Source organism: Arachis stenosperma, chromosome 9 (genome assembly GCF_014773155.1).
Source record: "Arachis stenosperma cultivar V10309 chromosome 9, arast.V10309.gnm1.PFL2, whole genome shotgun sequence".
Lineage (NCBI taxonomy): Eukaryota > Viridiplantae > Streptophyta > Magnoliopsida > Fabales > Fabaceae > Arachis > Arachis stenosperma.
In genome coordinates, this window is record NC_080385.1 from 32598445 (window position 1) to 32670533 (window position 72089).

The 72089-nt window shown below is 33.0% G+C and overlaps 1 protein-coding gene and 1 pseudogene across 5 annotated transcripts; both read right to left on the reverse strand.

Moving 5' to 3' along the window:
- Positions 1-20323: 20323 nt before the first annotated feature.
- Positions 20324-26356, reverse strand: LOC130949357 (NADPH-dependent oxidoreductase 2-alkenal reductase-like; annotated as a pseudogene).
- Positions 26357-27132: 776 nt separating this feature from the next.
- On the reverse strand, positions 27133-53409 carry LOC130951464 (2-alkenal reductase (NADP(+)-dependent)-like). Of its 5 annotated transcripts, none has more exons than XM_057880112.1 (7): positions 53337-53409; positions 53189-53245; positions 50775-51057; positions 43993-44170; positions 28791-28957; positions 28625-28707; positions 27133-27647 (listed from the first exon to the last, which is right to left on the reverse strand). In XM_057880112.1, exons 3-7 carry the CDS (start codon positions 51006-51008, stop codon positions 27260-27262), a joined length of 1050 nt encoding a protein of 349 aa, XP_057736095.1. In that variant the 5' UTR covers positions 51009-51057; positions 53189-53245; positions 53337-53409; the 3' UTR covers positions 27133-27259. The 5 variants fall into 5 exon arrangements, with proteins under 5 accessions (XP_057736095.1, XP_057736096.1, XP_057736094.1 ...); XM_057880113.1 differs by having other exon boundaries at positions 53329-53343; XM_057880111.1 differs by having other exon boundaries at positions 53189-53348.
- Positions 53410-72089: the final 18680 nt, after the last annotated feature.

The following is a 72089-nucleotide window of genomic DNA, read 5'->3' on the forward strand; positions in this document are numbered from 1 at the left end:
TAATAAAGATATTTCATAAAATTAAATTTAGAAGAGAGAATAGTGCGTTCATTACATGAGAATAGTACTTTCTAAAAATAAAGATATTTTACTAAATTAATATAATTATGCATTATTACTTAAATGCTAATTATAATATACTTATAATAAAGATATTTTTTTAAAATAAACTTAGAAGAAAAAATAGTACATTTATTTTGGCGACAAAATAGATTTATGAAGAATTGACATCTCACTTTCATTAACTGGAGCAAAATCTAATTTTAGTATATTAAGTAGATTTTATTTTGGATCAACAAAATATCCATATATGCTTAATGCCGAAAGGAACTTTTTTTTTTTGGTAGAAATAATAATTAATTAGAAGGCATAAAAAATTAAAATCATAATATAAAAATGAACTTGAACTTGTTCAAAGATACGGACGGTTTATTAATTGATTTTGGTTAACTGTAAGTAGGGGTGGCAGTAAAGGCGTAAAAGCAGATTTTTGTCCTACCCGATCTTGTTCTGTTCCTTTGTTACTCTGCTACTATCCGCTTTCATTTCTACTTGCGGATATCCGCCCGACCGCCCCTCTCCTACCCGCCCTTATAAAAAATAAATAACATTTTAACTTTTACATATTTAAAATTAAGATAAAAACTTAAAATTCATACCTAAATTAAAATACAAACATAAAATTCATACAATATCAAATAACTTGAAATTAAAATGGTTAATGTTTGATCACTACAAATTTAATACCATAATAAAGAAATTATATCATTAAATATGAAAGAGTCTTCAAGTCTTCAATTTTTATTCTTGATCACTGAGTGTGTCTTCTCTAGCATTACTAGCCATGAAATCTATCTACTTCTATCTACTTATAATATACTAAAATTAGATTTTTCCTAACTGATGAAAGTGAGGTGTCAATTCTTCATGAATTCATTTTTCCTCCAAAATGAAAGCATTGTTCTCTCTTCTAAATTTATTTTAGAAAAATATCTTTGTTATAGTTATATTATAATTAGTATTTATTGAATAATGCATGATTATACTAATTTAAAAAAATATTTTTATTAAAATTATATAAAATTAATATTTAATGCATTATCAATTAATGAAAGTGAGGTGTCATCAATTTCTCATGAATTTATTTTTTCTCCAAAATAAAAGCACTATTCTCTCTTTTAATTTATTTTTAAAAATATCTTTATTATAATTATATTATAATATTACAATTATATTACAATTAGTATTTAATGAATAATGTATGATTATACTAATAATTTAGAAAAATATCTTTATAATGATATAAAATTAATATTTAATACATTATTAAACTAATTATCAATCGAAAATATTTTTAATCATTTTAATTATATTGATACAATTCTAATTCTCATTTATTATGCAATAATTTTATTAGTAACAAGTTGTTATGTTAAATGGTGACCCATTTATAATAATAATAATAATAATAACAATAATAATAATAATAATTAAATGCTAAAATAATTGTCAAATATTGTTTACCTTACTTTAATTAGTTAACAAATTTAATTTTAGTTGCTATGTTTTGTTTTCTACATAATTATGTTAATTGTCAATAATTTTTTTATAATTATATATCAAATTAGTATTTAATACATAATTATGTTAATTGTCAATAATTTTAATTTTCAATCATTGTAATATAATTTTAAATTAACTGTAATTTCTGGCAAATTAATATTAATATCTACCTTAAAAAACTAAAACAAAAATCTATAATTCTAATCATGATAAAAGTGTATATGATATGATAATGGCTTATTCAATCATGGCAAATATATGATGTATAATTTGAATTATATAGTGTTTTTTTGTGGTTCGTGAGCCTAGATCTGAGAGTTAACTTATTTTTTTTAATTTATTATTCTTCCTTGACTACTTTATAGAATAAGAATGTATTCTTTATTTTTCTTCGAAGTTGATCCTTTTAAAATATAATTTATAATTTTTTATAGTATTTTTAATATACTCATTCTATTATATTATTCTTTTGATAATTTAATGATTGTTCTTACTCCAATTTATTCTTTTTGTCTAATATTCCAAATACGATTGTGTTTTACCGCAATCGTTTACAGTGCACCACATCCATCAAATGCAATCTCAAGTTGTATTTAACGCCGAGACGTTGTTTGGCTCACCAATCTTGGCGAGGTTAATAACCCAACTATGGTGAAAATAGCCAAAAACTCATTTTGGTTGGCTAAGCCAAGGATGTACCACGTTACTCTCAAAAGAGTTTAGAGGAGATAAGCGCAAAGCTTATAATATAAAAAGTGTTTATTTCTCAAGTTGCGTGATAAAAGGAATACATGGACTTATTTATAGTAGTAAGGGGAGGGGGAGCCTTTGAGTATTAGGCAATGTGAGACTAATTCATATGCATATTATAATATATACAAATTAGCAAATAAAGTGAGTCAAATTTCCAAGAAATCATATATGCACAATCAAGGGGTAAATCAATCATACCAAAGCACATTCACGATTGAATTGAGTTACTTAAAAGAGTTCACAAACTTGCAAGATAAGTAATAATCAAATATGTACATATGGAAATGAGCCACTGAACCCTCATTGGATGTATATATGCACTCTAATCACTCAAATATTTTGGGTTAAACCACTCAAATCTCGTCTAATCATCCTTTCTAAAATTTTGTTCTTCATCTAATTAATCAACAATTATCTAGTGTACAAATGCAAATATCATGAGGGCTTTTCAAGGTTGTAATGGGGCTAAGGTAAGGGTGAGGATATATATATGGCCAAGTGAGCTATCATATGAATCTTTGACTAACCTAAGTTCTCACCTAACACACACACACTCTATACAATTCTAAAGTCAAGCCTAGCCATCCAAAATCTCACTTTGCATATTTTCACACACTCATGTATCAATTCTAATTCCATCACATATATGCATTGATTTTCTTATTGAATTTAACAATTTTCTCTTTTTTTTCTTTATTTTTTCTCTTTTTTTCTATATATATGAAAGCATAATACATCAATACATATGGTTTATATAATTTCACACGAGTATACACCTAAATTTTAAATATTTGTCAATAAAAATAAAACACATTCTCATCAACCAAAGTTCTCACATTTTTCCACACTTAGTTGACACACACTCACTATTTTAAACTAATCAAAGATTCAAATAGGACGATTAATTATTTTTCTGCTTAAGGCTAGTGATGTGGTAATATAAATAACAAAAAGGGGTTAAAAAAGCTCAATGTGGAAAACAAAGGTAAATGAAATGGTAAGCTATTTGGGATAAGTGAGTTATAACCAAATGATGGCCTCAATCACATAAATGCATGAATATACACTAAATAATGGACATATAGAATGGAACAAACCAAAGATTGCAATCATAGATAAGGAAGCACACAAGAACAAAAATCATGGTTAAATAATATAACCATACAATTATGCTAAAAAACTTACAGGTTGTGTGTTCTTAGCTCAAAAATCATATTCCAAACTATAATACATCATGCAAGTTTCAATAAGTTTTAACTCAAATCAATGTGAATCTTAATGCCCTTTTTAAGAAAAAAAAAAACATTCCTTGAAAATTTCATCAAATTGACCAATATTTATTATATTATGTATATACTAAATGAAATGTTGTGATTATGAAAAGCCAAAAAATTTTAGTTCACTCCCTATTTTCGATCAAACTAAATTCTCATATGCAAAACGGTTAACTAAACTCAATAATTCATATTTTTCCAAATCGATCACAACTACTAAACCATATATATATATATATATATATATATATATATATATATATATATATATATATATATATATATATATATTACTAAACTAAAAGATACAAATCTAACTAAAATCTAGAGTATATACAAGCCAAAGTGCAAAATGTGATAAACTCAGAAGTATCCAAAATAACTAATATATACAAAAACTGAAAGTGCAATAAAGTAAAAATGTGCAAGTATTGAAAATAAAAATAAAATAAAGCAAAATAAAACAAAAGTCTGAAATGATTCACCAAAATATAGACTCCGCCGATGATGGCGACCTCCCCACACTTAAAAGACAGTGTCGTCCTCGATGCTCCTCGATCAAGCTGGGTGAGAAGGGTCATCGCCCACTGGTCCACTGTCAGCTTTAGGTGTCTGTGACTGTCAAATTCTCAGACCGAGTCTCCTCATGCTGTGCCTCCTCCTCCTCAGACTGCTCCGAGGGTGTGTCAGGCTCAGAGGGGATGTCAGTACGCCCAGAAATCAGAATCAGCTTCAGATGTGCATAGCGTCGCCTGCCGCGACACTCCAACTGCTCATAGCATTGCCGATTATGGCGCTCCATATGATCAATGCGCTCGAAAAGGCACTGCACAAGGTGGTAAACTGGTTGAGAGGTGGATGATAGTGCTGCTGCAGTAGGCGGTGTTGGAGGTGCTGCTGAGGATGTGGCCGCTTCAGTGGGAGTAGTAGTATGTGGTCTGTGGCCTAGAGGTCCAAACCGCTTGCCGTGCGGAATAACCTTTTTGTAGTAGGCAATCGGTGGTCTCTCATCCTGGAGATCCCAAGGCACCTTAGCTCGAGTAGCCACCTGAGTGATCAAATAAGGAAATGCTAAGGTGCCTCTAACATGCACTCAATACATATACTTCTTGAAGAGTCTTGGAAGGTATAGGTCCTTCCCTTCCATGACACACCAAATAAGGATGTTCATAGCTGCTGGCACCTCTAATTCGTGAGTGCTAGGCATGACGTAATTGCTCGGTATCTGTTGTCACAGCCTAGCCTCATCATTGAGATAATCAACCTTGATTCCCCGGGGAGTTTCCTTCGACTTTTCCATAGCCCACGAAACATCTGGATCAATGGCTATAGTATGTTGGACGGCATCCCAATCAAAACTCATAAATCTAATGGCTTCCTCGGTCTTCTGAAAACCATTTGTATCATCTGTTTCAAGCCGGAAGTGGAGGATATCTTGTATTGCCTTCTCTGTGACCAAGATCTGCTTGTCCCTAAGCTGAACTGCATCAAGGGTCATTTGATAATAATTGGAATAGAACTCACGGACCCATAAGGCGTTCACATTCGCCAGATCTCTATCCAGAAATACCCAACCTCTCTGTTCAATCTGATGTTCAGTATACTTCCTCAAATCAGTTGGTATTCTGAGCTTCCTTTCCAAGTAGAGTTTCCATTTTTTCACAAACACCGGAAACCTGAGTTCACAGTAAAGATTGGCAAATTTTACCAAGTCGTTAGCAGGCACAAGTTGATCAGCCTTTTCTTGATCAGAAAATTTCTTTTCACACCAAAATTCATCCGATAGAACAATGGATGACTGTCCTCTCTTCTTTTTACTGGAGCAGGCCTTAGCCTTGCCTTTCTCTTTCCTATCAGACATCCTGAAAAACAGAATTTCCAGGGTACAGATTATCAAATCAAAGCAGAGAAATAGAAAGGCAAACAATATGTAAGCAAAACAAACAGAAGATAGGCAACAGAGGAGTTAAAGCTAAAGCATGAAGTGAGTCGAAAAGAGATAAATCCTTGGAATGAAAGAAAGGTAGGATTAAAAAAAATCAATCAGCAATCACAATCCAAGAATCTATACAATGAAATTCAGAATGCTTGTTTATCAAGAAACAACAAGTATAATGCCTCGAAAGAAATTAAAAGAGTTAGTTTGAAAAGGGGGACAGCTAAAAAGAAAAGTTAGAAAGTCAATTAAGTCAAAAGATAGAGAAATGGGTTAAAATTAGTGGCATGGTAGTGTAGTTCTTAACCAAAAGAAGATCACAAAGTTTAAGAACAAGCAATCTCACATCCATGCATACAATGCAAATCATTGATGATGAAATATATAATGCACTATAAACACTAACAGAAGTGAAATCATCATCAATGGTGGTTGGTCACTAAATTTGCAAAAATTGGTGTGAAAGAAGTGGAAATGTGCACTTGGTGTAACTAAGAAGAGTACTGAAAACAATCACCATTTAGAAAGATTTACACCAATGAAAAGCACCAATTAATACAAAAATAAAGAACCTCCATATAAGGAAACAAGTTTAAGTCAAATATAGAATTGAATGAAAGTCACTTCTTTGGTCAATGATAGTGGAAATCGAATTTAAACCATGAAGAGGAAACAGTTTGACTAAGCTTGAAGGAATGAAAGCACAAAAGAGGTTCACATTGACTTGGTTAACCAATGACCTATTTGGCACAGAAATCCGTCAATTAGTGCCTTGATTCCGTCAATCACAAGTTCAAATAGAAAGGGAACCAAAAGGAACGGAAATGCAAACCCATCACCCCATGAATTGACTTTGGTTCAAACCAAATAAATCCCAATTCAAAAGTACTAAAGTCAATTCATGAGTGGAAGTTAAGAGTAAAACAGTTTTCAGAAAAAACTTTGGGCAGCATTCCGGAAGTAAAATGAGCGTTCCCGGATTATACAATCAGAAACAAACTCAGTTCATATGAACTCAGAATAATTCAGACAAAATCAGCAACCATAATTTCATATTCAAACATGAGCAGCAATTTCAATCCATATGAACTTAGGATAGATTTAAACAAGAGCCAAACGCAATAAATTCACATGAATTGGGCATTATTAACCAAAACAGCATCCAATCAATCAGTAGCACAATGGCATGTAACAGCTAGCCGTAAACAAACTAAAAGCCAGGCAGCAGCATCATTTTACCAACGAAAGCCCAAAATAGCATCAATGTACATATCAATATCATGGTATCACCATCAAAACAAGTCAAAACTCAGCTATCAGCAAGAGTGTAGCAGCAAACACAAACCAGGAAGCAAAACTCAATCAGGCTTAACCAATCCAGACCTACATCTACTACAAAATCAACTAACTACCTAACCACATGCAATCTATGCTAGCCTAATCAAATAGAAACTTAATTAACAACTAATACTAACATGGAAATTAATTAAAAGAAAATTAAAAACGGAAACAGGAATTAATGCAGTAGAAACTGGGACCTGGGAAGATGAACAGGAAGAAAATGGAAAACTGAATGGAATGAGTGGTGGAAGAAGGAGTTGCCGGCCCAGTGTCGGCAGTAGCGGCGGCCCGCAGTAGTGACTGTGGCAGAAGCAAAAACAGGGTTCCCAGTTCTTGTCGCGAAGGTCATAGAGGAATATGAAATGGAGAAGAAGAGAAGAAGGAAGGTAGGTGGTTGTGGTTAGAGGGTGGGGGTCAGCGGCAGCAATGGGCGGCCGCGGTGGGGCTAGTGGTTGCGGAGGGAAGAGACGGAGAAAGGGGGAGACAGACGGGAAGAGGGAGAGAGAGAGAGAGAGAGAGAGAGAAGAAGGAAGAGAAGAGAAAAGGGGGGCAGAGAGGGTTGGTCGGCGGTGGCTAGGGGTCGCCGTAACTGAGTGGTGATGTGAGGTTGATAGTGGTGACTGGTGAATGCTTCAATAGAGGGAAGAAGGAAAAGAGAAGGAGACGTTGGAGGAATAGTGCTTTTATTTAAAAAAAATGAATTCACGAGAAATTGATACTGTATTTTTATTAGTTTGGAGAAAATTTAATTTTAGTATATTAAGTAGATTATTTTATATAATTATAATAAAGATATTTTTTTAAATTAGTATAATCAGACATTAGTCATTAAATGTTAATTGTAATATAAATATAATAAAAATATTTTATAAAATTAAATTTAGAAGAGAAAATAGTGCTTTCATTACATGAGAATAGTGCTTTCTAAAAATAAAGATATTTTACTAAATTAGTATAATTATGCATTATTACTTAAATGCTAATTATAATATAATTATAATAAAGATATTTTTCTAAAATGAACATAGAAAAAAATAGTACATTCATTTCGACGGAAAAATGAATTCATGAAAAATTGACATCTCACTTTCATTAGTTGAAGAAAAATCCAATTTTAATATATTAAGTAGATTTTATTTTGGGTCAACAAAATATCCATATATGTTTAATGCCGAAAGGAACTTTTTTTTGGGGTAGAAATAATAATTAATTAGAAGGCATAAAAAAGTTAAAATCATAATATAAAAATCAATTTGAACTTGTTCAAAGATATGGATGGTTTATTAATTGATTTTGGTTAACTGTAAGTAGGTGTGGCAGTAGACGGGTAAAAGCGGATTTTTATCCTATTCGATCCTGTTTTATCCCTCTTTCACTCTATTACTATCCGTTTTCATTTCTACTTGTGGATATCCGCCTGACCGCCCCTCTCCTACTCGCCCTTATAAAAAATAAATAATATTTTATTTTTTATATATTCAAAATCAAGATAAAAACTTAAAATTCATACCTAAATTAAAATACAAACATAAAATTCATATAATATCAAATAACTTGAAATTAAAAAGGTTAATGTTTGACCACTACAAATTTAACACCATAATAAAAAAATTACATTATTAAATATGAAAGAGTCTTCAAATCTTCAATTTTTATTTTTGATCACTGTGTGTGTCTTCTCTAGCATTACTAGCCATGAAATCTATCTACTTCTATCTACTTATAATATACTAAAATTGAATTTTTTTCTAACTAATGAAAGTGAGGTGTCAATTCTTTATGAATTTATTTTCCCTACAAAATAAATGCATTGTTCTCTCTTCTAAATTTATTTTAGAAAAATATCTTTGTTATAATTATATTATAATTAGCATTTAATGAATAATGCATGATTATACTGATTTAGAAAAATATCTTTATTAAAATTATATAAAATCAATATTTAATAAATTATCAATTAATGAAAGTGAGGTGTCATCAATTTCTCATGAATTTATTTTTTCTCCAAAATAAAAGCACTATTCTTTCTTTTAAATTTATTTTAAAAAATACCTTTACTATAATTATATTACAATATTACAATTATATTACAATTAGCATTTAATGAATAATATATGATTATACTAATTTAGAAAAATATCTTCATTATAATTATATAAAATTAATATTTAATACATTATTAAACTAATTATCAATCGAAAATATTTTTAATTATTTTAATTATATTGATACAATTCTAATTCTCATTTATTATACAATAATTTTATTATTAACAAGTTGTTATGTTAATGGTGACCTATTTATAATAATTATCATAATAATAATAATCATAATAATAATTAAATGCTAAAATAATTGTCAAATATTGTTTACCTAACTTTAATTAGTTAACAAATTTAATTTTAGTTGCTATGTTTTGTTTTCCACATAATTATGTTAATTGTCAATAATTTTTTTATAATTATACATTAAATTAGTATTTAATACATAATTATGTTAATTGTCAATAATTTTAATTTTTAATCATTGTAATATAATTTTAAATTAACTGTAATTTTTGGCAAGTTAATATTAATATCTACCTTAAAAAATTAAAACAAAAATTTATGATTCTAATCATGATAAAAATGTATATGATATGATAATGGCTTATTCAATCATGGCAAATATATGATGTATAATTTGAATTATATAGTATTTTTTTGTGGTTCGTGAGGCTAGATTTGAGAGTTAACTTATATTTTAAATTTATTATTCTTCCTTGACTACTTTATAGAATAAGAATGTATTCTTCATTTTTCTTCGAAGTTGATCCTTTTAAAATACAATTTATAATTTTTTTATAGTATTTTTTATATACTCATTCTTTTATATTATTCTTTTGATAATTTAATGATTGTTCTTACTCCAATTTATTCTTTTTGTCTAATGTTCTAATACAATTGTGTTTTATCGCAATCGTTTACAGTGCACCACATCCATCAAATACCATCTCAAGTTGTATTTGACGCCGGGACGTTGTTTGGCTCACCAATCTTGGCGAGGTTAACAACCCAACTATGGTGAAAATAGCCAAGAACCTACCTTGGTTGGCTAAGTCAAGAATGTACCCCGTTATTCTCAAAAGAGTTTTGAGGAGATAAGCGCAAAGCTTATAATATAAAAAGTGTTTATTTCTCAAGTTGCGTGATAAAAGAAATACATGGACTTATTTATAGTAGTAAGGGGAGGGGAGCCTTTGAGTATTGAGTGATGTGGGACTAATTCATATGCATATTATAATAACATAACTAAACTTTACTACTTTAACTAATATTTCTAATAATCTAATAGATGCTCCTGCATCATTCTCCCTGGGTTGGAAGAGGTTTGGTCTTATCTCCTATTGATTTTGCATCTTCTTCATAGTAGGGTGACAGATCAGCAACGTTAAAAGTGACAGATACTCCATAGTTTCCTAGAAGCTCAATCTTGTAAGCATTATCATTAATGTGCTCCAAGACTCTGAATGGTTCATCTGCTCGAGGAGATAATTTCCTGCAAGACTTAGGAAATCATTCCTTTCTCAGATGAATCCATACCAAATCTCCGACACTAAAAATATTTGGTCTCCTATATTTGTTGGCTTGCACCTCATACTGAGTAGTTTGATGCAATATCTTCTGTCGTACCTCCTCGTGGAGTTTCTTGATTTGTTAAGCACGTTCATCAGCATTTGACTATACTCTCGAGGAGTTGGTAATGGCAGAAGGTCTAAAGGACTCAGGGGTCGCTTGCCATATACCACCTCGAACGGACACCTCTCTGTGGTTTGACTAATGGAATTGTTGTAGGAGAACTTGGCTTGTGGCAGCACAAGATCCCACTAGCGAGGGTGTTTGCCCACAAAATTTCGTAGCAAATTTCTCATGCTTTTGTTGACCACTTCTGTTTGACCATTCGTTTACAAATGACTAGCAGAGCTAAACTGTAGGTGAGTTCCCATTTTTCTCCATAAAATCCTCCTGAAGCGTTTATTTGAGGGATACCATGCAAGCGTACAACTTCTATAAAGTACAAATATGATATGTAGGAGCCATCATCTGTCTTATGACAAGGTACAAAATGAGCCATTTTCGAGAATCAGTCAACAACCACCATAACAGAATCCTTTTGCCTCTATGTCTTAGGTAATTCCACGACGAAGTCCATGCTAACATCTTTCTATGGAGCCTTCGGAATAGGCAACAGCTTGTACAAACCAGTGTTTTGATTCCCACTTTTAGCAATGTGACAAATGTGGCATCTCTGAATGTGTCGAATAGCATCCCGCTCAAGTTTTGGCCAATAGAATTTCTCTTTTATGAGAGCCAACGTTTTGTGCCTTCCAAAGTGTCCTGCTAATCCTCCATTATGGGTCTCCCAGATAATTGATGGCCGTAATGAATAACGGGGAATGTACAACTGATTGCCCTTGAAAAGATAACCATCTTGAATGAAGAATTGTCGATAGGGTTGTTGCAAGCAGCATGTCCAAATTTCTCTGAAATCTGGATCTTCTTCATATAACTCCCTTACAACCTCAAAGCCAACAACATTAATTTGTAGAGTGGAAAGGAGAGTGTGTCATCAGCTTAAGGCATCGGCAACCTTATTTTGAGTCCCAGATTTATGCTTAAGGAGAAATGGAAAATATTGTAGAAACTAACCCCAAGTTGCATGGCATCGATTCAACTTTTGTTGGGAGTTAATATGTTTAAGAGCCTCGTGTTCAGTATACAAGATGAACTCCTTAGGCTATAAATAATGGCTCCAGTGGCTTATGCTCGCACGATCGCATAAAACTCCTTGTCATAAGTGGAATACTTCATTTTAGCGTCATTAAGCTTTTCACTGAAGAAAGCAATTGGTCGGCCTTCTTGAGAAAGTACAACACCGATACCAACATTCTTGCTATATTCAGGATAGCCTTCTCACTATAGTAGCAAATGTTAAGTCCTGTGATTCTTATCTAGACTAGAGTGGAGCCAAAAGAATTCTCACCCGGACGAAAAGATGAACACCAGGGATTCACTGCTACATAATTTCTAGCAATCATCCATGGACCTCATAGGAGAACTCGCTCTCTATCCTCTCATAAGTCAAACTTCATGAGAAAATACCCAAAACTAACGTCCAACACCTCATAACCACCTATGGTTCTCAAAACTCCTCTCAGTTTGTGCTTAATAACAATATGACTAAAAGATTTGCCAAGAACTTTGATGATGATGGCATCCCTGTTGGGCATAGAAAGGATGTCCCTAGCTTCCTCTGTGAATACCACAGTAAGAACCTCTCCATCGGTGATGGTAGCCATCTTATATGCATCCAAAGAATCCACCATGTGAGAGACCTTAGCGAAGGATTCTCCCACAACCTTATCTCTAAAACAAACCCTGAAACGTTCATCGCCCTTCACATTCTTCTCTCCTAAACCCATATCCTGTGTCGATCCTTGTCATCCATCCTCCTTATCACTCCCACGTGTCTTGTCAAGAGATGAGCCAGATGATGCACTACTATTTCGTGGTACATCTTGTGCTTAATTGAGTGGATTTTATCCACTATTCTCACACTTATTCATACAATTTGTATGATTTTACAATTCCTTTCCAATTTTGTTCTATGATTGAAACTTGCTTCCTAAGCCTTTAAATTGTGTATTTTTAATCCCCTCTATACCATTCGATGCCGTGATCCGTGCGTTAAGTGTTTTCAGACTATATAGGGTAGGAATGGCTTAGAGGATGGAGAGGAAGCTTGCACAAATGGAAGGAGCACAAGAATTAAAAGAGATAACCAGCGAGAAGCGACACGTGCGCGTACCTGACACGTGCGCGTGATTTGGAGATTTGCATAGTGACGCGTGCGGGTACCTGACGCGTACGCGTGACACGCGAAGAAGATCATCGACGCGTACGCGTGACATGCGCCACGTGCAGAAAACGCAGAAAATGCTGGCGGCAATTTTTGGGCTCCATTTTGGCCCAGTTCCAAGCTCGAAAACACAGAATAGAAGCTGCAGAGTGGGGGAATCATGATTCATTCATACATCACTTCTCATTATTCACAATTTAGGTTTCAGATGTAGTTTTCTAAAGAGAGAGGTTTTCTCCTCTCTCTAGGTTTTAGGATTTAGGTTTAGCTTTTCTTAATTTCAGAATTCTACCTTGCTTCAATTTAGGTTTCTTCTACTTTAATTTTTCTAGTACTTTGGTTTACTTATTTCTCTTGTTGATTCGTTTATTTCCCCAAATTGGTTTATGAATTCCATGTTAGATTTGATTTTCTATTTTATGCAATTTGAGGTATTTCAGATTTATATTGCTTTCTTTAATTTATGTTATTGATGCTTTCAATTGGTTGTTTGGATTTTATTATCTCTTATTGATTTTCTACGTTTTTATGTGGTGCCTTCCAAGTGTTTGATAAAATGCTTGGGTGGATTTTAAGTTAGCTTTTTATATTCTTGGCTTTGGTTGAGTAATTGGAGACTCTTGAGTTATCAAACTCCTTTGTTGATTGTTAATTGAAAGTTGCCAATTGACTTGAATTCCGCTAACTCTAGTCTTTCCTTAGGAGTTGACTAGGACTTGAGGATTCATATTGATTTATCCACTTGACTTACCTTCACAGTTGGGGGTTGACTAAGTGGGAGCAATGAACAATTCTCATCACAATTGATAAGGATAACTAGGATAGGACTTATAATTCTCACACATTGCCAATAGTTTTATTAGCTATTAGCTTTGCTCTTGCGATTTACTTTTCTTGTTCAACATTTAAAAACCCCAAAACACACTTTTCCATAACCAATTATAAGCACACTTCCCTGCAATTCCTTGAGAGACGACCCGAGGTTTAAATACTTCGGTTATCAATTTTACTAGAGGTTTGTTACTTGTGACAACCAAACTTTTGTATGAAAGGATTTTAGTGGATTTAGAAGCTATACTTGCAACGAAAACTTATTTGTGAATTCTAGACCACACAAAAATCCGTTCATCAAAATGGCACCGTTGTCGAGGAATTACAAAAGTGTGCCTTATTATTGGTTATTGTAAATATTTGCTTTTTGCTTGTTTGCTAGTTTTTGTGAGTTTAGGAATTAGTTGCTTATTTTTACTAGTTTTTGTTTTTATTTTCTTTAGCTACTATGAACTCTCACCCATTTGGCTATGAGTTTGGTTACAATTATGTTGCAGGAAGAGGAGATTACAATGAGAATATGCATCAAGGTTGGGACAATCAAAGATGGGAGGAGCCACAAGGATTTGATCAACCATCTTGGCAACAACCTCCCCCGGTCTCACAAAGGTCTAACTCCAATCCTGATGCATACCAATCGAATGAATGTGGTAGTCCTAGTTGTACATGTCACCAACCACCACCACATGCTTATGGACCACCTCCTCAACAAAATTTTAAACCACCATACTCACAAGCCCCTTTCCACCAAACACCCCCATATGACCCTAACCCTTACCCACCATACCAAGAGCCTTATGAGCCATACTTAGAACCACCACCTCAATATACACCATCTCCATATCCTTATCAAGAAGAACCACCTCCGTATTATGAGCCTTTTCCCCCAACAAATGAACCCTCCTATCCACTCCAACCTCCATTGGATAACAACGCCCTTAGTGCTATTCTTCAAGGGCAAGAAAAGATGAGCAAGAGTGTGCTAAACTTTGCGTCCGCCTTGGGCGAGTTAGTAAATCAATTAGCATCCCAATACGTGAGCACTCCAAGTGCCCCCATGGTTGCATGTGGGGAATCAAATGAAGAGCATAGCATGAAGGAGAGATCAGAAACTCCGGTGGAACATGAGGAATGTTGCTCTGTGTTGGAACAATTGGAGAAACTTATGGTTAATGAAGACAAGGAAGAAGTGGTTGAAGACTTAGGAGATGTAGAACCTCCATGGGAACCTCAAGTCATAGAGCCTCCTTCTAAGGAGTTTGAAATTGATGTTGAGGAGGGTGCACAACCTCCAAGGCATATCATGGTTGAAGCCTTTGAAGAGGTTGATCAAGAGATGGAGTCAATCATTGATGAATCCTTATCTACAATTGAATTCTCTCCCATGCCCTTGGTAATAAATGAAGAGGAGATTGAATTGAAAGAAAGCTACCAAGAGGAAGAAGTTGAAATTGAAGAAGCTGGCAAAGAGGTGAAAGTTGTCAAGGAAGAACACAAGGGAGTGGAGCTTGCAGGATCATTCGAAACACCTGTCCCAAAGCCATTACCATTCAATACAACTTTCAAGTGGGTAACCCTCTTATCTCCAAGCTTTATAATCCCACTTGAATATGGTTTACTTGAGACGGATGGTCAACTTAGAGCTCTTTGTGGCTTTAAGAGTAAGAGGGAGATGGTTAGTGGTAGGAGTTGTCAGGCAAGGTTCGATATGGTTGCACGCTCCAAATTGAAGTGCAAGGGTTGGTGTAGAGCTCAATCGAATGGGTCTAGGAAGTTGTTTGGCCGCTTCAGTGAGAATTCAGATTGCTTGCCACCTGGGTGGAACAATGTTGATCAACAAGAAGACGGGTTTAAAAGCAAGGTTTGGGACCCCGGAATTCATTCTAGCCATCAACACTCTTGGGGACTTGTCACGTGCTTTAACTTACTTGAAGGCTCTTTGCGCCTAGTTTGGGATTCCGGAGGCCATTGGAATTACAAACATTGGTGGAGATTCCCGAGATGAGTTCAAGCACAAGCCACCATGACAAGGAGCTCACCAAATGTCCAACTTAAGGACAATAACTAAAAGTACTAGGTGGGAGACAACCCACCATGGTATGATCGTTCTTTTTTATTCTTAGCTTTATTTCATTTTGTTTTTATCAGTATTCATTCATAAGTTTTGCATAATCATCTACATTCTGCATTCTGCAGTCTACATTCTGCTTTAAAAAAAAAAGGGTGTTCGACGCGCAAGCGTCCCTGATGCGTGCGTGCCATGTGTGAGTTTGCACCACCAAGGAATTGACCCAAGAGTTAGGCCGGAGTGGTGCTGGAAGCGTGTCTTGCGCACAAGCAAGACCACGCGTACGCGTCAAAGATGCGTGCGCGTCGCTTGCGCATTTGCTAGACCACGCGTAAGCGTCCCTGACACTGTACGCGTGACCCTGGAAATCGGCATAAATAGGTGTTTGGCCAGAGAGTTGTGATGGCTTAGGGCTGAAATTGTGCTAGAAGCACAACCTTCATCACGGGACGCGTGCGCGTCATTTTCACTTTGTCCCAATCCACTCGTGCGCGTACCTGATGCGCACGCGTCATCTATCTATCTAGCCCTCATGCGCATCAACCCGAGAGTTGTGCATGTGCCGGGCTGCCTTCATGCGATTCGCACAAACTGAGAGCACGCGTACGCATCCCAGACGCTTACGCGTTACTTGAACTTTCTGCGACCCACGCGTACGCGTGCCGTACGCGTGCGCGTCGCACACACTGCCTCACTTCACTAGCATGCCACCCAGATTTCAATTATTCCCTCCTCCCAAATCCCAATTCTTTCTCTCTCAATCCTACTTCTTTCTCCTCCTTCCCTCTCCTCCTTATACCCTTTCTTTTCTTCTATTTGTTACGTTTGCATACTCACATTCATGGCATTTTGACTTTATTGTTTCTTCTCCTTTTCTTTTCTATATTTGTTATTTTTAAATTGGTGTTAAAAAATTTTCTTATTCAATTGTTGCATATTTCTTGCATTACTTTGGGTGCTTCTTGACTTGTTTGCTATTTAGTTGACATGCCCTGTGCTTCTATTGTTTTTCTCACTTACATGTTGTAGCTACTATGTAGTTGAGAACCTTGTTATTTGGCACTAGCCCACATATGTTTTATTTCTTTTCATATCTTTGCTTGTAGGTTCTTTCCCTTCCTTTTTCTCTTCTTTCAGGATGGCCACCAAGAGGGAAAAGGAAAAGTTTCTAACTGGAGCAATAAACAAGTATGTTGCACAATCTTTAGAGAAAAGCATCAGTTAGAGCAACCCGCCCACTTGCGCATATCAGCATGCACCGAGGACGGTGTAATCTTTAAGTGTGGGGAGGTCAATACCGACTTCTGCGGGTTAGTTAGTTCTTTCTCAACACCAATGTGGGATTTTCTTTGTTAGTTTATTGTTGCATTTGCATGTTTGATTGCATATTTTTTTTTACATTTTGTGCATATTTTACCAACTACTTGGTTGAAGTAATATTTTTCTTTACAAGAAAATTTTTATAGCATTTTACTAATTTGAATTAAAATTTTTGTTAAACTTGTTTGAAGAAATTTTATTTTGGAACATGGTTTTAAAGCTCGAACACACAAAACCAGTGAGATTTTGAGCCTATTTGTTCGGTTGCATCTTATCAACCAATATTTTATTCTTGGTGTGTGTTGTTCTCTCAAAAATTGTGATCTATATCTTGCTTGATTCTATATTTTCATGGTTTAATGTATGCATATACTTATATGATTGAGGCCTTGTTTCACTCACCTTACATACCCATATGGCCTTACCCTTTCATTATCCTTTGCAAACCAATTTAAGCCTATTTTATCCTATTTGTTCTTTATTTTAGCACATCATTAACTCTAAGCAAAAAATAATAATATCCTTAATTTGAATCCTTGGTTATCTTAGACTAGTGAGAGTGCTCATGAATTAAGTGTGGAAAAGTTAGGTTTGGAAACATTTGGTTTGAGAATTGGGTATTGTATATTTTTGGTGAATTTGTGAAAAAGATGGTTAAGCACATATTCTTGCATTCAATACCTTAATCATATGCATTGAGAAAAGTAAAAGAAAAGAAAAATAAAAAGAAAAATAAAAAAATAATAAAAAATAAAATATAGTAAAAAGGGGACAAAATGCCCCAAAGTAAATGTTGGTAGCAATGCATATGATTTGTACTTAAATTTGGGATGCATGAATATGTGAAAAACATAGTTAATGGGTAGTTAGGATCTGCATTGTAACTACATGGATTGTCTTAAGTTAGGTGAGAAATTTAGGTTAATTAAGGATTCAGATTTTAGTCCACTTGACCAAATACAATCCTACCTTGACCCTAACCCCATTACAACCCTTAAAAGACCTCTTGATATGTGTATATGTGCATTAAATTTCTGTTGATTGGTAGAAGAAGACCAAGTCTTAGAAATCAAGGTTAGTAGAGAATTGAGAGAATCGAACCTTAGACACTTGAGCGATTAGAGTGTATATACTTCCAGTAAGGGTTCGATGCTCGATTCTTTGTTCCCGGCTTTCATGAGCTATTTTCTTCTGCAAGTCTATTTGTACTTCATTTTTATGATTTGAATTAGTGAAATCCAGTTCATATTTGTTCTTGAAAGGTTTATTTACTTTTCACCAAGTAGGTAGAATCATTTTTTTGCATGTAGTTGCATTCATATAGATAGGTTGCATTGCATACATCCTATCATTTTGCCTTCACTCTTTAAGTTCTCTTGAGCTTAGCATGAGGACATGCTAATGTTTAAGTGTGGGGAGATTTAATGCACCACTATTAGTATATCTTGTGCTTAATTGAGTGGATTTTATCCACTATTCTCACACTTATTCATACAATTTGCATTATTTTACAATTCCTTCCCAATTTTGTTCAATGATTGAAAACTTGCTTCCTAAGCCTTTAAATTGTGTATTTTTAATCCCCCTTTATACCATTCGATGTCGTGATCCGTGCATTAAGTATTTTCAGGCAATATAGGGCAGGAATGGCTTAGCGGATGGAGAGGAAGCTTGCACAAATGGAAGGAGCACAAGAATTAAAGGAGATAACCAGCGAGGAGTGACGTGTGTGCATACCTGACGCGTGCACGTGATTTAGAGATTTGCACAGTGACGCGTGCGCGTACCTGACGCGTACGCGTGACTGACGTGTACACGTGACATGTGCCACGTGCAAAAAACGCTGGCGACGATTTCTGGGCTCCATTTTGGCCCAGTTCCAAGCCCAAAATCACAAAATAGAAGCTGCAGAGTAGGAAAATCATGATTCATTCATACATCACTTCTCATTATTCACAATTTAGGTTTCAGATGTAGTTTTCTAGAGAGAGAGGCTCTCTCCTCTCTCTAGGTTTTAGGATTTAGGTTTAGCTTTTCTTAATTTCAGAATTCTACCTTGCTTCAATTTAGGTTTCTTCTACTTTAATTGTTCTAGTACTTTGGTTTACTTATTTTTCTTGTTGATTCGTTTATTTTCCCAAATTGGTTTATGAACTCCATGTTAGATTTGATTTTCTATTTTATGCAATTTGAGATATTTCAGATTTATGATTGTTTTCTTCAATTTATGTTATTGATGCTTTCAATTGGTTGTTTGGATTTTATTATCTCTTATTGATTTTCTACGTTTTTATATGGTGCCTTCCAAGTGTTTGATAAAATGCTTGGGAGGGTTTTAAGTTAGATTTTTATATTCTTGGCTTTGGTTGAGTAATTGGAGACTCTTGAGTTATCAAACTCCTTTGTTGATTATTAATTGAAAGTTGTCAATTGACTTAAATTCTGCTAACTCTAGTCTTTCCTTGGGGTTGAGTAGGACTTGAGGATTCAATATTGATTTATCCACTTGACTTACCTTCACAGTTGGAGGTTGACTAAGTGGGAGCAATGAACAATTCTCATCACAATTGATAAGGATAACTAGGATAGGACTTATAATTCTCACACCTTGCCAAGAGTTTTATTAGCTTTTAGCTTTGCTCTTGCGATTTACTTTTCTTGTTCAACATTTAAAAACCCCAAAACACACTTTTCCATAACCAATTATAAGCACACTTCCCTGCAATTCCTTGAGAGACGGCTCGAGGTTTAAATACTTCGGTTATCAATTTTACTAGGGGTTTGTTACTTGTGACAACCAAACTTTTGTATGAAAGGATTTTAGTGGGTTTAGAAGCTATACTTGCAACGATAACTTATTTGTGAATTCTAGACCACACAAAAATCCGTTCATCACCAGACCCTGCCCAACCTCCATGACATTCTTCCCTTTTCATGTCCCTTTCGCCAAACCCAAAGCATAGCCATCCACCCTTACTCCACTATCGTCATGGACCCTGCTCCCTGACCCCTACCATCAACTAAACCAGCGTCTTCGAGAATCCTAGAGCCGTCTTCCCCTCCCCTCTCTCCCCTGTTTTCCCACTCATTTTTTATCAATGTGTTTATTGCAATTAACTTTTTTAATTTATGTAAAAAAAAGTGAACGAAGACTAATTTTTGGATAATGACACCATATTAATCCTTTATTTTAGCAAGCTTAAATATAAAAATGACGGTGTTATTCTTATTCTTATTGTTAATATAAAATTCACCATACACTACATACATAAACGTGAAAAGTCTGACATTTAAACTTTATGCTCTATATGTCATACTTTTTTTTCTATAATATTTTCCTTCTTCCTCTTCTACTAACATAACAATTTTCTTTCCAATATTACTTTCATTGGAGAGGCCTTAAAAAGCAGAAGTGACGCTTTCCATACCCATTGTAATGTCTTCAATCACTTATAATTTGTTAGTTCGAAGATGATTTAATGTTTTTATCATAAAATTTTGAAAATAGTGAATCATGAAGTCAGGAGTTAAAAATTCTTGTATGGTGATTTTCTTGTATATAATATTCACCAAATCTAGTGATGCTTTCTTTCTTATATCAGTATACTCCGATATTGCTCCACAAACAGCCACTCTACCAAATGTGTTCATATTATCAATCACTGCTTCTAACATTTTACCCCCAGTATTGTCAAAATATATGTCAATTCCCTCAGAAAAATACCTAGAACGAAATAAGAACAAAACTACTTATGATACATTTTTTACTGAAAAAAGAATTTAAATTTATATTATTTTTTTAAACATAAAATAATACAAAAAAATTTTTATTTAGAAATTAAAAAGATATTTAAAAAATTATAAGTAGTTAAAACTTTTAATTATTTTTATATTTTTGACACTTCATCTTGTAAAACCCGGTCAAATCGTAATTAATTAAATAATAAATTAAATAGGAGCAAATATGGTTAGAAAATTTAGCAATCAAAATTTGATAATTTAAATATGATATTTGGACTCAGTGAATTTTTTTAAGTCGGAAAACATAATTTTCTACGTAAAAATACGCACTGGAAATTTGATCGGTAATATCGGCTGAGATCTATTTGGCACTGCAGCTGAATAAATTAATTATAAGTGAATAAGGTTAAGAAATGAGAAATTATAATTTGGGAAGTTAGAAATATTTAAAATACGATTTAAAACTATAATCTTAAAGGTTTTGGCCCAAAGTTGGGCCAACGGACTATAACAAGTAAACCGGGACCAAGTGGACCCAAGACCCAACATATATAAATATTAGTTGTGAGCATTTCAAATCCTAAAAGAAGGGGTGTGGGGCGCAGCTATGGAGAAGAGAGGAAGAAAAGAGACAATCCTAACTCCATCAAACTTCAAATCACCATAACTTTTGATCCGGAACTCCGATTGACGAGCCGTTTGTGATCACACGTCACTCTTCTCATCCTCTACAATTTTATCTAAGTTTTATGGTGAGTATTTTACTGTCCTCTGCCCAATTTTAATTTTTCTCTTTAAATTCGAATTTAGTTTGGGTTTTGAGGAATTCTTGTGATCTTGGTTATTTAGGGGTGCTCTAATATGAGCCATTGGTAATATTCATCATAAAGTACAGTGGGTTAAGGTAAGAAACCTTTCAACCCTTGTGATTTATTATTTTCATGAATCCTAGGTTAATGTATATATGTGAAATTAGTTATGTTAGTATATTTGGTGATTTTGGTACACAATGGAAAGATTCAATTGGCTTGTGGAACTTTGGTGTGGAGGTTTAAGCTTGTAGGCCTTGGAGAAGAGAATTCAACTTTGGGTGTGAACCACCGTCATTAAGGAGTACCGTGTGGTATGATGAGAATTCCTAGGCTAGATGTCCCTAGGATTAAGTTTGAATTGTGTAAATGGTTGGTACTAATATGTATAGTTGATATATAATGTAAATTAATAATTGGGTTGAGAATTGTGTGAATTTGTATGTTTGGTGTGTAGAGAAATTGATGAATTGGATAATGAATATTGATTTGTGGAATATGCATTTAAATTGTGAATTTGGGTCGGAGGCCGTGAATCTTGGGCCGAAGGCCAGAAAGAGGTATGGAAGGTAAGTGATGTGTCTATTGTGTGATGTCATATGAGATTGAATGGAATTGTGATTGTTATTTGGCTACAATGGATTGTATGGATTATGTGATTATTAGTTTTGAAGGAGGAATTGATGTCTTTGTTGATAACGCATGTGAGATGTATATGATGATATGGATTTATATGTATTGGGGGTTGATGAAATTGGTATTGTTGGAGCTTGAGATGTGGAATGAAGTATATGATATGGTATTTTGTTTGCAATTGAGTTATTTGATTGAGATTGGTCAAAATGATGGATTGGTGGATTGTGAATTTAATGAGAATGTTGAAAATATGAGTTGAGGAGGCTTGAGGTTGATTTTGATAAGTTTTGAAAAGGTTTGAAATTGATTTGTGATGAAAATTTAGTTTTTATTGGTTTGTATGAAAGTTGTGATTTTGGTCTACTTTGACGGAGCATAAGTTGGTCTCCGGATCCCCAATTTGTATCAAACTTATTTAGAAATAAAATTGGATCCGAGATGTTTATGCCGTTCGAAGAACGGGTGGAAAATGATTTGAAACGAAAAAGTTATGCCCGTCGGAAGTTTGGGGTTTGGAAATGTAATCCTGCAGCTTTTTAAACTTAGTAAAATTTTTGGTAAAACGTACTCCGACGCGCATGCATGGCCAACGCGCACGCGTCACTCACGATTTTTATCCTCTCACGCGTGCGCTTGGCCGACGCGTATGTGTCGCTGTATTGATGCAGGTGCGTGGTATAAATTCCAGAGAGTTGCGATGGTAGCGTGCTGGTTTTGTGCGAGGAGCACAAAACGCATCCATGCGTACGTGTGGCTAACGCGCACACATCACCCTGCCTCTCTACTTTCCACGTGTGTGCATGGGCGACGCTTACGCGTCACCCGCTTTTTTCCACTTCCCATGCATGCGCGTGGGCGACGCGCACGCGTGACCTCGTTTTCAGCAAAAATTGATTCTTGAGTTTTTAAAGCCGAATTTCAGACTTCTAAGCCTCCATTTTCATCCTTTAAGTCCTAAATTTTTATAGTATGCCTAGTAATGAGAAGAAGCTAGGAAATGTGATAACTTATTGATGAAGAAAGACTTGGAGTAGTGAATTGTGATTGAGGAAGTGCAGAAATGATAGTTTGAAAATGAATGTGACGTGTGACCCCGGGTAGTAGGCAGTGGCATTGTCCACTTGCTCTGGGTATGAGATGGGAAAGGAGAATTATGATAAATGAGTTTAATTATGGAGTTTTGAATGAATGTATGCCTATGATACCTGGGTAGTAGCAAGGGTTGTGGTTCGTCCCGCTTGCTCCGGGACATTGTTTGAGAATTGGTAATAATGAAGAGTGATTATGAATGAATGTGGTAAATGAATAATGATGAAAAATGTTGAATGTGAGTATGCTTGTGTTTTCTCTCTGGTTGTAATGGTGACACCGCACATATACCCTCTAATGGTGACAGGACACATATACCTTATAATGGTGATGGGGCACATATTCCCTCTAATGATATTAATGCGCAACAGAGAGACTGTGCCTGGGTTAGCTACCGGACACGTCGGGTTGGCTTGATAACCAACAGATGATATCATCAGTCATAGGGCAGTCATACATCACTTTCATATGTTTGAATTGTTTGGGTTTGCCTATTTGTTTGGGATTGCTATGTCATATATGCTATGTTACTTAATTATGTGCTACTTGTTCTACTTGTACCTCATTGTGTATTACTTGCCTGTATTACTTGTGTTTGTACAACTGAGAGGTCCCTCATGCTGGTGTCGGTTGACGCTAAGGGCTGTTCTTGATGAGATGAGTTGATGATGTGATTGAATAATGATGATGATTATTAAATGAGGTCATTGAGCTCCCTGGGTAGACGCAGTGAAATAATTTCACTTGCTCCAGGTAGAGAATAAGATCATTTGAGCTCCCTGGGTAGACGTAGTGAAGTGATTTCACTTGCTCCAGGTGAGGATATGAGGTAATGATATAGAATTGGTGAGACAGAATAGCTGGGGATGGTTTCGTTTATGATTCTAATTATGAATTGTCGAAGAATTAGAAAGTTGGGAAACATGAGGATCATGAATTAGATTTAGCATTCCCTTATGACAGTTGCCTATTCATGGATTAGCGAGAACATAGGATGAATATTTGGTGAAAGGAAGTTTAGGATGTTTAGTGAGTTTTTATTACAATGCATTGTATTTATTTGGCACTTTTACCGTACTGGGAATCCATGGGTTTTTCTCATTTCGTATATATCTCTTATTTTTCAGATACAGGTCCAGGTGCTCAGAAGTGAGCTGTGGTTCATCTGAGAGACAGCGAAGATCTTTATATTCTCTACTTTATATTTCGCTTAGAATCTCTCCACCTTTATTTTGAAAAGCCTACATTATGTATTGAACTCTTTTGAACTTGCCTATAGAGGTTTTTATGTTTCTTTTGAGAGAGATTAGGACATACTATTATCAACTATTATTATATTACACCCTAGCCAGCCTAAACTTCGTGGGTCGCGGCTAGTGGCTATTTACTTATGTTATATGTCTATATACTGTCCTTCTCTTATTCTTCTTAATGCCTTTATCTGTATATTGCTTTCGACATCACGCTTTATCTTTTAGTTGTCAATGCGTGAGTGATACGACTTCATGATTGTATTTTTACTCTTTTCAGGCTTCTCGATTAATACTCCTTTCACTTTTACTTATAATTATGTATTAAAAATCCCCTTGAGAGTCGTACCACCTTATTATTATTGACTTATGACTCGAGTATAAGAATTTGAATATTAGGGTGTTACACATCCCATTTGATTAGGAGTGTATTTGGTGTAATTTAACATTTATACGCTATATATATTGATAATAAAAACGTAAAATAAATATTAATGTATAAATAATTTTGACCAAATTTGCAATTTCTTGAATTTATATTAGGGTAAAGTACTAAATTGGCCCCCTACGTTTTGGGCGTATTTCTGTTTTGATCCTTAAGGTTTAAAGTGTCCGTTTTTATTTCAAAAAAGTTTCATTTAGCTTCAATGTAGTCCCACCGTGAGGTCAAAGTTTAATAATTAATGGAGTGTCTTACATAATAGTAGTATAAGAACAAGATCGATAATCTAGAGAACAAGTACAAGCTCCACAAGCACAAAATCAACCGTGGATGCATCAATACATTTATTTATTATTTTTCTTACCATTTAAATGAAATATTTTTTTTATAGAATTAAAGAGAATGATAAATAAATATATTGATGCATCCACGGTTGATTTTGTACCTCTAGAACTTGTACTTGTTCTTCATATTATCGATCTTGTTCTTGTACTGCTGTTATGTAGAACATTCCGTTAATTATTTAACTTTGACCTCATTGTGGGACTACATTGAAGCTAAATGAAACTTTTTTGAATTCAAATAGAATACTTTAAACCTTAAGGACCAAAATAAGATTACATCCAAACGTAAGAGACCAATTTAGTGCTTTACCTTTTATATTATTTGACAGCTCATATTGATTTATATATGTACTACTGTTATATAGATCAGAATTAAGCTCATAAAAAATATTTAAAATTATTTTATGAGTAAGAAATTAGTATTTTAATTAAAAATATTAATCATTCGTATTTTAAATAAATAAGATGTAAAATTAAATTAATATTAAAAATTAGTGAATAATTATAATCAACTAATATTTTATTTTAATCAAAGATATCAGAAACCCTTAATTAGTAAAATGTGGGTGAAATATAAGTTTTTTAAAGCTAATGAAATCACTACACTACAGCCGGAACTTTGTAGCGATTATATTTTGATTTTGTGAGAGTTTTAAACCACCTCTAAATCATCCTATAGTAAATAAAGAAGCATCACGGCTTAATACTTCGATTAAACTAAGTACATTTCATACCTTCTAAGAGTAGAACTTAGATCTGTTTCTTCTTTGTAATTGAATGTATCATCAAATCGTAACTTATCTTTAAAAAATGCCACCTACATAAAATTACACAAGGGTTACACTTTGTTAACGATATACGTACTCAATGCAAGTTGGATACCAAAGTGTTCATAAGTGTTGACCTTGTTTTGACTTCCAACACAACCAACAGCATAGCAATCGAAAAGCTTTGCATATTGCCAAACCAAACTTCCAATACTTCCACAAGCTACTGACACAAAAACCTTTTCTTCCCCTTTTGGGTTTGCACAATTCAAAAAATTCCACATAAGCTGTCATTCCCCAAGCCCCAAGAAAAATTCAAGATTTTATAATTTGCACTGATTTCCAAACATAAGCGGCATATATATATTGATGTAGAGCAAAAAGAGAGATTAACTAGTAAAAGATGTCTTAGCATAGTTGGAGAGGTGGAGACAAAACAACAATGCTACATACAAATATTATTATTTTAAATTAGTATTTAATTAGTAATAATTTGTATTTATATTTATAAAAATGTATATACAAAAAAAATATATAATTTATATCTATAGTTATTAAAGTTTTATTAAAGTTTGCACATAAATTAATACAATTTATATATATATTTATTAAAATTTATAAAATTTATTTATTAAAAATAATTTAATATTTATACTAATCAAATACTAGTTAAAATTATTATAAAAATTAAGGCTTTCAAGATTTTCTAATGTACAAAATATTAAATTTAGATGGATACTATCATAAAGATTTTATAATTACCTTTATATGAAAATATTTTCTTTTGATTTTTAGATGATAAATTATATGGTTAAATTTTGATATGTTCTAAAAATGTTGTTTTTATTTAAAGTGTGCCTAAATAAATAAGTCACAATTTTTAACAAAATATTTTTATAAAAAGATGTTTTTGCTATCTTTATTTAAATAGTTGTCTTAAATTTATTGATGCGTTTATTGTAATTAACTTTTTCAATTTATGTAAAAAAACGTGAACGAAAACTAATTTTATTGGATAACGACATCATATCAATTCTTTATTTTAGCAAGCTTGAACATAATAGCAACAACGTTATTCTTATTCTTATTCTTATTGTTAATATAAAGTTCACCATACACTACATACATACATAAACTGAAAAGTTTGATATTTAAACCTTCTACTATATATCTCATACTCTATTTTCTATAATCCTTTCATTCTTCCTCTTCTACTAATTTAACAATTTTCTTTCCAATATTGCTTCCATTGAAGAGGCCTACAAAAGCAGAAGGGATGCCTTTTATACCCAATGAGATGTCTTCAGTCACTTGTAATTCGCCAGTTCGAAGATAATTTGATGTTTTTATCATAAAATTTTGAAAATGGTGAATCATGAGGTCAGGAGTTAAAAACCCTTGTATGGTGATTCTCTTATATATAACATTAACTAAATCTAGTGATGCTCTCTTTCTTATATCAATATACTCCGATGTTGCTCCACAAACAGCTACTCTACCAAATATGTTCATATTATCAATCACTGCTTCCAGCATCTTGCCTCCAACATTGTCGAAATATATGTCAATTCCCTCAGAAAAATACCTAGAATAAAATAAGAGCAAAACTACTTACGATACATTCTTTACTAAAAAAAGAATTTAAATTTATGTGTTATTTTTTAAAAACATAAAATAATACAAAACTTTTTTATTTAAAAATTAGGAGAATAATTAAAAAATTATAAATTAAAACTTCTAATTACTTTTATATTTTTGACATTTTATCTAATTTTTTTTGTTGTCTACAATATTTTTTAAATTAATAAGTCAAACATTAATTTACCAAAAATCTGAGCTCTATTTTTATTTGAATAAGAGTGTGTGTTTAGTGTGATATATATATATATATATATATATATATATATATATATATATATTGATAATAGAAACGTAAAATAAATATTGATTTATAAATAACTTTGGCCGAATCTGCAATTTCTTGAATTTATATTATTTGACCACTCATATTGAGTTATATATATGCGCTACTGTTATATAGAATTGAACTCATAAAAAATATTAAAACTATTTTATGAGTAAGAAATTATTATTTATTTTAATTAAAAATCTTAATAATTAGTAATTTAAATAAATAAGATGTATATAAAATTAAATTAATATTAAAAATTGGTGAATAATTATAAATAACTAATATTATATTTTAATCAAAGATCTCAGAAATCCTTAATTAGTGAAATGGGATAAAATATAAGTTTTTAAAGCTAATTGAATCATCACACCACAGTCGAAATTTCACCGTAGTTACTTCTTGATTTTGTGACAATTTTAAACAATTTTTAAAATATTCTATAGTAAATGAAGAAGCATTACGTCTTCTGATAATGTTAAAAAAATAAAAAAAAAACTTAAAATTTATCTTATTTAATATTTATTAATTATTACAATAATAAATAAATATTAAATAAGATAAATTTTAATTATTTTTTATTAATTTATTTTGATTATTAAACATTTTCGAACGCCTTAATACTTCAAAATTAAACTAAGTACATTTCATACCTTCTAAGAGTAGAGCTTTGATCTATTTCTTCTTTGTAATTGAATGCGTCATCAAATCCTAGCTTATCTTTAAGAAATGCCACCTACATAAAATTACACAAGAGTTAGGCTTTCTTAATGATATACCCAATGCAAGTTAGATACCAAAGTGTTAACAAGTGTTGACCTTGTTTTGACTTCCAACACAACCAACAACATAGCAACCAAAAAGCTTTGCATATTGCCCAACCAAACTTCCAATACTTCCACAAGCTGCTGACACAAAAACCTTTTCTCCCCTTTTGGGTTTGCATAATTCAAAAAATCCCACATAAGCTGTCATTCCCCCAAGCCCTAAGAAAAAATGAAGATTTTATAATTTGCACTGCTGTTCAAACATAAGCGACATATATTGATGTAAGAATTTAGATTTTTTAAATTTGAGATTTTTATTTTAGAGAATAAAATAAATTATTTTATTATTGAATATTTTTTATATTTTTTTATAAATAAATAATGGTGATATATTTTATCCTCTAAAATAAAATTCAAAATTTAAAAGATAAAAAAATTAACTAATAAAAGATGTGATAGCATTATTAAAAATAGTGGAGACAAAACAATTTTATTATTATTAATTTTGAAATGAAATTACCAATTCGATTAAGCTATCATAAGTTACAAAAAATATCTATGCTTATTCGGATTGGTCATTTATATATACGTTAATATATAAATTGTTATTTTACCGACCACAAATAACTTTAATAATTGATAATTGAATAATATGGATGATAAAAAAAGTTTATTATTATTTGATTTTTGTTATTGACAAAATAGTCTCTAAAAAATTTTAAAATTTGACAAATGTGTCTCCAAATTTGCCGAAATAAATTTCCGACAAATACAATGCTAATATGGCCACCGTATTTTGGTGACCTGACAAACTACACCCCAAATCTAATCTCTCCCTTACTAACGCAGACTCCTCTTTCATCTCCCTCTCCATTGCAGTCCTTCCCCTACCCAATGTAACCCCTTTCCCCTCTCTTCCCATCACCATTTCTCTCCCTTTCCATTGCAGCTTCCCAATGCACATTCTTTCCTTCTTTTTCCTGTACATAGTAACATCAATTTTTAAATCTGTACTGATTCATAACATACGGCCCATGTGATTTTTTATCGGAGCCGTATGCTTTCTGCTTAAATTTACATTCACAACAAATTAGTACAGCACTCTGATTGTTCTCGTTGCACCACTCTTTTGTTGCTGAAATGGCTAAGAATTTGTAAGAGTGATTTTCAAAGATATTGAGAATGGTTTAAGGGGATTATGAAGTAGAATCAGAAAGAGAAAAGAAGAATGAAGCAAAGTAAAATCTCTAAAACATTTGTCTCTTTGAAAATAAATAAAAGGGATAAATTGTCTTTTTAGCTAATATATATGGTTACAAATACGTAGTTAGCAGTTGTCAAAGCCATCTTCGATTGGCGAAATAGCATTTTGGTTAATAAAATGTTCTAGCTTAGATTAACATGTTTTAGTGTTTGTGTTTTATATAAGAAACAAAAGAAAAATTTAGTTTGGTAAAATTTTTATTTTTTAAAAATTATAGTATCTGTATTTAGTAAATTAAATTAAAAATAATTTTTAATAATATAAACAATGATAAATATGTTTGGTAAAATGATTTTTAAAATTTAAAATATTATAATAGACATCAATATAAAAATTAAATTTAAATATTAATTAATGTATGAGATTATATTAGATTTTTTTAATTTTGATCAATATAGACCAATTTTAAAAAGGGGGGTTATGCTACAAATCCAAGTATTTTTTTTTCATCCAAGTTTATTCAAATAGGTCCAACATCAACAAAAATCACTCTCATTAGAAGAGCGTCATCACACGCGCTTTATCTTCTTCTCCTTTCTCACGCTTCTTCTTCTTTCAAATACAGGCATACGTCATCTTTTTCTTCTTTCAAATTCATGTATACCTCCTCCTCCTCCTCCATTTCTTCTTCTCCTCTTTCGTTATCGTCATTACTAACAACACCAATATTTTGCTAATAGATTATTTTTTCAATCGAATTGAATGAAATGCAATTGCTGAATTGAATTGAATTGAATTGAATGGACGCAGGTGTTTTGAATCTGAATTAAATTGAATTGAATTGATAATCTTTAAATTGTAGATAGAGGTATTTTGAATTTGATTTTATATAATGGATTATGTTTCGTTCATTTAGTACTATACAATTGTTTCACCATGAGTACTATTCATACCCTGGGTCAAGCTGTCCAACCCAGGATGTAATACTAACAAGTCGACCGACCTCTCCAGGTCAGGACAATTCGACCTCTTCTCAAAAAACTCGGTCAAATCGCCAGGAAAGCCCAAAAAGGGCCTAAATGGAGGATCACACCCCAAATCCTAAGGCAGCCCAAGCCTACAGAGAGAATGGCGGTTCCCTTAAAGATAAGATGACCTCACTTGAAGATAAGATAAGATAACTAACTTATCTTATCTAAGAAGGTCACTCTACGCCATTATAAATACATTGGAGCACCCAGGTATAACTCATACTCTGATTCTACTAAAAACCTGCTTAATACCCTTGCTAACTTAAGCATCGGAGTCCCTTGCAGGTACCACCACCCTCTGGTGACGAAGGATCAGCACCATCACCAAGTCCAACAAGTCGGACACAACAGCTCCGACCAGTACATAAGATCTCGTCCGAGATCGACCTACAGTTTCAGGTAACCCTTGGAACATTGGCGCCGTTGCCGGGGAACCTGGAAGTCATCCCATCGTCATGGCGGACGACCATGACAACGACCACAATTCAGATCTAGAGGATAGAACGCCGCACAAAAACGCGGACACTACACCAAAGGATACTTCTCAACTTAACAACAAAAGAATTCTCCAAACGCGGAAGCGATGAAGGCGCTTCAAGACCGTTTGAAAAAACTTGAAGAAGAAGCCCTACGTCAACGAGAGGCTGAGAAAGACCTACAAAAGGAAATAAGGTGACGCCGGGAAGTGGAGGACAAACTCCTAAAACTCGAAGCCGATCTCAAGACCAAAGCCAACCGAACCCCTCATGAGGATAGCTCCCGCAAGGAACAATATCCATTCACCAAGGAGATCATGAAGACCAAGATCCCAAAGGACTTCAAAACATGACTTTGTACAACGGCACTACAGATCCCGGCCATCATCTCAGCAATTTCAGAAGTAGAATGTACCTCACCGACGCCTCAGATACAGTTCGTTGTAAAGCCTTTCTGACTACTTTAACAAAGACGACAATTAGATGGTTCGACAATCTACCTCCTAGGTCCATCTCAAGTTTCGACGACTTGGCCAAGAAGTTTTTGGCCAGATTCTCCATCCAAAAAGACAAGGATAAGCACGCCCCAAGTCTATTAAGAATCAAGCAAGGAGAACGGGAAAGTCTTCGCAACTACATAGAAAGATTCAACAAAACGTGCCTGGACATACAGAGCCTACCAACAGAGGCTGCCATTATGGGCTTCATCAATGGCTTGTGAGAGGGACCTTTTAGCCAATCTATATCGAAAAAACACCCCACATCTCTGAACGAAGTGCAAGAAGTACATCAACATGGAAGAAAATTCTCGACTAGGAGACACCTCAAAATCCGGATTCACCTCTCGGGATAAGGACAAAGAGTCCAAAAAAAGGAAGATCGACATGGAGAAAAAATCAAAAAATACCACAATTACACCCCTCTTCGGGTGTCTCTTGTGGATGTCTACAGAGAGGTTTGCCACACTGAAAAAATACCTCCAGCTCGACCACTCAAAGGCAAAAAAGGAGGAGGAAATCGGGCCGAATATTGTGAATATCATCGAATCCGTGGGCATTCCACCAATGAATGTTTTGACTTAAAAAATGTCATAGAAAAGCTAGTAAGAGATGGAAAGCTAGATCGGTATCTGGCCACCCAGGACGATGAGCAAAGAAAAAGAAGAAGAGAAGAAGATGTCGGACGAACCGAGCGATCACCTCGTTCACCAGAAAGACACGTCCACATGATACACGGCGGATTTGTGGGGGGAGGAATCTCCAAATCATCTCGCAAAAGATATCTTAAAGAAATATATCATGTTGAAGGGAAGGAGGAAGCACCCGACATCCCCGCGATTACTTTCACCAAAGAAGACGCATCCGGTATCATCTCAAGACACGACGATCCTATGGTCATCATTGTTATACTGGCAAACGCAAATCTCCACCGCACACTGATAGACCAAGGGAGCTCCACCGATATCTTGTTCAAAAATGCCTTTGACAAGCTCAGCTTGGAAGAAAAAGAACTTAGAGCATATCCGAATAACCTGTTCGGACTAGGAGACACCCCGGTTCAACCACTTGGATACATCTCGCTGCACACAACCTTCAGAAAAGGAAACCAGTCAAGAACACTCAAGATAGATTACAACGTGGTCGACGTAAGTTCAGCCTACAACGCCTTAATAGGTCGAACAACATTGAATCAGCTCGGCGCAATAGTCTCGACTCCACATCTATGCATGAAATTTCCAACTGCAGAAGGGATAGCTACAATAAAGGCAGACCAGAAGACGGCAAGCCGCTGTTACCATGAAAGTCTAAACCTCAGAGGCATAGGAGAAGAATTCTACACATTCGAACTCGGTGGAGTTCAGAGGCGAGAAGAACTCTGCCCACAACCTGAAGGTGAAATAGAAAAAATCCAGATCGAGGACACCCCGGACCAAATGACCAATATCGGTACAATCCTAAAATGAGACATAAAAGAATCACTCATACAGTTCTTACGAGATAACGTCGACCTCTTTGCGTGGAAGGCCGCAAACATGCCAGGCATAAACCCCAGGTTAATGTGCCACAAGCTAGCACTCTACCTAGGATCTCGGCCAGTACAACAGAGGCGTAGAAAGCTCAGACCAGAACGCTCCCAAGCTGTGGAAGAGCAGATACAAGCTCTACTGGAGGCAGGGTTAATAAGAGAAGTAAAATACCCACTATGGCTGGCCAACATCGTCTTGGTGAAAAAATCAGACGGGAAGTGGCGAATGTGCACCGACTACACTGATCTCAACAAAGCCTGCCTAAAAGATCCTTATCCACTCCCAAGTATTGACGCTCTGGTAGATGCCTCCTCCGAATATAAATACCTCTCGTTTATGGACGCATACTTGGGATACAATCAAATCCCAATGTATCCACCCGACCAAGAAAAAACTTCCTTCTTAACCCCAAAAGCAAACTACTGCTACATCGTAATGCCTTTTGGTCTTAAAAATGCGGGAGCTACTTATCAGAGATTAATGAATAAGGTCTTTTCGGATCACATCGGAAAAATCATGGAAGTCTACGTGGACGACATGCTAATAAAGACACAAAATGAAGAGATGCTATTGTCCAACCTGGCCCGAGTATTCGACACTATAAGACGACATGGCATGCGACTCAATCCCGTAAAATGCACCTTCGCAGTAGAAGCTGGCAAATTCTTGGGTTTTATGCTCACACAAAGAGGAATCGAAGCAAACCCGGATAAATGCCGGGCCATACTCGACATGAAGAGTCCGACTTGTGTCAAAGAGGTACAACAAGTCAATGGGAGGTTGGCAGCCTTATCCAGATTTCTAGCCGGATCGACAATAAGATCTCTTCCCTTCTACGCCACTCTAAGGAAGGGAAAGAAGTTTGAATGGACAATAGAGTGCGAGCAAGCCTTCCAAGATTTCAAAAGGTTCTTGGGACAGCCACCTATCCTAACTCGGCCACAGGAAGAAGAACCACTCATATTGTACCTCGCAGTAGGAAGTCGGGCAGTAGCCTCATCACTAGTCCGAGAAGACGACAGTGGGCAACAACCTGTATACTTCATCAGTAAAGCATTATAGGGAGCCGAGCTGAACTACCAAAAAATAGAAAAGTTTTCCTACGCTCTCATACTAACATCTCGACGACTTCGCCCATACTTCCAAGCCCAAACCATTAGGGTTCGGACCAACCAGCCCATAAAAAGGATTTTACAGAAAACAGACCTGGCGGGAAGAATCTTGCAATGGGCAGTCGAGTTATCCGAATTCGATCTTCAATACTAAGCTCGGACAGCCATCAAATCACAATACCTGACCGACTTTATTGCAGAATTTACAGACACACCGGAAACCCCCACAGAATAGAATCTCTACGTGGACGGTTCCTCGAATAAAACTGGAACCGGCGCAGGTGTGATAATTGAAAGCGACCAAGAAACCTAAATCGAACTCTCCCACAAATTCTGGTTCCCTGCCTCAAATAACCAAGCGGAATATGAGGCACTACTATCTAGTTTGAAGCTGGCTAGAGAGGTTGGAGCTCAAAAGCTTATCATCTTCAGCGACTCACAAGTAGTCACTTCACAAATAGCAGGAAGCTACCAAGTCAAAGATCCCACCATGAAAAAGTACTTTGACAAAACATGGAAACAGCTCGGATAACTCGGAGAATATGAGGTCCGTCACATACCCCGAGAACAGAATGTCCGGGCTGACGCACTCTCAAAACTAGCCAGCTCCAAACCAGGGGGCAACAATAGAAGCCTCATCTAAGAAATTCTGCAGAACCCATCAATTTCAGAAGAAGAAAAAGTCCTATGCAAAACAGGTCAGGATCAAGGATGGATGACTCCCATAATTAATTACCTCAAAACAGAAACACTCCCCACAGAGGAAAAAGAGGCAAAAAGGTTAAAACAGAAAGCACAATACTACACTATCATAAATAACACTCTATACAAAAGAGGGATTTCAACACCATTATTAAAATGTGTGCCGACTTCCAACACAAAAGAAGTTCTAGAAGTACACAGTGGCATTTGTGGCAATCATCTCGGAGTGCAAGCACTTACCAAGAAAGTACTTCGGGTAGGATTTTATTGGCCAACTCTACAAAAGGAAGCCACAGAGTTCGTAAAGACATGTCCATCATGTCAGAAACATGCCAACTTTCACATCGCCCCGCCAGAGGAGCTCATCAGCGTGACCTCACCTTGGCCATTCGCAAAATGGGGACTCGACCTTCTTGGACCCTTTCCTTAGGGATCGGGATAAGTTAAATTCCTCATAGTGGGGATAGACTATTTCACATAGTGAATCGAGGCAAAACCCTTAGCTAATGCCACTGCTCAAAGAAGTAAAAAATTCCTATATAGAAACATTGTCGCAAGTTTCGGGGTTCCATACTCCATCACCACAGACAATGGTACCCAGTTCACAGATGCAGGCTTCAAAAAGCTAGCGGCCGACTTGAATATAAAACAACAATTCACTTCTGTAGAACATCCCCAAGCTAATGGACAAGCCGAAGCTGCCAACAAAGTCATACTGGCCGGGCTGAAATGGAGATTACAGGATGCAAAGGGAGCCTGGGCCGAGGAGCTCCCACAAGTCCTATGGGCGTATCGAACAACGCCACATTCCACCACAAAGGAATCACTCTTCCGATTAGCGTATGGAATGGAGGCAATGACCCCAGTGGAGATTGAAGAAAGGTCGCCTAGAGTGATCCACTATAGTGAGGAAGCCAACTCTCAATTTCAAAGGGAAGAACTCGACCTACTTTCGGAAGTCCGAAAAAGAGCTCGGATTAGGGAAGAAGCATTAAAACGATGAATGGCTGCGAGATACAATCAAAAGGTAGAACAGCGAGTTTTCGATGAGAACGACATCATCCTAATCCGAGATAATATCGGAACAACTCGACCTGGAGAAGGAAAGCTGGCAGCAAACTGGAAAGGACCCTACCGAGTCATAGAAGTACTTGGAAAGGGCTACTAGAGACTGTCAAACTCGATCAACCTAAGAAGGTACTATAGTTAGGGATGATAAAGGATCTTAGGATAAGGCGCACTCTTTTTCCTAAAAAGATTTTTTAATGAGGCACCAAACCAAGACCTACAAATCACTTGACTTAGAGGATAAACCTCCCGCATGTATATATTTGCATTTTCTTTTGAATAAAATCTGTTTAGATCTTCTACAAATGCTCAAGCCACATTAATCTGAAACATTCATCGTCCGATTATAAAGCTACAGATCGGCAAAAAGTAAAAATCAAATTCACTACGCGATCACGATAAAGACCAAAGATGAAAACCAAATTCATTAAAAGGTCAACCAAACGAGGGTTAAACCCAATCTCTACAAAATCGGCAAAGATGAAAACATAATAATGCAAGAAGTTATAGAAAGTGATCCATAGAAAGGACTTGATGATGTCCTAATAAAATGGATTGCTAAAAAATAACTTAAAAACTGGCTGACGTAAAGAAGTCGGACCAGTCGCAATAACCAAAGTTATGAGTAAATCCCTGGAAAGAGGTCTGACCAGCCCTATAAAAGAGGATTACTATAACTTAGAAGGGCCCGACGTGATGAAGTCGGCCCAAAATATAAGAGTTATAAAAGTAGTCCCTGAAAGAGACCTGAATAAGGTCCAAGAAAGAGGATTACAAAATAACTTAGAAGGGCCTGACGTGATGAAGTCGGCCCAAAACATAAAAGTTATAAAAGTAATCCCTAAAAGAGACCTGAACAAGGTCCAAGAAAGAGGATTACAAAATAACTTAGAAGGGCCCGACGTGATGAAATCGGCCCAAAACATAAAAGTTATAAAAGTAATCCCTGAAAGAGACCTGAACAAGGTCCAAGAAAGAGGATTACGAAAATAACTTAGAAGGGCCTGACAGGATGAAGTCGGCTCAAAGCATAGAAATTATAAAAGTAGTCCCTGAAAGAGACTTGAACAAAAGTCCAAAAAAGAGGATTACAAAAATAACTTAGAAGATACCGACATAATGAAGTCGGCCCAAAAACATAAAACTACGAAAGTAATCACTGAAAGTGACCTAAACAAGGTCCAAAAAAGAGGGTTACTAACAACAACTTGGACTAAACCGACATGACGACATCGGCAACCTTAGCGTTATACAACATAATTCCTAAAAAAGACCTGAATAAAGTCTGAACAAAGCGAATTGCTGGAAATAACATCAGGCAAAGTAATCAAGCCAACCCAAAGAGGTCAGACAACGAAAAGTTCCAACACTCCCAAAACCTAGAAAGGTACCAAGACGAGTGCAGACAGATATGATATAAAGACATAAAGTTGTAATAATAGCAAGCTTCAGAGGCCACCAAAATCAGCCCCAAAAGCTTGGAAACTACTTTGTTTTTTCAAAATAAAGTTGCTAAACAAGCAACCAAAAGAGTGTCAACAGTCAGCAAACATCATTCACAAAATAAAGAGCTTAAAAGCCCACAAGCCGGGCTATCTTCACAAACATCCTGAATAATCATTGGGGATCCAAAGACTTCTCGGCAGCATTAACACGGGGTGAAGGAGGTCGAGTCTGAAGAGGCACCACATCCACTGTCCCATCATCCCGGTTTAGGATGTGGCAATCCAGTTTTGATTCAGGACGATCGACCTCAGCAGTGGGAGTCAAAGAGGTCGGCACGACAGAGGTTTTGGTGGCAGGCAATGAAGGACGATCGACATCATCATCATCAGGGTCATCAGGAACAATCTTACCATCCCTAACAATGTTGTCCAGGCTAAAAAGGGAAAGGTCAAGCTCCGGCGCAAGTACTCGAACTTGCTCCTTCAGATTGTCATAGGCAGCATTAACACTGCCTACAAGGTGACCTTGAAGCTCGGTATAATTGGCCCGGACAGATTCCAAGCTATTCCTGAGATCCATCATCTCTCTATAAGTGGTAACATAGCTATCCTTATATTTTAACGCTGTGTCCTCAGCTAATTGCATAGCGGCCACCAGACCAATAGCCTGAGTTTTTTCCCCCTCCAACTCCTTCTCCAGCTTGGTCACTTTCACCTCAAGCTCCTCTTTCAAACCCTTAATCTGGTCAAACTCTGATTTCGCCTCCTTTATAAAGGCCTTTGTATCATGGATAGGAAGATCTTGAGCGGTCCAGTATAAAGCTGCTCCCATGTGTGCCAGTTTAATGCCGCTCTAAGTAAAAAAATCCAAATGATGAAGAATGGATACATCATCAGTAGGCATGACACCATAAGGAGCAATCTGTTGATCTACAAACTCGACAGCATCAAAGTCGGGAGAATCCAAACTAAAAGGCTCGATAGTCCTGGGTCTTTTTGGAGGAGGAGCTGCGGAAGGAGAAGAGGTACCAGCAGAAGTTTGTGAAGGATCAACCAAACGAACCCGAGTAGTACGGATTATCCTCCTCGGTCCAGGAGAGCTCGGAACCAAAGGCTTCGACGAAACTTGAGAAGACCCCTCCCCGGTCGGCTTGGCTGAGACGTTTTGAGCTATAGTAGCCTTTCTTTCCCTTTTAAAGGCCTTCATGGATTCGTTATTTTTAATCATCTCTACAAACAAAACATCACAGCGGGAAAACAAATTACGAATCAAAAAAGATCTTATAAGAGATAAATTCGACAAAATAAGCAAAACCAAAAGAAGAATTGACCACTACCCAGCTCAGCTCGGAGAAGAGAGGGGTTTGCTAAGAATTTTTTTTGTGTCGAGATGAGGAGGCTACCCCTAGTTTTCTTCCAGAACAGTCACAAAAGCTTGCTCAGCCTCATCTAACATCTCCCACGTATATTTAGATACAATTACATTCTTTTGCCATTCCAAAGGAAAGGTGGGCTCATCATTTTCATCCAGAAAAAAGGGCCGAGCTCCTTCAACAACTCGGACCCTAAAAAAGTAGTTTTTGAAATCGCGAAAAAAGATTCATCAAACATGGAGAAAACTTTTTTCCCCTGGGAAGCTCGAAAAGAAACCCAAGCGACTTTCTTCTTAACTACACCAGGCTTTGTCAAAACAAAAAGATAAAAGAAGAGGAATTGTGAAGCAGGGATACCAAACTCACGATATAGCAACTGAAAGATTTTTATAAAACCCCAGGAATTGGGGTGAAGTTGGGATGGAGCTACATTACAGGACCATAATAGGTTGGTCTCGAAAGGGGTAAAAGGAAGAGTAATATTCATCTGACTAAAAAAGAAGTCGTATGCATAGAAAAAAGGGCGCTCTCCAGCAATTCGGGTAGAAAAATAGACCCTTTCCTCAGAAGTTGGAGATACAAGCTCATAGTTCTTCTCATCACTACCATTACCACAAATCCTGTGAAATTGCCTAAGTTGCTGACAAAACTCGGAGTCAATCAATGAAACACACAAAAGAACCATAGAATCTACCCAACCAGCCATGCCCTCAGGGACTTGGGAAGATGTCTCAACAATATTTTTGCAAGAAGACATGAGGTCAACTAGTCCTACAACAGGAAAAGAAGAATTGGATTACTAAAAAACATCTCGGACAAAGCAAAACAACTCGGATAATATAGTCCAGCGCAGTACAGGCAATAAAAGAAAACCCCAGGACCCACTCCAAAAAGATCCAGGGGCATCCTTTGGAGGCAGAACAAGGACTCAGGAAAACCTACAAGACTAAAACCCCAGCAAAACTTTCAGCCAAAGCCCTCTCCCAAAAGGCGACATCCCGAAAAGAAAGTCATTACCCTGAAAGCTACAAATCAAATAAAGTCATCAAAATAACTACCTTCCAAAGTCACGGTCTCAGCTTATCAACAAACGAAACTACCAAAAAGAAGTCATCAAAGACGCCACCTTTTTCAGAAAAATAAACCCCCCAAGCGGGCAAACGACACAAAATCAAAACTTTCTTCAAAAGTTCATCAGCAAAATTACTGTTCATACCCAAAGTCATCACAGTTACCAACAAGGAGAAAAAGCATCAAAGGAACAATCTTTCAAAAGCTTCAGTGACAACATGCATCACAGCAAAATCAAAAACCGAATGCAAAACAACGAAGGAAGTAAAAGAGCGGAAAGAAGAACCAACCTGGGAAAGTCGAAAGCCTCAACGAAATTGAAGGTAGGAAATGGAGTCAGGAAGTCGCCCTTTCAAAAACAAGGAAAGCACAAAATAATTGCCGAAGCAGTGTCGCAGGAAGAAAAACAAAAACTGCAAACTTCAGGCAAAAGCAAAAAGAGAGAAAGAAAAGGGAAGTTACGGAGAAGAGAAACCATTTTTCTGAAAAGTGAAAATTCAAATTGGAAAGGCTAAGAGAAACAGCAATAAAAAATAATTAAAGAGGGTACTAAACCCTCACCTGTTCCCAAGGCTAAAAGCGCTAATGTAAAAGCGCGCGCTTTTAAAGAAGAAACAAAAGAAAACGTTCGGCATTCAAAGGAGAACTCTACAAAGAAGAAGTCGACAAAATGCTCGAGTTCGGCTTCACCAAAGAAGAATTGAAGTCCTAAAAACTAAGACTCAACCTCAAAAAAAAGACCGAGCTCGAGCAGGGGCACTGTTCATACCCTGGGTCGAGCTGTCCGACTCGAGATGTTCTACTGACAAGTCGACCGACCTCTTCAGGTCAAGACAATCCGACCTCTTCTCAAAGAGCTCGGCCAAATTGCCAGGAAAGTCCAAAAAGGGCCCAAATGGAGGATCACGCCCCAAATCCTAAGGCAGCCCAAGCCTACAGAGAGAAGGGCGGTTCCCTTGAAGATAAGATAAGATAACTAACTTATCTTATCTAAGAAAGTCACTCTACGCCATTATAAATACACTGGATCACCCAGGTATAACTCATACTCTGATTCTACTAAAAACCTGCTTAATACCCTTGCTAACTTAAGCATCGGAGTCCCTTGCAGGTACCACCACCCTCCGGTGACGAAGGATCAGCACCATCACCAAGTCCAACAAGTCGGACACAACAGCTCTGACCAGTACAGAAGATCTCGTCCGAGATCGACCTACAGTTTCAGGTAACCCTCGGAACAAGTACGTATTCAGTTCATTATGCATAAAGCTGTTTGAATTTGATTTTATATAATGGATTATGTTTCGTTCATTCAGTACTATACAATTGTTTCACCATGAGTACATGTTCGGTTCATTATGCATAAAGCTGTTTGAATTTGATTTTATATAATAGATTATATTTCGTTCATTCAGTACTATACAATTATTTCACCATGAGTACGTGTTCAGTTCTCAAAAAGCTGTTTGAATTTGATTTTATATAAGGATTATGTTTCGTTCATTCAGTACTATACAATTGTTTCACCATGAGAACGTGTTCTGTTCATTATGCAGAAAGCTGTTCAAATTTGAATTTATATAATGGATAATGTTCCATTCATTTAGTACTATACAATTGTTTTACCATAATAACATGTTCGGTTCATTTCTGTTCTGCATGATTCAAAACTCTCCTTCTTCACCTTCTACTGCTTCTTCACCAGAGAGAGAAGGAAGAAAAGACAAAAAAATACAGTAATAACAACAATAAAAGAATGACGATAAGGAGAAAACACGTGAAGAAGAAGGAACGCGAAGAAGAATGCGAAGAAGAAGAAGACGCTCTGTGCGTAGATGAGCGTGAGAAGATGAAGAAGAAGCGCGGGGAAGAAAAGAAGAAGCGTGGGAAAGAAGAAAGTGAAAAAAGCACGTGACCTAAAATTACTTGAATGAACTTGAATGCCAAAATTGCTTGGACGTAGAGAATATCTCTTTAAAAAGCTCCTTCTTAAGTGCTTTTGAAAGCGACCATAACTTTTAAAAGCGGTAAGTACAGACACGCTTTTTGATTTATCAATGCTTTTGAAAACTACAAACATCTCTTCGAAAAGTTTTACCAAACCAAGCCTAAAGCTTAGTTTGATAAAGCATTAAAGCTTTTATTTTTCAAAAATAGCTTATAAAAACTAGCTTTTTAAAAATCGTAGCATATGTGTTTGGTAAATTAAATTAAAAATATCTTTTAATAAGCATAAGCAACAACAAATGTATTTCTTAAAATAATTTTTAAAATTTAAAACTATTATAATAGACATTAATATAAGAATTAAATTTGAATATTAATTAATGTACGAGGTTATATTAGTCTTTTTTGTTTTGTGATAAACACAAGCCAACTTTAAAAAATTTTTTTTAGGCTGCGTTTGTTTTTTAGAACAGGACAAGATAAGACATTGAAAACAAGACATAAATCACAGAGACACATAATTTAATATTCTTATATTCTGTTTGTTTATAAAGTAGAATATATTATAAAAATCTATTTTAGTCTCATTTTTTTTTCATTCAAAAAGATTTGAGAAAATAATATAATTATGAAAAATTAACAAGAATAATGAAAGAAAAATAAAAAATAAGTTGTGTTCTTTATTAGTGTCTCTGTATCTTTTTTGTTAGGATGGACACAAAATACATTAATTTAATGTCTTTAGATATAATGTCTCTATTAATGTCTTATCTGTTAAATACAATTTTATGTCTCTATGTCTCTGTTTTAGTGTCCTGTCACTGTAAACAAATATAGTCTTAGGTGTGTTTTTTAAAAATATCCTAACTTATAAAAACTGCAAATACAAATACATACATAAACTTTTTAATTTACTAAATATAAAAAATATAAATATCTCTTAAAAATACAAGAGCTTTTTGAACAGTGGAACTACAGTATCATCACACATGCTATAAATTAATCTTTAAAAATTATCAAACTGATAAAATAAAAAATTATGAAATTAATTACTATTGAATTTTAAAACTTGTGTATGTTCTAAAAGTAAATAAATACTCTTATTCTGTGCTATTTATTTATCAGTTTGATATTAGTTTTTATTTTAGAGTATAAAATTTTAAGATGTAGATGTGGTTTAAAATTTAAAATTTAAAAATTTAGCTGATTAATATTTTTTAAATTTAAATTAAAAATAACAACAAGCATATAATACTAATATAAAAGACAATTAATTTATCATGGTAAGAAGGTTGATCTTAAAACACTTTAAAACTTAAAAGTTTCTCATAAAATTATAACTTTCATCACGCGTAAATTTCACTATATCTTAATCTGAAAATAATTAGACTTTTCACTTTTTCACTTTACTAATATCATTCTTTATATATGGGATTGATCCATCTTCATATATTTATAAATGTATGTTTACGGGACATTCAGTTTAAAGTGTTGGGTGAATATGAAGTTAGATTTTCCATATAACGATTCCAATATACTCACAAGGACCAAAACGACGATGATGACACATTTTAGTAGAGAAAAACATGATATTACTCTTCCAATTTTTTTTTTTTTCACAGGGCATGATTTACTTTGCTTTAATTAATTAAAAAATCAATTAATAATTAATTAAAATGTGTAGCCAATTGTGTAATTTTGTATGGGTAAGTATAGCACAAAGTGCTTGGGCATCTCTATAATAGCGAAGTATCCATGCAATATCCATGAGCCATGTAATTAATAAATAAAAAGCTTACCTAGAACCCCAAGATGATAAGTGAGTGGAAATTCGGAGGGCTCTAGTTTTCTCATGATGGTTCTTTCTTTCACTAAACAGTACTCAGCCCAAGTGAATACTCCAAGAACCAAATCACCTTTCACGAACTTATTGTTACCAGAAGCCACAACTTTTCCAATACCAGCACCATCAATTGCCTGGAAAGTGAATACACACATCAACACATAACATTTGAAACGCGAAGGAGAAGAAGAAGAAAAAAAAAAGAAATAGGCAATGTGAAAAATGGTTATAACAACTTAGTTAAACTTGATTAAGTATTTTATTTAATTATAAAATTTTATTAATTTTTAAAAATGGATAATATATATATATATATATATATATATATATATTTGATAAATTAAATTATAAATAAATTAAGTGTAATATATGATTCTTTTGGATTTTTTTATTGAAATAAATTAAGAAAATTTATTATTTCTCTATATACGTATCCATAAAAATTATTATCCAAATGCGCAGCATCATTTCTTGGTCACCACTTGGTTTAGCCTCCAACTCAAGCAAGGCGCCCACGAATTTGGGCTAGGATGCCAGGAGCTCAAAAAATGGGCATTTAAGGCATAGCACTCACGAATTGGGCTATTTTCTAGGAGGTACAACTGAAATGACAATAAGTAGTATACTATTTACTCTACATTATTGTATTATATATCTTTTAAAAATTACAATAATATGCATTACAAATAATTTATGTACACTATTTATCTATCATTGACACTTATTTTCCTAGAAAAAATAATAGAATAGCTATGCACATACATAATCTTAGTTATACGGTGCATATATTTGAGATGATGTCACAAAATTAAATTAATTAACTTTTCTACCTTGGCTAATTAATTAACAAAAATTATAATAATAAATATTAAAAATTAATCATCAAATTAATTATTATATATTTATGTATATTTTATATATATTAATTTATATTTTTTAATTAATTAAATAATTAAATCCGTCATAATAAAAATTAAATTGATAATAAACGAGTATAACTAAATTTATTTGCAGTAATATTAAATTTTTTTATGAGATACTAAATATGTATTTTTGTGTTAGTGTTTAGTAATTGATTTTTAGTATACAATTATTTTATTAATAACAAATATAAATTTATTTCATTATTTAATCAAAATATCTATAACACATCATTGTGTTTCGTTTTAATTAAAGTGAATTATCTATTACCTTAGAATCAAGTACCAATTAGAAAAGTATTAGAGAATTCATGCTAGTTATCCCCCTAGTATCATGGAATATGAAAATGTAGCATTCGAATCCTACTGCAAGATTATTTCAACTAAATAAATGAGACTTCCCGGAATCTATCTAATCTATAATCTTAAAATAATAGCATCTAATAATTTTGCATTCACACTTAATCTATTTTTACTTTATTCTCATACCAAATCTTTCAACTTTTCTTGCAAACTAAAAAAGAAAGAAAATTGAAAAACGTCAAACAATGATGTGCTTGTTTTGCTGCCGTCTCCAATGATGTGCAGTCCTTCATTTCGTAGGTAGCAGGTTTGAAACGGTGGTCAATGCACTCCTGTCGGCCTGAGTTCCATTTCGTGGGAGACATTCAAAAAATAGTAGCTAAATTTATTTCGTGGATGATGGTCAAAAATGGTGTTGTGTATTTAGATAATAATTTTTATAGGTGTGTATTTAGAAAAATAATGAGTTTTTTTTATTTATTTTAATAAAAAAGCCATCCTCTTGCAACATATTAAAGGTAAGTTTGGTAAATATTTATTTTTTTAGGGTGGCCTGTTATAGTTGGCTTTTGAAAGATATAGATTTGTAAAATTAAAGTTGTAATACCTGTATGAATTTTTTAATAAATAAATGTAATAAGATATATAGTTATAAAGTATCTCATTTGTTCAGGAGAGAAAAGCATGCAAATTTTCTTAAACATGTCACATTGGCCGTCCAAAACAAAATACACATTTATAACTATCTCAGTTTTTGTTCCAACAAAATAAGATCATTTTACAATACGATTTGGATCCATTTAAAAAGTAAAAAATTAGTATAATTTGTTGTAGTATTAAAATTTTAAATTTTTTAATTTAATTTAATTTAAATCATAGATTATTTAAATATTACACTTTAAAATTTATTTAATTCAAAAATGTTTGAATTTTAATTTTTTTCAAAAAATTAATTTAAAAAAACGTTAATTCATGTAAAAATAATTAATGATTTAAAATTTAGATTGAATTCATACCATCAATAACAACCATAATTAATAAAATTTAAAATAAAATAAATTATTAATACCACAACCGTAATCTGTTAAAATGTTCAAAAGTTTTAAAAGCTTAAACTTTAAATTTAAATTAATATTTTAAAATCTAATAGAAAGACAGCTTCCATGATATTGCTCCTAAATTTTTCTTGCTTTACTTGGAATAAATTCAATTTGATTTTTTTATTATTATTTTGAACTCTACTGTAACTAAATCTATTTAGAAATAAAATTTGTATTAGATACAATATTTAAAATAAGACTAAAAAGAAAATATAACTTTTAAAAAAATGATTAAATATTACCACTTATATATTTCATTGAATAAAACATTATTGTAACATTATAACAAAAGCTCAATTAAAATAAATAAAATGCATTCAGTTGTACTCTTACATTTTATTACTTTATTTTTCATCATATTTTTATTAATTTTATAAAAAAAATGGATTCAAACCAATTTAATGTAAATTCTTTGTCAATTATTTATAAAATTTTAATTTTTTTTTTCAATTCAAATGCACAAAACTTTCAATTCTCACATCTATAAAATTATAATTTTTTTATTAGAATTTTTCAAATTTAATGAGCCAAAACATGTGATGTCTCAACTATGTAATGTGTTTTTTATATTGTTGTTATGCTTAATTAAATAAAATTTAGATAATATTTTAAAGTCTATTTTTATTAATGTGTTATATTTTTAAATATGGTATATAATTGTTAATGGTGTAAGTCTATAATTTTTATTTTAATTAATTTTTCACAATTTAACTGAAATTATTTGAAATAATTAAAAATCATAAAAAATATAAATTGAATTGAGACTGAGAATTGAAATGATAAATTTTACATTGAATTTCAATTTAATTTTTAAGGTAAATAACATAAACAAATTAAATAGCCTTCATTCCTTCAATATTATACCAATATCCTAAAACAAAATAGTTTACATGCATGTTCTAAAGTTTTTTATATAAATCGAATCAACTAGATTTGATTTATACTTTTTAGCATTAAATCGAATCAATTAGATTCGATTTAGCATGTATTTATTGTACCAGTAATAAATCGAATCAAATAAATTTAATTTACTACTAATACAGTATTGATATTTACTACTTTTAAATTACTTGTTTATTAACTTTAAAACATAAATGTCAATAAAAATATCTCCATTTAGATTTAAATAAAATATAAAAAAATCAAAACGAATAAAAATAGAAATTCAACTTTTGTGTTTTAGTTCAAATTCTAAAAAGTTTATATTTTTATAAAGGGTAAAGTACTAAATTGGTCTCGTACGTTTGAGCGTAATCCTGTTTTGATCCTTAAGGTTTAAAGTGTCCTATTTGAATCCAAAAAAATTTCATTTAGTTTCAATGTAGTCCCACCGTGAGGTCAAAGTTAAATAATTAATGGAATATCCTACATAACAGCAGTGCAATAACAAGGTCGATAATCTGGAAAATAAATATAAGCTCTAGAGACACAAAATCAACAGTAGATGCATCAATACATTTATTTATCATTCTCTTTAGTTCTATAGAAAATATTTCATTTAAATTATAAGAATAATGATAAATAAATGTATTGATACATCCATAGTTGATATTGTACCTCTAGAACTTGTACTTATTCTTCAAATTACTAACTTTGTTCTTGTATTACTGTCATGTAAGACATTCCGTTAATTATTTAATTTTGACTTCACGATAGGACTATATTAAAGATAAATGAAATTTGTTTAGATTCAAATAGGACACTTTAAACCTTAAAGACCAAAATAAGATTACGCCCAAACATAGGGGACCAATTTAATACTTTACCCTTTTATAAACTTATGAATTTAAAACGAAATAATAAACTATTTCTAAAAATTCATTAAAAATCATCTGCATCTAAAGAATCAGGACAATTTACCAAAATGAAATAATTGAGTTTTAAATTTACTAAAATACAACTTTTACAAAATGGATACTAAAATACAACCTTTTAATAAACTATGTAAACTGTGTGAGGGGTCTCACGGATTCCAAACATACATAAACCACTATACGCCTCCAGCGATTTACATTGAAGTAAAATTTGGCCAAAAACCGTGTATGAGTCTCGCGGTTTATGTGGAGGCTGTAAATAGGCATAAACTTCGAGTTCTTTTGCCACTGAACCTAACACATGTTTCATACAACAACAACCATGAATGGATCAAACATTTCTAACGGCAGCCGTTCCTCCGCCTCAATCTCTGTCTCAGTCTCAGCCGCAATTTCAACAACTCATGATTATCTTGGGGATATTACTTTTAAATATCGATCACAGTCATTATAGGGAGGAAGGTTATCCTAAAAATATTACTATTAGAATTTAGTCGGCCACAACTCAAGAACATCCTTAACCACTCCATTCAGATAGGGGGATATTACTAAAATGTGTGTTTGTGTTTTAAACTATTTATTTTAACTCGATTTTATTATTTTCTAAATATCTTTTGTTTGTTAAATATCTATATAGTTAACTAAATTTCAACTTCAAATCTATATAATGAGTCCTTGAACTATAGTATTGAATCAAAACAGTTAATTTGTCAATACAATTATTAAGTAGAGCAGTAATTATTTTAGTAATTTATAATTATCATATAGTAAAATCAGCTATATTTTATAAAAATTTGAAATTAATTTCTTCAAAAAATCGAAATTAATTTCTACTTAACAATTGTATTGACAAACTAATTGTTTTAATTCAATACTATAGTTTAAGGACTTAGTATATAAATTTGAAGTTGAAATTTGGTTAACTATATTGATAGAATATCTTATAGATATTTAACAAACAAAAAATATTTAAAAAATAATAACAATCGAGTTAAAATAATTTAAATTTTTTATTATATTTTTTAATTATTATTAAAATAAATAAAAAAATTTAAATATAATAAACATATAATTTTAGGTATTATATATATATAATTATAAATGTTAAATTAAATAAAATAACATTATTATTTTTTAGCATTACTTATAAAGAATGGATATAGATATAATAGAAATAGTGGAGTCATAAATTAACTTAAATTAAATGAACTTTGAAAAAATTGATACCTAAATTATTTTTTTATTAATTTAATATTAATATTAATTAATATCTTTTTTATGTAAAACACAAATACACATTTTAGTAATATCCTCTATCTAAAGAGAATGGTTAAGAACTTTCCTGAGTTGTGGCCATCCAAATTCTAATAGTAATATTCTGAGGATAATCTTCCTCTCTATAATGACAGTGTAATATTTAAAAGTAATATGCCCAAAATAACCATAAATTGTTGAAATTGCGGCTGAGGCTAAGACTGAGACTGAGGCGCAGAAACGACTGCCATTATAGGTGCTTGATCCATTCATGGTTGCTATTGGATGAAACATGTGTTTAGTTGAGGGGCAAAAGAACTCAAAGCATTTGCGTTGTTCTGATTTTGATGAATTGGATCTTGAAACTGTTACCTGAAAGCATTTGTCCTATCGCGGTTTATGGCTTTATGTCTATTTGCAGCCTCCACAGAAACCGCGAGACCTATCGCGGTTTCTGGCCAAATTTTGCTTCAAGGTGTAGAGGGATGTAGCGGTTTATGTATGTTTGGAATTTGTGGAATTTCTCTTACGGTTTACATAGTTTACTAAAAAGTTGTATTTTAGTATCATTTTGTAAAAGTTATATTTCGGTAAATTTGAATCTCAATTATTTTATTTTGGTAAATTGTCCAAAGAATCATTAACGGAACTTTTAATGTTAAAAAAGTTAATATAAAGTATAGCTCTCTAAGATGGTATAGCGGTTAAGACTTAAATTTTTTTTAGCATCAAAATTAATAACAAATAGTTATATTTTTTTATAAGGGGTAAAATATTAAATTGCTCCCCTACATTTGGACATAATCCTGTTTTGGTTCTTAAGGTTTAAAATGTCCTATTTGAATCTAAAAGAGTTTCATTTAGCTTCAATATAGTCCTACCGTGAGGTTAAAGTTAAATAATTAATGGAATGTCCTCCATGACAGAAATATAAGAACAAAATCAATAATATGGAGAACAAGTACAAGCTCTAGAAGCACAAAATCAACCGTGGATATATCATTATCTTTATTTATCATTTTTCTTACAATTTAAATGAAATATTTTCTATAGAACTAAGGAGAATGATAAATAAATGTATTGATAAATTCACGTTTATTTTGTGGCTAAATTATCGATCTTGTTTTTGTATTGCTGTCATATAAAAGATTTCATTAATTATTTAACTTTGACTTCACAATAGACTATATTAAAGTTAAATAAAATTTTCTTAGATTTAAATAGAATATTTTAAATTTTAAATATCAAAATAAAATTATATCTAAACATAAAAAATTAATTTAATATTTTATTTTAGATAAAATAATTAATTATATTTATATAATATGTAATTAAAATAATAAGTACCTTGCCCGGAGTTATGCGGGTGGAATAGCTAATAGCATCTTGGGAAGCGCTAAAGCTCTTCATGCGGTTGATCTGAAATGGGTCAATAGAGATATACAGATTTTTCACTATCATATCATCACTTCCTTCCTCCACTGACAAACCTAAAGCCTCTGTTTTTATCTCAAAATCTGACTCTTTTGGTGCATCTTCGAAGTGATGCTTTATCACTATGTATTTATTACTCACTTCCATTTTTTCTTAATTTCACCTTTGCCTACTTGCTCTGCTTGTTCCTGTACCTCTACAGGTTGACAGAAAAGAATGAATGCTTGCATGTTGCATGAGGCTTTTAAAATGCAGAAAGGATATTGAAAAACGTGTAATTCTTAGATATACAGAGAAAGGAGGAATTATTTTTTTTATAATTTTTTGAAAGATGACGAACTCCTAACAAAAAATATTATTTTCCGCTAATGATATTTAATTTTGTGAGATTAGTCAATTTTTTTGTTAATAATATTTCTCTTGAGTAAATGAAATGTGTTTATCTAACACATTAGTTGTATAATTTATCTATTAAACATCAATTAGAATTGACAAATTCTTTTGTAAGAGATCTCATTTTTTTTGGTTAATTATCAAAAACTATTTATTATTATTTTTTCTCTATTTTTGGTTACATTTTTATATATTTCACTAAATTTTTTATGTAAAAATTATGAAATATTAGTGATTTTAAAATTTTTCTTTTACTTATAAAAATTAAATAAAAAAAATATATTATTATATTAATAAAAATAATATAATTATTTATTGTTATCAATCGTATCTATTTGTTATTAGTTATTCTAAAGTATTAAAATTTGAATTTTAATATTATATCTATATGGTTAGTTCACATAAATATTCTCATTTATTATATCTATTTTAAATAAAATATTATGTCAATTTTTTTATTATTTATTATAAAATAGAATATGTACTTCTTCTAATAATGAGTTTTTATGTGAATTATTATGATTAATTTAAATTGATTACACCTAAAATTTAATATAATCCTAATAATATAATATCTTAACAACTTTTTTAAACAACAATAAAAGATTAAAAAAAATATCCTCCATTAAATTTTTATAAATTAAAAAATTAAAAATTACTAATATTTTTTAATTTTTACACAATAAATTTAGCTATTATATATAAAAAATAACAAAAAATAAAAAAAATCTAAATGACTCCTGATAATTATTTTCAAAAGATAATAAGACTCTTAACAAAAAATTCTGTCAATTCTAATTAGTATTTAACGGACAAATCAATAATTTAATGTATTATATAGGTATGTTTTATTAACCCAAAAAATATATATATTAACAGAAAATTTAATTATTATCACAAAAAATAAAAATTAAGGGCAGAAAAAGGATTTTTTTTGTCGAAAAATTCATTATCTTTTTTTTTTAATTATTATCACAAAATAATTGAAAATACTTAATATAAAAAGGGATGTATATATATATTAAAATTAGTAATTAATATATAATATATATTAAAATATAAATATATATTAAAAATAAATTAAATAATATATATTTATATACAAATTTATAATAACTTATATATATATATATATATATATATATATATATGCTCCATAAAAATTTTGTTTTCGTATTTCTGTCTAAGGTTGAATTACATACATAAATAATATATTATGAATGGAGGAGAACTTACACTGTGTGTCTACAAAGAATAAAATGATATATGCATCACTGTTGTGTATATATATATGTTTTTTAAAGAGAAAGTACAAAGAATTAATTTTTAGTTAATTGATATTAGTTATTTTTTAAATTTAAAAATATATGTTTTTAAATTTAAAATTAAGAATTTAAAAGTTAAGATTAAAAATTTATAATTTAAGATCTAAATTTAAGATAAATAAAATAATTTTAAAAATTAACTAATATTAATTAAAAACAAAATTAGCTCTTTGATAATTTTTTCTTTTTACACCTTAAATTTTCTATCATCTTACTAATCCCATCCTTTATTATATTTCGAGTTTGAATCCTTTAAATTTTAGATTTTTACTTTAGAGAATAAAATAATATCTCTTATCATTGAATATTTTCTCTCTTATATTTTCTCTTAGTCTTACTTATAAAATAAACGATAATAAATTATATTTTATCCTCTAAAATAAAATTCAAAATTTAAAAGATCTAAATTCATATTATAAATTATCCATCCCATAGAGTATAGACTCCAGAGGAACGACACCAAACGGTCCAAATATTAGCAATTTAATGTACTTCTTTAGTTTTTTCACTAACCATATACGAATGCAAACTGCATTATTTTACGATAAAATTGATTTCAGTTAAGTACCCTCAGAAACAGAACATGCACCTTAAAACAATAGAACTAACCTTTTAACACAAAAGTGAGATTGTTGATCCTGGTAGCCACAACCAACTGGAAAAGAACTGCGGACGGGAGGAAGGAAATTAATTAATTAATTAATTATGATTAGAAAGTGAAGAGACAAGTGCAGCATATCAGTCGCTACCATAGTACCATGTTATATTGCCCCTAAAGTAGAAAAACAATTACTTCTTGAATTCGTTATAGCCACAAAATAAAATTGAGGATATCCTCGTAATTAACCACGAAGAACACGTGCAAGTAGATAAGCAACCCCGACAAATCAAGCTTATCAATAACGTTTGGAAGGTTGGAAAAAATAGTTCAAATAATATAAAGTTATTTTATTTAATTTTTATTAATTATTACTATAATTATTTATAATTTTAAATACAATAAATATATAATTATAAATATTATATGTATAAAATTATATATATATTAAATTAAATAAAATAACTTTAGGTGTTATCTTTCAGTCTTCCTAATTTTACAGCTAATATAAATATATAGGCTTATTAGTTACCCATTCAAATCTTCCTATTTTTTTTTTCTTCCTCATTTGACTCTCCTTTCGAGTTTGTTTGCTCCAAACGGAAAAGAAACATCTTTTTGTGTTACTTCCCTACCCTTTTTCCTTTTTATTCTTTTATCTATACATAATTAGAATATAAATAAAATTCTCTTCTAGTTTGCTCTTGTTTGTCATCATTTTTATTTCTTTTTTTTATGTTTCATTTATTGATTTATTAATGATATTGTTGTTGTTTATTTATTTGTTATTTTTATTATTTAGCTGCAAATACTCTTCTTTACTTAATTTGGGTAAAACAAATGTTATTTAAATTATATTCATTTGCATACTTTATTCTAAGCTAAGCTAAGTGCTTTACAATGGATGTGTTATAATAATCTGAATTTTTAAAATTAAATTTTATACTTTAAATTTAAAAATAAAATTTAATTTAATTATGATTTATTTTATTATTTTAAATTATCTATTAAAAACTATATCGATAGTTATAGTCTAAATTGACTTTTATAAATATTATTATTACTATTATTACTATTGTTATTATTATTACTACTACTACTACGCTATTATCATTAATATTGTTATTACAATTTTATAAATTTGTTTAGTTACATTAAGTAAAGTTCCTTAGCTATATATATACACATAACCATTCATTGTAATAATTGGCCATTTATAAATCATTTATCATCACCAGCGAATCATACACAAAAGGAAAAGAAGATTAGGAAACGTGGCTTAGTGCATATATATGTATGTGTATAAACATGACACATACTTGCTTTCATTAATTGACCATACCACCTAATAAAATTTATACCACAAACTCCCATTAATCATAACATTCATCTTTTTTATTCATTAATACTTGTCACGGAAAAGAAAAAGAAAGAAAGACCGAGAGAGAATGTAAGCTTCCATAGAACCGTAACTCCACCGAATTTCTATCTTTGATTTTTTGAGATTTGCAATTCCAGTCAAAAATCTAATCCGGTAAAAGTATTTGTATTCTTCTCTTCTACACGTTGGCGTTATTTTTGTTCGGTAAAAGTTGACGGTGACGTAGCTCCTCTTTCCCTTCAGTTCCGCTAACTGGAGTTCTAGGAGACACAGACGATTCTTGACGTTTTTCCCTTCAGTTCCGCTAACTGAATTTGATGAATATGTATTTGATTTCTTGATTGAAAAGAGGTTGAAAATGGTTCAGTTGGGACCCGAAAAAGGGTGGCTAATCCCGAGTTTTAGGGAAAGTGCTGCCAAAATTTTATAAAAATCTGAGGTTTTATTTGAAAAGTTATTTTAAAAGATTTCGTTTTGGAAAATTAAATTATTTGAGATTTATTTAGTTGAGAAAAGGTGTATTCTATTTTTAAACTAGATTTATTAAGATAAACGTAATGTTTTAAATCCAATTTTGTAAGGAGAGATTTTGTTCTAAGTGTTGTTTTGAGTTTGTTTTTTTAAGAAAAGGAATCTCTGCCACAGGAGAGCAGAAAACAAAGATTAAAGGAATATATTAATTAATGAAGCGTCTGCCACAGGAGAGCAGATGTGACATTGTTTGGGCCTTAGTGCCAAATATAAAGTGGAGACGCCCACACACTGAGAACTGTTTTCCAGATGTACGCTTATTGATTTGGAAAGTCACACTGATGCGGCCTAGCCGTACGACTTATAAGCACACTGATGCATCTGGAAAACCATATCTGGGACTTGTGCCCGGGTAATGTCGGGAGCGGGTAGGCAACCGACACATGAGCTCATGGCCTGCGTTAGGGATAGACATGCATCATGTTGTTTGCACATTTGCATTTGATTGCTCTTACTTGTACATTGAATTGAATATCTTGCTTGCACTATTTGTTTGTGAGTGTATTAAAGTGATTACGAGTTGACATTTGACTGAGGATTAACTATGTGGTTGAGAGACAGAAAATGTGACTAGTTTTATATTTAAAATTTGTTTTGAGTTTAGAAATTTAAAGAAAAGTAATTATTTATCTAAAGTAGAAATAAAAGTATTTCCAAAGGGTTAACAAAATAGGTTTACTAAGTAAGTTAATTATTTCCATTAAATTCATTACTTTTACGGCATTCCCATTCCCTACTAAGAACGTGTGGTTTGTTCTCACCCCAAAATCTTCCACCCTTTCAGTGACACAGGTTCAAAGATTCAGTTAGAAGATGCAGACGACTAGTAGATTTACTTATGATTCCTGTTATTTTTATAGAGTTCTCTCGCCCTTGTTGCTTTATGTTTTATTTTATCCAAAGGGATATGTATTGTATTTGAATTTTATATTAAATTCATTTGTATAGCATTTATTATTATTAATAATTGTGTGATTTGAATTACTACCAATAATTTTCTGCTATTTTCTTATAAAGTGAAACACGATATCGACCTAAAGACTCAATATTAAATAGTAAATAAGGAGAACAGGTTAGTAACTCCTTATTTTTGGTACGATTATGACGTGCTAAAGGTTAGGGTGTTACATGTGTTAAGAGGTCCAAGTTAAAAATGACAAAGACATAAGACAAGAATGGGGTTGAATCATATTAGGATAATTTTCGTTGAAGCAAGTAAACTATAAATTCTATCAAGTCTTTGAACTTGTATGCAATGGAATATGTTAGCATATATAGTTCAAGAAATTCTTTTAGCTAATTGATTTAATTTGAAACAACTTGTAATATTAAAGAATAATCATGATGTGTTTTAAAAAAAAATTTAACCAAGACAGTTTGTTGAGTTTGAAAAAATATTTTATTATTTATTGTGATAACAAATATTTAGTTAATTTATTGAGAATTAATTTTAATCTCTGATTTGATTGAATGTGCTATAAAATTTTAGGATTATTAATGATATTAACACTGAGTTTGTTATGTTTAGAAAGAATCAACTATCAACAATAAGACACAAAAAGAATATATAAAGATTTGTTACTGTCAAATAGAAAAAGAAAGTATCATGATAATAATGAAAAATAATTTGCTACAGCGGCTGGTAAAGCTAGGATTTCGCTACTAGAAGAAGAATTAGTTTTCAAAAAAACTAAGGGAGAAAATTCAAAAATCAACCACTACACATTGAGTGATATTCTTTTTTATTTTGATCTCAATATAGATATATTAAGTTTTTGTTTGAGTCTTCCTTATATACAAAAAAGGCTTATGATGAAATGAGATATTATTTGAAAAAGTTTACGAGTGAAAAGTCTTCAACTAGAAAGAAAGGTCAATTCATTTTCAGATTAAGTTTGTGTCTGTTTTGGCGTTATTATTTGATTTCGCAATTTGCTCTAATCTTAGCGTTTGATTACAAGAAATTTAATGGATACTGTCAGGTTTATCGATGAATTTATGTTAGTAATTTATTTAATGTTGGAATAAATTTAATGGTATAAATCTCATTGGTAATTGTTTATTGACAATTTTTTTATCTGCCGCTAATTACCGTAAAAAAATCCTATCAATAATTTTTTTTCATCGGGTTTATTCTTAGGAGAATCCAATGATAATATATTATTTACCAATAATTAAATTAATAATTATCGGAAGATTTAACCCACGATAAATCCGCCAGAAAATTTAAATTTTAAATTTTTTTTTCAAAATGTTAGATATTTTATAAAATCAATAATTTGTGTACCTCGAGCCATTGCCAATAAATTCTTTGATTTAATTTGAAACTTCCAATTCTTGAATCATAAAGCCAGATGGAATCAAAATGTGTTTGTTTTTGTTATATAATTAGAATTGAGGACCCAAACTTTATAAAGTTTATGAACAGTCATGTTCTTTCCATCAAAGAATAGACCAACTGCCATTATAATTAATTAATAATTACAACACCACCCAAACTAATTTCTATACTAACAAATTGTACCACAATTAGAATAAAAATGTTAACATTTTTTCACTTGGTCCAACCTTTGTTATGTATAGTCTGTAATTACATACTATGCTTAAACAACTAAGACATATTACACGAATCATAGCGGTAGGTTCTCATTAATTGAGTATTACCTTTTATGTATTACAATGTAACATCTCTTAATTGAATAAACTCTTTATGTGATATTTCTGTAGGAATAAGCCCAATGCTTATTCTAGGTCCTTTACTGAATTTTATTTATCATTCTCAATCATGTATGCGCATATATACTAACCAAATGAGAAACAAACAATAATAAGAATTTCATATCCAAATATGTCATATAATATAACATAAGTCATATAAGTGACGTTACAGAACATAAACCCATACTAGTAACATGATCCTTAAACAATTCTGGTAGTATATCTTTTGTCAAAGGATTAACTATCATCTGTTTAGTACTAATATGCTCTATCTGTACCTCATTAAATCTAACCGGTCTTTAATGGCTAAGTACTTAATATCGATGTGCTTACTTCAACTACTACTTCTATTATTCTTAGCCATTAAAATACAGCAGCTAAATTGTCACAATATATTCTCAATGGCCTAGAGATACAATCCATATCTTAAACCCAGAGATAAAATTCTTTAACGAAACACCTTGTGATGTAGCTTCAAAACAAGCAATAAACTCGACTTCCATGATAGAAGTGGCTACAAGTGATTGTTTTGCACTCTTCCAAGATATTGCTCCATCAGCAAGCATAAAGATGTATCCTGACGTTGACTTCCTAGAATCAACACATTCCACCAAGTCTGAATCTGAGTATCCAAATGATTTTGGGACTGTGAATTTTGGGATGGGGTAGAGTGAGTGTGGAACTTTCAATGGAGAAGAGATCTATATCAATGGGAATTAGAGTTACTGAACCAACTACATGGTGTTTTACAAGAGGCCAAATTGACAAGAGGAAGAAAAGTTACAATTGTATGAAAATTTGATAAAAATGGATTGTTTACTACTAACTCATTTGTACAGGTATTGCAGGAAGAAAGGTTACCAGAAGATATATCGTGGATGAAATTGTGATCATCAATAATGGCTCTTTGATATTTGCATCTGTTAACTCAGCACTTCCTTTCTACAACTTCGTTCAACTAACCAGCAAGTGTACTGGGTCGTCCAAGTAATACCTTACGTGAGTAAGGGTCGATCCCACAGAGATTGTTGGTATGAAGCAAGCTATGGTCATCTTGTAAATTCCAGTCAGGCGGATTCAAATGTGATTGGATTAGATAATTAAAAGATAAATAAAATAAACAGGAAATAAAGATAAAGTTACTCATGTAATCCAATGGTGGGAATTTCAGATAGGTGCATGGAGGTGCTGTGTTCCTTTCGAATCTCTACTTTTTTATTACATTCATCCAATCCTTCTTACTCCTTTCCATGGCAAGCTGTATGTAGGGCATCACCGTTGTCAATGGCTACATCCCATCCTCTCAGTGAAAAAGGTCCAAATGCTCTGTCACAGCACGGCTAATCATCTGTCAGTTCTCAATCAGGTTGGAATAGAATCCAGTGATTCTTTTGTGTCTATCACTAACGCCCAGCCTTTAGGAGTTTGAAGCTCGTCACAATCATTCAATCCCAGAATCCTACTCGGAATACCACAGACAAGGTTAGACTTTTCGGATTCCCATGAATGCTGCCATCAATTCTAGCTTATACTACGAAGATTCTGATCAAGGAATCCAAGAGATATGCACCCGGTCTAAGGTAGAACGGAAGTGGTTGTCAGTCACGCGCGTTCATAGGTGAGAATGATGATGAGTGTCATGGATCATCACATTCATCAAGTTGAAGTGCAACGAATATCTTAGAATAGAAATAAATCGAATTGGATAGAAAATAATAGTAATTGTATTAAAACTTGAGGTACAGCAGAGCTCCACACCCTGAATCTATGGTGTGTAGAAACTCCACCGTTGAAAATACATAAGTGATGAAGGTTCAGGCATGGCTGAGAGGCCAGCCCCCAAAACGTGATCACAGGATCAAAATACAATCCAGGATATATAATAAACTAGTAAAAAGTTCTATTTATACTAAATTAGCTACTAGGGTTTACAGAGGTAAGTAATTGATGCATAAATTCACTTCCGGGGCCCACTTGGTGTATGTTTGGGCTGAGCTTGAATGTTACACGAGCTGAGGCTTATCTTGGAGTTGAACGCCAAGTTGTAACGTGTTTTGGGCGTTCAACTCTGGTTCGTGACGTGTTTCTGGTGTTTGACTCCAGACAACAGCATGAAATTGGCGTTGAGCGCCAGTTTACGTCATCAAATCTCGAACAAAGTATGAACTATTATAAATTGCTGGAAAGCTCTAGATGTCTACTTTCCAACGCCGTTGAGATCGCGCCATTTGGAGTTCTGTAGCTCTAGAAAATCCATTTCGAGTGCAGGGAGGTCAGATTCCAACAGCATCAGCAGTCCTTTGTCAGCCTCCTTATCAGAGTTTTTGCTCAAGTCTCTCAATTTCAGCCAGAAAATGCCTGAAATCACAGAAAAATACACAAACTCATAGTAAAGTCCAGAAATGTGAATTTAGCATAAAAACTAATGAAAACATCCCTAAAAGTAACTAGATCATACTAAAAACTACCTAAAAACAATGCCAAAAAGCGTATAAATTATCCGCTCATCAATATATCAAGCTATAGTTTCACTAAAGCTATTTGGAAGGGACTGATTCCACTTTGAGTTGAAGTTTTTACTTGTTTTGTATTAATTGGTAGAGTGAATATTAAAGATAGGCTGAGTAGGTTTAGTGTAATCAAATGTAGTGACAATTTGCATGTGCTATGTGGTAAGAACGTAGCGAGTGTATATCATTTGTTTGTTGCTTGAGTTTTTGTGGCAATTGTGGTGTGCTTGGGCTTGTGATGATGGCCGTTCATGGACTATCCCAAGTATGATAAAGGAATATTTTGAAAGTTGGACATGAATAACAATAAGAAAGAATCATAGGAAGAAGTGGTTGATAGGTTTTTTTGCTATTGTTTGGAATATCTGGTGGAAAAGAAATCAAAGGACCTTTCAGAGTAAGGCGTCCGAAGTTGCTGATGTTGTTCAACATTCGTTTAAAAGCTACAAAGAGTGGAATTGTGCTTATTCTTTTAGTTGTTGATGGCAATACCAGAAATGACAAAAGAATAGAATTTATAAACAGATTTTTATTCTTGTTTCTTTACTCCACTTTGTTGTGTTGAGTTTTGTGTTTCAAAAAAAAAAGTTAGCCATTATCAATAATTGAATGCCTGTGTCTACAGATAGAATACAACAAATTAGTAGTTCATAGAACAAGATTATAAGTCTTAATTTAAAGGGGATATAATGAATTTATTCTCTAACTTAGCTCATAGATAGCATCATATAAGATTTCTTTTTCAATGAAAACTTGTCTATAAGTTTAGCAGTATTAACCATAAATAAAAGCTTAAAAAAATATATCTACAAAGATTAGACTCTTACAAGAGTTGAGTAAATAAAAAATTACTTGTTTAAAAAATGAATGCTACCCTAATAATTCAGTACTAGAGGCACAAAGACGAGAAATAAGAAACACAAGAAAATGACAAACAATGTAAATACTAAACCTTACTAGCTTGCTATATTGCTATGGCTATGGCAATTAGAAAAATAATCATTTTGATTTTAGGAATTTCAACATATAAAAAAGAAGTAATATTAATTAGAATAAATATGTAATTAATCACATTGGTACATATCGAGTACATTATTATATCCGTGCCTTTAAATTATACTTTTTTTTTAATAAAGGAGCTCAACACAATAAAGTGGAGCGGCAAAGTCTCAAATAGAGACACAACCATCAAAAACAAAGAAAAAGCCTAAGAACAATCCCTAGTATTATCTCCAGCATTGTCATCAACAACAAAAGGGATCCAAGTTATTTTATTCTCTGTAACTGATCAAGGATCTATGAAACACCTCTTTTACTTTGGATTCCTTGTTATTAAAGATCCGCCCATTTCTTTCTAGCCACACATTCCAAATAACTGCAAAGAAACATATGAGCCATTTGTTACACTCCTCTTTTCTATTAGCAACACCTGTCCAACTCTCAAAATGTTCTTTCAGTGAACCCAGAATAAATCACAGCCTCCCAAAATCAGGTAGCCAATCACACCACACTTGAACTTTGCTGCCGACACTGTTAACCTGTCTTGACCTTTCCTCTCTTCAATCTGTATGACCTCAATAAAGTCTCCCATATAGCATATCGGATCTTGACATAACCCAGTTACAAAGCTCAGTTCCTCCCACGCAACCAGTTTCTCCATCCTAGTATGAGCACCATATACTAAACAGAATGCACAGTTGAACTCATTTATTAAAAACACTCCTTCAACAATTAACCATCTTTTTCCTTTGTAATAATTATTCATCTTAAATTGCACGTCATCCCACATTAACAACAAAACCCCAGATGTGCCTTCCGACCCTACAAACACCCACCCGACAACATCACTCCCCCAAATACGTAATACATGAAACTTACTCAGAACTTGCATCTTAGTTTCAACAAACCCTAACATGTTCACTTTTTCTTTCTTTTTTAGTTCTTTCACCATACTCAATTTTTCAACACCCCATAACCCCCTAATATTCCAATATCTAAAAATTATTTTAAATCTGTTTTACACACCTTTTTGAGATTTTTGGGTCTGCAACGTCGCGCCTTCTCTTTCTGCTTTGCTAATCTCCTCTTTGAGCTAATACCTCATTCTGTTCTTGAAGGATTGCCATGATGTCATCTTCATCGTTATACTGCACGGCTCCTGATTCAACAGCTAGCTCCCATGTCCTCTTATTCTCCAGCATCTGCTCCTCCCGTTCCATATCCTTTCCGTTACTATTTTTTGGATTACCGACACTGATGTCCTCAGCACACCCAGCCCTGACACTGCCTCTATCAACCCCACACCTTCAAGTTTAAACCATCCCAAAGCGTGTCATATCTATATTTAATCAGGCTCTCTTGCGAATCAACAGCAAATTCTCGAGGCAGTAAACAACACCTTTCTGCTTCTTGGTCAGGCTCGCCGTCCATGGCGGCACGCTGCCCCGCCAACGGTTGTAGATCGCGGGTAGCTTCCAGCGCTGTAGGTTCGATGGCACCCTTTCCTCCACTACCCCTCGCTCTTCGCGGGGTATGAGTGCAACCACACTTCGTGGACCTGTAGCGCCGTCCAACGGAGAGGTCTCCCCTTCAACTTGAGGTGGCATCGCGATGCACGGCCCAGGGAATGGAGCGTCTTCAACCCTGTAAGCCCCTTCCCGACCCAGATTCACCAGCCCATCTCCTCTAGCAGCTTCAGCTTGAGTAATAGCATGAGTTGGGCTACCAGCTAAAAGAATGGAGCCCAAGCTCACTCTTTTGGCACAACTTTCACAAAAAACCATTTTGGGACTCCTAAGATGCTTGCTTTGGGCTTTTTTTTTCTTCCAAGTGTCATTTTTCTTTAGTCCATTATTTATATAATCACAACTAATTGTATTTTCTGATTCAGCATCATTAATAATCAAATTATATATCCCGTAAAATCTTCACTTGCCTCTAAATTAGAATCATCCATTTCCCTTGCTGCACGAATATGAATTGAATTGCAATTAATCCATTCATTCAAAATATTTTTTGGAATTACAACTCTACCCTTGTCCATTTCTTTCTCCTTTGGCACCGCCATCACCGTTTCAGCCACCAGATCTCTGCTTTTCACTGGCATCATGGCGCTCGAACTGCGGGCAACCATCTCACATGCTTTTGGGTGACGAGGATCACCTAACTTTTCAATCTTGCATTCTCCTCCATAACTCTCACGACCAACCTCTTTAACCAGGACATCGAAACCGCTAGTGCCAACTGTGACGTGAATCCACTCGTTGATGACGTCCATGATGCAAGTATCAATTTGCACCCGTCCCACACTGAATGAGGGGCAAGATTCTGTGGCTTTATCACACCCAATCACTTCTCCCCATTGGCTTCCTATTATCTTAAACGTCTCCGTTGACCAAGTATGTAGTGGAACACTAAAACATTCTATTCAAATCCTTCGAGTTTTACTATGCTCCTCCTCATCCCATCTCCATACGCTACGAAATAATTGCAGCATGTTGTTCATTTAAATTATACTTTATACTTGCAGTTCATTCTCTATACAAAAAAAATTATATACTATACATATAATGTTAATTAGTGACTGTGCATTCATATTATTTTATTATAAAAATTTTATTGAAGTTCAATATCTATTCTAAGTAGCAAAAATCACAGCATATTATCTTTAATAAAGTAAATCAACATCTTGTTTAAAAATTGTAACAACCAAAGTAAGATCAGTTCGCAAGACATCGCTATTAAAAACTGAAGTGGCGAGTAAAGCATAAACGAACCTGTGGTGAGATGAGTAAAATGGATGCATACGCCAAAGAGATAAAGAGAGGCGATAAAACACAACAGAAGAAGAGGAAAATAAGAAACAAACCGGATCTCTCTTGTCTGATCTCACTTGACCAAGACGAGCAACATCAAGTCAACGACAGAGGAAACCGGTGTATGGATCAATGGCAAGAAGCAGCATATTTCTACTCATTTACGACTGAGGATAAGGAGTGTGTAATGGTGTGAGAAGAAAAGTAGTAAGTAGATGAGTGCAGAGAGGGGTATAGATGGAGTGTGGTGGTTATGAAGTAAAGGGAGGTGGTAAGAAAGAATGGAGTTGGATTTTTTATTTTAATAAATAAAATAAATGTGATAATTACCAAAATATACAATTTAAAAATTATTTACCGATTTAAATTTTCCTCTCTTATCTCGTTTATACTGTAAATGAGATGACTTTTCATGTATCTCATTTACAGTGTAAACGAGATAAGACACATCATCCTGCCACGAGATAAGGTCGGTTGACGCCTATAAGTATATGTCGTTCACAACGTCATTCTGAACCCTAGTTTGACCTTGTCAACCACTTTTTCCTCTCTATTATCCTTTTCTCACCCTAATTTTGAGTGATACTGCAAAGGCGCACCAGGTGGGAAACAACGGAGATATCAACAGGCTGAACGAGACGTTACATTTCGCCGGGGTGGCCGACTTTGAGGTTAGTTTTGTTCTGTTTGTTTAATCTAAGTATGTGGCCATGGTTAAGGTAGTCCCGAAGAACCAGAACGTAGTTAGTAGGTTTAGTAGTAGGTCACTAGGAGAAATTTAGAACTCTATTTGCTTGTGCAAGGTTGTTACGACATAATTATTAACTTGGAACTCTGTTTTTTTTGTGCTAGGTTGTTAGTATTTATAACGTTGTAGTTAGGGTTTGTTTAGTATGCACTGTGTAATTTAGAAATATGTGTAAGTTAGAAACATGAAAATATGTTATTAAGTAGGAGTAGATGTAGGTAACAAAGAAATATTTATTTAACTTTAATGTTTTGTATATCATGTTAGCTCGTTCTAATTGCAAATCTAAAAGAAATTGTAAGAAATAAATAAACCAAAAATATAAAATTATTTTTTTATAAGGCTGAATTTTTTTATTCTTGAGAGACCTCGTCTTCTACTACCCCGGCGAGTGAGTCATACCCTCTCTCCACCCGACGCTATTGTCCGTATCTGGTTGAGGCTGGATTCGGTGATACGGTGCCAGGAATTCCACTTTTGACAATTCCCCTCAGTCACACATGCTCGTCCCCTTGAAGTCGGAAAAGTCGAAACCGGAAAACTCCGTTATCGATGGGTGCCAGCAACCTATACCCAACCCTTCCGATTTCCCTCACTTCTGTACCACCGATTTTGCTCAATATCAAACTTTTCAACTCCGACAATGTATTCACACACTGAGTGTACAACAATATCGGATTCTCACACTCAAATGTCACTCCATTGTCGCCATTTCTCATATGACAATTGGGATAAACACACACAATTATATATACACTGTTATTGGCCATTGTTGCTTTATATTCGTGAGAAAAAATGAGATAGAGAAAGAATATAAAATGTGTGTGGAGAATACCAAGGGTTATACATCCTTTTATAGTGGCTGCTATTTGTCTTCTTGTATCTCGTTTACAGTGTAAACGAGATATACACGTCTCAGTCATATGTATCTTATTTCATTTACACTGTAAACAAGATACATGAAATGTCATCTCGTTTACAGTACAAACGAGATAAGAGCAGAAAATTTAAATCGGTAATTAATTTTTAAATTATTTATTTCGTTAGTTATTATATTTATTTTATTTATTAAAATAAAAATTTTGAATGGAGTTAGAAAGAAAATTGCTCTGTTGACCTAACTTTTTTCCTAAAAAACAAAGATAAAAATCACAATAATAATAAAATAAAAAGAGATGAAAAGTATAGATTTTAGTTATGTGCGTAAATTTACCACGAACAACAATTTTGGTGACTAATTCAACCACATAACTTAATTTAGTGGCTAATTTCGAACATGGTAAATTAAATTTATTATTATTGTTAATACGTAGATAAAATACTGTGGCAAATTTCTTTTTTCTAGTAAGTTTATTTGAAATTTAGTGAAAAATTAACATATTTTTTAAAATAATATTATTTACATTAAAAAAAAAGCTCGATTCACTTGAAATATTCGTTGGGCATAATAGCTATAAAAAAAAAAGTCAAAAAAGTTAAATCATATTATGAAAAAAGATCAAACATAACAAGGTGAAGAAATTGGTGGTTTCCATGTGATTTTTCACCAACCTTGGTGAAACTTTAAAAAATGGACAGATGTTTCTTCCTTACAATTTTAACGGTCCGTGCTAGCACTATAATATTTTGGATTTATGGTTACGATTTTTTTGGTCACGATAAAAAATTATGACTATAGACCCTCTATAATTACGATTTTTTAGAATAACAAAAAAAAAGTTATGGTCACAATTTTTTTTTGAAGTGTGACCATAGAGTACCTATGGTCACAGTTTTTTAAAAAGAGTGGCCTAAAAGGGTTTATGATCACGGTTTTGAGAAGTGATCTAAAGAGATCTATAGTCACAGTTTTTTACAGTGACAAAAAATGTCTATGGTTACGGTGTTTTAAAAAAAATGACCTAAAAAAATCTATGGTCACGATTTTAGGGGGTGACCTAAAAAAATCTATGGTCACGATTTTGAGAAATAGTCTAAAAAAGTCTATAATCATGATTTTAGAAGTGAACTAAAAGAATGACCTAAAAGGTCTAAGACCTTTTTTTTTTGTAGTATAGGTTAAGTCATGAAATAAAAATATCTATTTTTTATTTTTAAAGCTTTTTGAACTTTTAAAATAATCCCAAAAAATTATTATTATTAGAAAACTTCAACTCCTGATTCTTAAAAGGCTGAAATAAAGAATATTAACTCCATACGACACAATCTTTAATTGAATATGCTTCATCGTCGATAATAGCTCAAGTGAAAGGTTTTATTATTAATACTTAGTTGAATATCTTTGATAATTTATTATTAAAAAAATATTAAGAGCATCAGAATTTATTATTTTTTGTCATTATTTAGCAATCAATTTAGTTCTTTTAATTTAATTTTTTTAATATAATAATTTAACAACATATTTTATCTCATACTTTTAATCATTAGATATTAATAATTAAGTGATGGTCAAAAACAATAAATTTTAATGGCCTCTAGCATTTCCCTCATTATTTTTACTTTATAAAACTATTTTCAATGAATCTAAATATCAGTAATATTAGAGAAAAAAAAACGAATTTATCTTATTTAACATTTATTAATTATTGTGTTTGGCAAATTTTTTTTGTTATCAAACATTTTTGTCTAACAATATACCAACCCAAATACCTAAAATTAAACAGACCTGCTACACATACAAGCCTTTTTGGCTTACAAGTCCTACAAGTTGGCCTAAGCCCAACAAAAACGACGCGCACCACACTCCTCACACTCGAATGTAAAAACCACGCGCCTTAATCAACTGTTTCGTTTTTCCAAAGCGCGCTAATAATGAAAGACTCTTCCTCTTCTTCCTCAATTAATACCCACTTCCTCGAGATTCAAGTCACATTCGAAACAAAAGAAAACTTTGAAGAAACCATCTAACTTCTCGCAAAAAGTAGAACAAATCAAGAAGAAAACATTCAAATCTCCATCAAAAATACCAAAAAGAACGAACAAACATTATACAAGGTACTGTTTCATTTTTCTTTTAGGTTTTTCACATTTTTGTTTCTGATTTGAAAATCGAAGCACTATATCATCGTATTTCTCTCTCTGTTTCACTATTCTTGGTGTAGATCTCATATTACTTTTCTGATGAAACTCTTCAAGTCGTTTACGCTATTTTACTTACTTCTAGTGAAATGATTTTTGAGTGTATACATATAAACTCTGTTTTGTGAATGTTTGGATATTTTTTAAGTATGTTTATATACATATAAACTCTGTATAGCACATTTTTGGGTGTATATATTAGTATTGAATGTAACTAGTGCTTCTAGTGGCATTTTGAATTTAAATATCATTCTGAACTCGTTTAATTTATGATTTTACTTATTTGGTTGAGTTGAATATGATTTTGAACTCATTTAGTTTCGTTTAATTGAAAAAACAAAATGTTTATAGGATTGAATTTGGGTGTATGTGGCAGATATTTAGGTGCAGGTGACTGGTTTTTGGGTGTATATCTCTGGTATTTGGATGTATTTTTATCTATTGACAGTAATTCTTTTTCTTTGCAGTAAAAATGACAACCAAAAATCAAGGAGAAAAAAATACAATGTAAACGAATATATATATATATATATATATATATATATATATATATATATATATAGGTTATTTAAATGGCTCTAATTTTGCTTTTTTTTACAGAAAACAAAGGACCTAAAGTGTGCCACCAGACTACTGAGCGAAAAATTTGAAAAGATGAGCGAGCCGAAGAAAGCGATCATTTGTGAATTAGGTTTTGGTGGACTCATGCACATTCCGCCAATGAATGTGTCCCACAAACTATTAAAGGAGTTGGCTAACTCCTTTAAATTGGCAAAAACACATTGAAAACAAGCTATGGTTTCTTTAAGGTTAAACCCAAAACAATAGAGGCTGCCATTGTCATCAATGCATTAGGTAACTGATTACAGAAAATCTCTATAGTTCTATTATCTATAATATATTTTTCGTAATATCTTATTCTGATCTCATGTAATCAAGTAATAAATTTAGGTGCATATGAGTGATATTTGGGTCTATATAAGTGATATTTGGGTGCATATGAGTGATATTTGGGTGTATATGAGTGATATTTGGGTGCATATCAAGTAATAAATTATTTTTTTTGTAGGAGATCTATTTCCTGATAAAGTGAGTTATAAGAATCTTTCTAAAGAGAACAAACTCAGTTTTAAAAGATTTTAGGGCAACACTCTGAAGAAGCTGACCGATGAGATGATGAGTATCGGTGTTGAAAATGAACAAGATCACCTGATGTTTAAGAGGATTTTCATCTTCTATATTCAGATGGCGTTCTTGTTTCCAAGTACAATAACCAAAGTATCTCCCGTGCATATTGCTCTAATTTTTGAGATGGAGAAAATAACGGAGGGCAACTGGGGAGCCCATGTGCTAAATTTCATCATTAAAGGCATAACAAATTACCGTTTGAAAAAAAAAATCAATCGACGGATGCCTCTATGCCATGATGATAATCTATTTTCATCTCGCAAAAAACAAGGACTAGAAAGGAGAAAAAAAACCTGGACTGCCATGCGTTAGCAACTGGAATAGAGAGTAGCTGGTTGCAAGAATTAGAGCAGAAATAGATGGCCATATGGTAAGCAAACAGAATATCTTCTCTAATTTGTGTGTATTTTATTTATGTAGATTCTATAAACTAACATTTCTACTATTTCAGGGTATCGTCAAGATGGTGGAAACAAAAAAGAAATTGAAAGAAATGAAAGAAAAAGAAAAGAAAGAAAAAAAGAAACCAAGTTCTTCGTCTCAGAGTGATTCATCAGAGAGTGATGTTGAGATTTCCTTTGAGTCTGAGTCGAAAGAAGACTCAGAGGAACCTAGAAGGAAACAACCCAAAAGAGCGGCCAAAAAGTAAGTAATATTTTTGGGTTCATTTTGTCAGTTTTATGGTGTTTTTCCCGAATAATTGTTTGCTTTCTAGAATGGAATCCAGAAAGAGGAAGCAGATTTTAGAGGATTCCAATTTAGAAAGCAAAACTGAATCCACTGATGCGTAAGATTCTGAAATTATCTTCACTTTCTTTCCTATTTCAATCAAAATTTAATATATTAACAGATGATTTCTCATTTAATTTCGGGAGTGAAGAATCCTTGCCAATTAAAAAACAAAAATCAAACAAAAAAATTCACACTACCACCAAAAAGTATACACTACCTTCGAGAGTATCTCATCATCAATATTGTTGTATTTGTCTGATTCATAATTTTTTGATTTTTAGGATGCAATCCAAAAAAAGAAAGCACATAATCGAGGATTCATCTTCAGAAGAAGAAAATCATTCCTATGATGGGTAAAATACTTTCTAAACCTACCTTACACTCTATAATCAAAACTATATTTTGTTAACATGTACTTTTGAATGTACTGTCAAAACTGAAATTGGAACTGAAACAATAAAAGGATTTTTAAGATAACATCAGCAAGGGTATGTTGAATTTGGGTGTATATTACCTTTTTTACTGTGTTTTGGTTGCTGATTATTATTCTTCCTTTAATTGATAGAATTTTGATATCCTAATTTAACTAAATAGTATTATTTACTAAATGATAGTTATTCTATACTTAGAATGCCGGAGGTAAGCTTAGCAACCGAGACTAATCCTTTGTTTCAAGGACAAACGGATCAAAGCAGTGTAAACAAACCTTCGGATTCTATGTAATTTCTTTTTCTTATACTATTTTCTAAATTATTGTTTTCCATATTCTTCTAATTCTGTATATATTTTTTTTTAGAACAAAGAGCCCTTTAATGTTTTATTCAAGAAAAAAAAAGGCAGGAAAAAGAAAACCAAAATTTGCAACTACGTAAGTTCTCAAAGAAAAGAGCCTTTCCGGGTGTATTTAGTTATTATTTGGGTGCATTGTTATCTTATTTGGCTGTATTTCAGGTTCAGTCGGGAAGAAGAATCGTTGAGTGACCCAGTTCAACAACAGATCATCATTTTTTGACCGTCTTCTCAACCCCTTAATATGTAAGTTTTATAACTAAATTTCAACCTTCTAATATCTATTTTAAAAGGGCTTTCTTAATATTTTACTTTTGTCTTTCTTAGAGTTCCAATTCAACTATGCCTGCTTTCATCTCAGACAACATCAGCAACCCCTGTACCACCATTTGAACCATCCCCCTAACAGAGAGGTGAGCAAAAATATTCGGGTGCATTTTGTTATTGTTTGGGTATATTGTTATCTTATTTGGGTATATATCTTGAAAATTGAGCTGTAATTAATTTTTTTTATAATTAAATTCATTTTCTCTAACCCCACAGCAGTCTAAAACCCCAAAAAATTGATGAAAGCACACCAACCATGCCACCAACTCCACCTAAAATGTAAGTTGATCACAATAGAAATTGATTTTTGATATCATTCAATTATTCTTATTCTTATAGTACGATATATGTCAACACGCAGTGATCCAGCCCCTGAATCCACTGCTGCTGCACTATTGATGATGGCCCGGACAACGTCCTATATACCTAAAGAATTACCGTTGCCATCATTCAGCCTTGGATTGACTGATTCAGGCCAAGAAGAAACACATACCCAAGAGGGGGGTGGGGCAACCAGAAGCTCAAGTGAAAAAAAGTTCAGAAACCACAATACTAATAGAAGAATTAAATGTGCTGGTGGAAAAGATTGCAAAGAGTGGAGAAAAGACAAAACCAGATTTTTCTGAAGGTAAAAGTCAGCCAACTGAAAAGTAGACCTGAGCAATATTTTTGACAAATTTAAAACTCCTGCGAGGAGAAATTTAATGTCGGCCAAAATGAAAGAAAAATACTACCTCTGGGCCACACGTATCAGGACATACACTGACGACAGTATTGATGAGTATGATGCACTTTACACACTGAATGTCCAACAACCGTTGGTGTTGTTGATGCACCACTAAGTCGTGGTACAACTTGTGCTTAATTAATTGAGTAGATTTTATCCACTATTCTCACACTTATTCATAGAAATTGCATAAGTTACATTTTCCTTCCCAATTTTGTATTATGATTGAAAACATGCTTCTTTGGCCTCAGATTTGCTATGTTTAATCCTCTCTTATTACTATTCGATGCCTTAATATGTGTGTTAAGTGTTTTCATGGGTTACAGGACAGGAATGACTTAGAGGATGGAAAGGAAGCATGCAAAAGT

Bases quoted from the DNA above. Each gene is read 5' to 3' on its own strand.
- LOC130951464 (XM_057880112.1), bottom strand. From the start codon at position 51,008: ATGGAAGTGAGTAATAAATACATAGTGATAAAGCATCACTTCGAAGAT. The intron at 44,171-50,774 runs GTACTTATTATT...TTCACTTTCCAG, and splicing joins CCCGCATAACTCCGGGCAAG to GCAATTGATGGTGCTGGTAT. The intron at 28,708-28,790 runs GTCAACACTTGT...AATTTTATGTAG, and splicing joins GTGTTGGAAGTCAAAACAAG to GTGGCATTTCTTAAAGATAA.